Source organism: Mycena indigotica (assembly GCF_014461135.1).
Source record: "Mycena indigotica strain 171206Taipei chromosome Unknown Mind.scaff0010, whole genome shotgun sequence".
Classification (NCBI taxonomy): Eukaryota; Fungi; Basidiomycota; class Agaricomycetes; order Agaricales; family Mycenaceae; genus Mycena; species Mycena indigotica.
The window spans coordinates 2,844,631-2,900,300 of record NW_023503009.1 but is presented as its reverse complement, the minus strand read 5'-3'; the positions used below and the strand labels follow the sequence as shown (position 1 = coordinate 2,900,300).

At 49.1% G+C, this 55,670-nt stretch overlaps 7 protein-coding genes across 7 annotated transcripts; 4 read left to right on the top strand and 3 right to left on the bottom strand.

Annotated features, from left to right (window-relative positions):
* Positions 1–1,586: 1,586 nt before the first annotated feature.
* Positions 1,587–4,326, bottom strand: MIND_01140700 (uncharacterized protein; the record flags this gene model as incomplete). Its single annotated transcript, XM_037367945.1, has 15 exons — positions 1,587–2,015; positions 2,065–2,094; positions 2,149–2,205; positions 2,249–2,334; positions 2,386–2,455; positions 2,508–2,708; positions 2,758–2,763; positions 2,817–3,009; positions 3,062–3,096; positions 3,148–3,200; positions 3,249–3,269; positions 3,322–3,665; positions 3,719–3,787; positions 3,833–4,069; positions 4,118–4,326. 15 exons carry the CDS (start codon positions 4,324–4,326, stop codon positions 1,587–1,589), a joined length of 2,040 nt encoding a protein of 679 aa, XP_037215777.1.
* Positions 4,327–4,823: 497 nt separating this feature from the next.
* MIND_01140600 (Mitochondrial import receptor subunit TOM22) lies at positions 4,824–5,321 on the top strand (the record flags this gene model as incomplete). Its single annotated transcript, XM_037367944.1, has 2 exons — positions 4,824–5,198; positions 5,253–5,321. Exons 1-2 carry the CDS (start codon positions 4,836–4,838, stop codon positions 5,319–5,321), a joined length of 432 nt encoding a protein of 143 aa, XP_037215776.1. The 5' UTR covers positions 4,824–4,835.
* An 18,134-nt stretch (positions 5,322–23,455) lies between these two features.
* On the top strand, positions 23,456–25,715 carry MIND_01140400 (putative SSC1-mitochondrial HSP70 member; the record flags this gene model as incomplete). The annotated part of the gene is made up of 8 exons (XM_037367943.1): positions 23,456–23,511; positions 23,573–23,820; positions 23,873–23,949; positions 24,000–24,690; positions 24,909–25,151; positions 25,202–25,263; positions 25,322–25,613; positions 25,651–25,715. The coding sequence occupies 8 exons, from the start codon at positions 23,456–23,458 to the stop codon at positions 25,713–25,715; spliced, it is 1,734 nt and encodes a 577-aa protein (XP_037215775.1).
* A 3,004-nt stretch (positions 25,716–28,719) lies between these two features.
* On the top strand, positions 28,720–31,022 carry MIND_01140300 (uncharacterized protein; the record flags this gene model as incomplete). The annotated part of the gene is made up of 4 exons (XM_037367942.1): positions 28,720–28,737; positions 29,453–30,015; positions 30,065–30,412; positions 30,458–31,022. The coding sequence occupies 4 exons, from the start codon at positions 28,720–28,722 to the stop codon at positions 31,020–31,022; spliced, it is 1,494 nt and encodes a 497-aa protein (XP_037215774.1).
* A 96-nt stretch (positions 31,023–31,118) lies between these two features.
* Positions 31,119–31,745, bottom strand: MIND_01140200 (uncharacterized protein; the record flags this gene model as incomplete). Its single annotated transcript, XM_037367941.1, has 3 exons — positions 31,119–31,140; positions 31,197–31,268; positions 31,411–31,745. 3 exons carry the CDS (start codon positions 31,743–31,745, stop codon positions 31,119–31,121), a joined length of 429 nt encoding a protein of 142 aa, XP_037215773.1.
* An 805-nt stretch (positions 31,746–32,550) lies between these two features.
* On the bottom strand, positions 32,551–33,602 carry MIND_01140100 (uncharacterized protein; the record flags this gene model as incomplete). Its single annotated transcript, XM_037367940.1, has 6 exons — positions 32,551–32,607; positions 32,655–32,856; positions 32,906–32,999; positions 33,048–33,395; positions 33,443–33,484; positions 33,530–33,602. 6 exons carry the CDS (start codon positions 33,600–33,602, stop codon positions 32,551–32,553), a joined length of 816 nt encoding a protein of 271 aa, XP_037215772.1.
* Positions 33,603–33,650: 48 nt separating this feature from the next.
* On the top strand, positions 33,651–34,900 carry MIND_01140000 (SP-RING-type domain-containing protein; the record flags this gene model as incomplete). The annotated part of the gene is made up of 6 exons (XM_037367939.1): positions 33,651–34,043; positions 34,095–34,211; positions 34,259–34,381; positions 34,429–34,483; positions 34,533–34,638; positions 34,687–34,900. 6 exons carry the CDS (start codon positions 33,651–33,653, stop codon positions 34,898–34,900), a joined length of 1,008 nt encoding a protein of 335 aa, XP_037215771.1.
* Between the last annotated feature and the right edge of the window lie 20,770 nt (positions 34,901–55,670).

The window sequence follows — 55,670 nt, the reverse complement described above, 5'->3', positions numbered from 1 at the left end:
TGCATGTAGCCGGGGTCACGGATATGGAGAAGGTGCTTGGCATAAAACATTGGTCTGAGGATGAGCAGCGCGCATTTTTGAGGGATCATGTGACTCAGATTCCACTGGAAATCGAGACAATCATCGTTGGCATCGCAGTAAGAAATCAAATCTCTCGTGCAAGTTCATGCGGTAATCCGTTGTTGATAGGTACTCTGAAATCTGGGAATGCATTGAACAAGGTGAGTTGCATTTGGACTAGTACTGCTTTACGCAGTTCCACCTAAGCTACTAAACAGTCCAGTACATGTCAAGAACCGATTAGATAAGCTAGCGATGGAGGGAAGAAGATCAGCCTGCTGGTATGACGGTCTATGACGGTCCGTCCTGGACAAAACTAAAAAATAGTAATGATGAGACAAATTTTCAATGATAAATGATGACGCACCTAGTGCTTGGCTTTAAAATATGATGATGGACTTTGGTGATTGTGAAGTGCAAGTTAAAGGAATGATCATTAGCAACACTTGATGCAAGCTTGGTGATTGTCGATACAGTGCTGGTGCTGGTCATTGTTCCTCCACCAGGGTCAATGACCAACCACCAAACGCTTGCCTGGTGTATGATATGACTGACATTGCCCGTTTGTCATTTGTTTTATTGCTTGGGTCATGTCGCTAAGGTTTTATCAGTGGAACGGGCAACTTGAACGACTCGCAACACCAAGCCTTTCATGCGCACAGTGAGAGCAAGCAAAACGGCGACAAGACTTCTGCTGCAGTGGTCGCTGGTGGTATCATGCACAAAAACAAATGTAGGGTGCTGTGAGTAACTGTGGTTTCGGAAACGGTTTTGAAACCGGTTTCGAAACACGTGTTAGTTTTGAATGCCGTGGCCGGCCGACCCGGTTTCGAAACCGACACGTGATTCTCCGGCAAGCCCGGGCCCGGCTGTCAGGGCTTGATGCCCTCCCAATATCACCTGCACTTACTGGCGGAAGGCCGGGCAGATGGGTGTTCACGGCAGTGGGGCTCCACTGCTGCTCCAGTTGGGCTTGGCGCATAGTGTGCCTCGGGATTGTGATACCCGGCGCTGTCCCGAGCCGCCGACTGTCAGCGGACCCCCCCCGGCCGGCCGGTTTCGAAACTGTTTCGAAACGGGGGGGTGTTTCGAAACCGGTTTCGAAACCGGTGTGAGTAATGTTTTTTGCATTACTCACAGCACCCTAAACAAATGGAAGCATTCAGCCTGGCAATTGAAACAGGCTGAGCAGAAGAACGACGTCAAAGTTATCAATGGTGCTCACAGGCACGCGTAAACGAAGCTTGATTCGTCGACAGCGCAGGTACGTTGTTGTTTTACTAGCTGGATGATATACTGATTTGTTTTCAGGTACGACAACAGCTCCGGACACTGGGCAATCGCACAGAAGCGTGGTGGAAGGAGTCGGAAGCGACGGCGGTCTAGTCTGGGACTCGGTGTGGGCAGGACTGTGAGCGACGAGTACGTTTTCGATGTATTTAGTAGCAAAAAATGGATTGGATTGTACCAAATACAGGGAAACTATCGATAAGTAAGCCCGGCAGACCAGGGCAAGCCCCGACAGCTCACGGCACAGCAGGGCAGCCGTTGGCAGACGACGACAGCCAGAAAAAGTTATGAGATAGCCTGCCAGGACTTGCCCACATCTGTCGGACAGATGTGTGGGCAGGCCCTGGATAACCACAGTCCCCGCCGTCGCCGTCGTTGGACATCAACGACGGGTCGTCAATGATCATTTGTTGCCCTTGTTGAGGGTCTGATCCATCATAAGACATTCGAGGAGCAACACCGGCCATGTGCTGCAACTCTAGCTCTCCTGCGCGAACCTGGTTGTAGATTTTTCTGATATCTGACGCCTGCTCCCCTGCCTCTTCGTAAGAATAGCTGTATTGCTCAAGACCAGCAACACAGTTCGATACTTCTGGACGGCCAAGGCGAGCGAGAAGGTTTCCAGATTGGACAACACTGACGAGCATGACGGCTGGATCAAGTCGCTTTCGAGGAGAGTGAGCTACACGGTCGGAAGACTCGATGGTAACATACAAGGTAGCCATTTGATGTCAAAACACCGGCCTACAAAAAGCTTCAGCAAACAAAAAAAACAAGCTGAACGATAAGAGGTCTCACCAAACCAGCTATTCGAAGAGCGCCATGTAAGGCCTCGTCAGCCACTTTTCGCATGACCTAGAAGATGAGGACTTTAGCCTCCGAGAGACTAGCAACTTACCAACTTGTCTATTTGGGAATAGTTCGGGACCATGCTAATAGGTTGGTTCATCCGAATGACCTCGTTGACTTCCTTGACTCCGAAATCTAAACATCTAGTTAGGCACAACGAATCATGGAGTAATTGGATGAGAGTACCATCGAGAGCAGTGAACAGCACAACCCACATGACGTGATAAGTCGCATCGCTGGCACAAGAGGAGACGGCCTAGAGACGCGAGATCAACTTGATAGCTCGTAGCGGAGAAGCTCGGACTGACCGACACAAAGTCCCATTCGCCCTCGAAGTTGCTGGGTACTCCAACAAGGGTAAGAAATTCGTCGCGCCATGAACTCAGCTGGGATGTCAATCCATAGAGAATATCGAAGGGAATGCCATCTGAGTCTGTTGATGGCCGCCATAAATGTCTTGACATTGACCGGGCAACGCGGGCGAGAGCATGGGCAGCGCGATAATAACCCTATTCATTCCTGTCAGCCGATAAAAAATAGAGTTGGATTAATGCGTACTAGAAACTAAAAGGGAGAAGAGTTGAGTTGGAGTTAATATGTTGGCTTAGACCCATTACCTCTAGTTGTTCCCTAGGGTTCGGCGCAGGCGTATGTGAGTCAACTTCTGGAGGAGTTGGATCCACAGTGTAGAAATCAATATCGTAATCATCATCGTCAAGAACGGGTTTATGACGATAATAGACAGAGCCATATGCATCCGCGATGCAAGCCATCCAAAATGCAAATATCATGGTCCCTCGCGCGTCAGGCCTACCAGTAAGAAGTAAGCTAAAGCACCACATATAAGGAACCAGGCACGCACGCGGATATGGTCGTGAGCACCGATTTGTGATTTACCTGAAGTTTGGGCTTCAATGAATGAAGGAAGGTGAGAAAAGATCGCCCTACTTGCAGGTCAAGAAGATGTCGAGTAGCTGCGCTGACCCAGAAACAGTGGAATCCTGGCAATGTGCGTTAGCAGCCGATTGGCTACCAAATTATCGACCCACTGTTTGGATCATCCGGGTTTTCTTGGAAGAACGCACGTCAAAAGGAGACCGCTTTTAATAATTGATAGCGTACGACTTTGGAGTGGTTCAAGCAGAAGACCAATGACAACGTGATCTGGTGACGGAATACGATGGACCTTGAGCGCTTCTGCGAGGTCTCGCGCACGGTCAATTAGTGTCTTGGCCAATAAACTCTGTCCGCCGGGTCGTTGACGATCAGCAACGAGCAAAGGGTGCTCAGAAAATTTGGTTCCCCATGCTATTACGGTGGCAACCAACGCAGGATGCAATGTGTCTTCTGAAACACTGTTATCTCCCGGTTGGAGCCGTAGTTGACTGCGGAATTGTTCGGGGTTGAGAAGAGGGATGCGTGTGTGGACGATTTGGAAAAATACTTCAACAAGATCTAGTGCGAACCTGGAGGCAAAATGAGGAATCATGAAGCACGGAGATTCGCACGGCAAACCCACTCGGCGCGAAAGACGTCAGAGTCAAGTTTGTGAGCCAGTTCTCCCCACTGCGAAAACGATCCAGGAGGACTAAGCAAAATGAGAACAAGATACAAAGAAAGGGAAAAGGCGAACTTTGCATTCTCTGGGGCTGCAAACACATAGGCAAGGACTTCTCGCGTCGGCGTTTTGAGTGTGATTGGTGGGTAGAATCCATACTTGACTAACAGCGGAAGAGCGTGAGGTGCTACGGAGAGCTGATTGGTTGGTGAAGACACGCCGTCAGACGGAGCGATGCTGCATTTAGGGTGAGTGGATGTTTGCTCAGCATGGGGAAGGTCGTTACATCTTGGACGGACCGGGCCCTGGGGGCTAGACCATCGTCAAGACGGAACGACGACAATGAAAGATGCAATATACCTAGGTTTGTTATAAGCAGGGTTGGCTACAATGACAAGTCGAAGACATACCTGGCAGCAGAAAGATTCCTCGGCCTTCGAGTGAGGGTAGTTGACTTCTTCTTCTCGCTTGTGGCCTGTTGTACATAATGGCTGCTCGTGGATCAACGAGGAAATACTAGATCGTAATGCTGATGAACGGACGTGCAGGGATAGTTCTTCGACAGACAGTGCTAGTCAAGTAGGTCATTTGTGGCGACAAAGGAAAGAGATAAATGCCCACTTGGCACTGTGGGATGACATTGAGACGCGTTGATAAAGCTCGAGTGACCCCATACCTTGGACTCAGTTGGTAACTTGACGCATTTCACTTTGCGAGATCGGCAAGCGTCGCAGGCAGTATTCTGTTTCCTTGGTGGTGGAAGGGTCTTTGCAAGCTCATGTATTTGACTTTGCATCGAATGACTCGGAAGATTCAGACCTAGTCGTTGAATGAAGCGAATCAAGAAGAGAGAGAGATAATGGGTAGGCCTGCCTGGCTGCGATACGGACGACTCGTGGTATTGCTGCATGGCTGCTTGCTTCCTAACGGTTGAACACGCAACACTGAAAACAAGTTGTGATATGGAGAAAGTATTTGGTTGGTGGGCGGGAACAAGATTGAATTCCAGGATGCGATCTGTCACGTTCGGTACCGCTACGCACATTTTCGTTTGTCACCCACTCCTTCACTCTCAGCCATGGTCAAAGTCGAAATTGTAGAGGAGAACAGTCCGTATGGATCAGAAGCGGGCTCACGGGCATCATCAACGACCTCCCTCTCCTCTGTAGAGTCCGACATTGACAACGACGAGTCTTTCATTGACCGTATTGCTGCCCTTGTCGACATTGTCCCGCTAACAACACGTCATGCCATATCGGAGCGTGTTTCCAAGTCTGCATCCCTCATAAAACGTGGTGGAAAATTCGCGGGCAACCTTGTTTGGATATTGACCACGTCCGCCCTTCTCGTTGCTCTCCCATTGGCCTTGGTGCTGGAAGACGAAGCCAAGATTGTTGCACAGGAAAGAGAGCTTTTAGAGCAACAACAAGGTCAACAGCAGGTACGTTTGGTGTCTTTTCGGCTTTTTTTGCCTGCAAAGCTGACACTTTTTGAGATGTTGGGCCCTTCAATGTACCCGCCAAATCCTAACCAGCCCAAAGCTGTTGTACCGCCAGGGTTCTGAACTACTCGACACCACTTTTATCTGCCCCCCGCTCACGAAAAAATAAAACACGTTTTATTGCCCTTATTGCCACCACTACACTATGCTGTTGTCTATTTGTGAAAAAAAAAAAAATTAGCCGTTGGCAAGGTCGGATACAGGTTATGGACTGACAAGAGAAGGCCGAGCTGGGAATTCGACGGGTTCTGTGTATGTCTCCGCACTACGGTAGCGTCTTAGGTATTTGAGGGCAAGAGGCTCTGTTTCACTGGGCGTAATTCCCGCTCCTCCCAGTCCCCAACGGTTTCGCTGTCATTCAGATACCTTCTCGTGACTTCGTCTGGACTCTGGACTCATCAGAGGCCACCACACAGACTGTGAGAGTTTGGCAACTGCAGTGGCAACTCCTTGTGGCATTGCTGGCACGTATGAGTGGGTAGAACGCAGTGTGACCGCAGAAACAAGGTCAAGCAGGTAGTCGTATGTGAGTGTTGAGGGTCCGGGGAGAGACAAAGTCCGAGAGCTCAAACTGGACTCTGGTACCAGGTTTGCGAGCGCTTGAGCAACGTCAAGGACCTGCAAGTAGTCAAAACGGTGTTGGGTTGGCCCAAGGGAAATAATCATACATGGACTGGCCGGATTTGTGTCTTGCCGGAGTTCAATTTCCACCACCACGGAGACACTGTGAGATATGAGACAATGATTTGGGTTTGAGTTGTATGACGCACTAGCAAGGCTATTCAAAAGCTTGTCTTCATAGCCAAACATACTCCCAGGTCTAACAATCGTGGCATTCGGGAATGCAGCTTTAACGCGCTCTTCGCCAAGGGCCTTGGTTTGATAGAATTTGGATTCGGAGGTTGCGGAAGCATTGAGATGGGAGACGTGGACGAAACGCGACACCCCAGATCTTGCAGCAACGGAAGCAATCCGTTCAGCACCAGAAACATGGACAGACTCGAAATCAAAGTTTCTAGCAGTATTTTCTCAGGTTCACGTATCAGTGTAATAATATAGCCACGCACTTGGTCTCAAAGTCACGGCCAGCAAGGTTGAAAACGATATCAGAATGTCTGAGGCACTCCGCTATCTGTTCCTCATTTCTAATGTCCCATTCCTGATGCTATTGGTTGGAAGCAGACAATGTGCGAGAGTTGACGCGTACCATGCGGACTATCTGACCAAGATCACCCATAGGTTTGAATATGCGTGCCTCATCTTCGTCTCGGTACGGGATGATGACTTGTGTTCCCATTTTAGCTGACCAAGTAGTTGAGGATGGGTGGTCAACCATGAGTGAGCTGGTAACCCACCGATTTTCGAGGCCAGATATCGTCCAAGGAAGCCAGTACAGCCGAATATCGTTACGGTGTGGCCAGACACCGCGCTGTAGCCCGGGGAGGCATAAGAAACGATGGGCTTATTGGTGGAAGGAAGAGTTTGAAGGTCGTGGTATGCTCGCTACGAGGCATAAACGTATGAGCTAGTGAAAATTGAGCATTGGAGTGGGTCGGGCGGACGGAGGTGGTGGCTCGGGATAACGTATCGATAGGTCACGTGCTGCCACATCAATCCTACTACAGCATTCCGACCTTTCCCGATGGTCGCTGCTGAAGAGAAAGTGTGACAAATGTGACGGCAATCTTTACAACTTCTTCAAGCCTTCCAACTCATGGCACAAGGCAAGACGAAGGGTCTTCAAGCAAAACAGACCAATGCTCGCCACGCGCACAAGGCTGCTACCGCTACGAAGAAGGGCAAGTGATTCATTGCGCCGAAGGTTTGCTGCGTCACCCTCGTTTGCTTCCCAAACTTTAGACTCAGTACAGAAAACTGCGCTAGTCAAACAAGCGGCTGTCCAAAAGGTAATGCTCTAAGGTCTTGACTCTGACGACATTCAAACCATGCAGTCCCTCACCGCTAAAAATCAACAAATCGATTGAAAATCAAATGGTCGCGGCTGCATCTGTTGAGGATGGAGGTGGAGAGAAGAGGGCGCAGAGGAGCAGATGGGGAGAAGAAGAGTATGAATATTTGTAGCTATTACATGTCTTTATATACTATTGCTGTTTGTTCTAGATAATTCTACAAGGATGAAGAATAATGAGTAAGTAGAATCAGAGAGAAACTCGGGGAACACCGGAGCTCCGGGCTTGGTAAGCGCCGGCCGGTGAGTGTTCCCAACAGCATCTGGAGGAAAGCTCACCATCATGAGGAATGCACATGAAGGGTGAGTTCCACACTTTACTTTGAATTCTAGATGCACTTATGCTTTTTAGATCGTCCGCGAAAGGGAAATAGGCTATTAACATCTTGCTGGAGTAATATGGCACATTGTTTTTCGCGCATCCGGGAGAAATCAGACCACGAAAAGACAGGCACTTAGGTTCTTCATATGTTGACTTGCTATGTCGAAGGTCTCAACACGAAGGTCTTTTGGACCATTCCGCTCTGGCCAAGTCTCTGTTCCGACGTCAGATGTTGTGTTAAATTCAATTTGGACACAACACGTCAATATGCGAAGGGGAACAGGCTTGCCGCCTTTGCGGGAAAAACCACACAGAAGCGGACCACCGAAAAACGTGCGCGCCATGCAAAACGGAGGCGGAAAACAATGGCATGGACCTAGACGACGGTACTAATTTAGGACCAACACCACCGTGCACGCACAACCTCCAGTGCCTAAACTGCCGGGGTAAACATATCGACACAAACCACGCAGCAGACTCGCGACGCTGCCCAGAGAGGATCGAACAATACGGAACAGCCAGAACCAATGAGAGAAACCTGACAACAGCAAAAGCGAGCGGCGAGTGGGAAACGGTAAACCGAAAGAAGGCGAGCGAACAGGACAGGCGAAGTGACTGAGCCAGGCCGAACGACGGCCCCAAGAGCAAACCCCCCAGCAAACCCAGACCTGACGGCGGCAGCAGGTGCCCTTGGCCTTAGAGCGCACCCGGCGCAGATTGCGGCAGCATTAAGAGAAGCCCAAGATAAGTTTGGTACAGTATGACAGACACGACCCCAACACGTTTCTCGAGACCGATTAGATGTGGACAAATGAATACTAACAAGAAGGGAGACACGATTGTAGCGCTACTCAACAACCCAATCAACGACTTCGACATCCTCTTCCTCCAGGAGCCAAGCTGGGGCAGAATCGGAACAGAAAACGGGGAGCCGATACTAGGACCGCCAGGCCACGGTGCATGGGTTCCACTACTACCAAAGGATAACATACCAGCAGACTCACCACAACCACGAGTAATGGCCTATTATAAACGACGAGAAGACTTCACGGTTACATTACGCTCGGACATCGCATCTGACCTTGACTTACAGGTATTGGACATCACACAAGCTGGGGCGCCAACAACCACAGTAGTTGTTGAAGTTGAAGTCATATCCGCTTACCATACTTGCACATGACCGCTTGGTAATAACCAATGCGCTTGGTAAGGACTGAATACTCGCTCAGTCATCCTCTACCTTTACTTACTCATCGTACTTATAAATCGTAGTCAACATAGTGTAGTCAGCATAGCTAGCCTGAGTATATATACTGAGTAGTCTAGCTCGTCGTCTCTCCAGTCCTGTTGTTATTCACACAGTTCTGGTGAGTTACTTACATGCTTTCCTCTATCTTACATATGCTTATGACTCTATGTAGATATCATCTTGTCAGGTATATACTCAATCCAGTCCTGTTGTTATTCACACAGTTCTGATATCGTCTTGTCAGGTTATGGGCCCCGCCCCTTCTCCCTGCATAAGGCAAGTCCTTCTTGCTCGGATCGGTGCTGCCTCTATTGTACTGTCCTTTATTGGACATGGCATGGCACTTTGTGTCAAGGCTAGTGTTGCCCCTTTACCTACACAAAGCCCTCTCTTTTTACCTATCATTTCTTAACCTAGTATTGCCATTGCCGGCCCTGCTCTCACTTCAGGTTCAAGCGCATAGCCAGTCCTTCCCCAGTGGGGTAAATTCATAACAGCAATATGACGGTTCAACACCGATCATTCTGGCTAGCGACCAGGCCCTGTCAGTGCATGTCAAACTCGATCAGACCTCTGCACAGAAGGGATTGTTGGGGACATCTCCTTAGGGAGTTGCGAGGCTGTGAGATGCTGTCCTGAACAGAAAAGGGTGGACCTCTGTCCTCGTGTGGCAGATGTGTCAAAAGGGAATGATTGCCCATTGTAGTCATCATAAACACCCTTCGGCGGCATATACTATACTTAGATAATTACGTAGTCCTTGGGACAAGCCACCTAAAACAGTTCTTGGACGAACTGGACCATGTGGGCAATACAACTGCGTGCATGGGGCATCTGGGTTCCCTTGGATAGATAGATTTTACTCTTCTTCTGGGGCATTACATATTTGGGGCACACTATGCTAGGCCTTTAGTACTTGGCACTCTGTTGACTGTAGGGTCACAGAGCACTATCCACCTCTCTCTATTGTTTACAACCGATCTGACTTCCTTTGAAGTATCAGATTAAACTGGATCCATCGTCTACACCAATTCTTTACTGGTACCCCGGTGATTACGACGAAGAACACTCTTACTACAACTCTTTGAACACCAGTGGAGGATATAACTCTGCTGAGCTTTACGCTGTAGGAGACCACGAAAATCCAGATTTCGACGATTACGCCGAAAATTACTCTCCTGAACTTCATCGACTCTTTGGTACTCCTTACTATCCAATCCCACCAACCCTCCAGGAACTAGTTGCACTAGAAATGTCGCTTACTGGTACTGTTTCAACTGTCATCCCAAAGTTGGATGGCACCAATTATCAGGTCTGGGAGGAGAGTATTTGAACCTCCTTATGATCCAGAAAGTGTGGGGGCATACTGAAGGAACCATTCATCGCCCTGCAGATGACCAGGTAGAAGCCCTAGCCAAATGGGACGAAGCCAATTGGGTCGCTGTTGGTCTCATGAAGGCCCATATGACCAATACCTTGCAGAGAGAATACGGCTCCAAGGTCAGCGGCACTACCAAGGTCAAGCGAAATGCCAAGGAGCTTTGGGATGCTCTAGCAGAAGCTTTTAGCAAAACAGCTGCAGTAGAAGGCTTTTTGCATTGGAAGCTGCTCAACTCCTACAAGTTTGTTGCGGGGGAGACTCTGGAGAAGCAAATCGACCAGATGGACACCCTTCGTAACTCTGCTATCACTGCTGGCATGGAGGTCACTGATACCCAATATTCTCTCATGCTTTTGTCGGCACTCCCTGCTTCTGAAGGCTGGGTAACTTCCTACCTTGCTAACACTGCGGCCGACAAGCTCAAGCCTGGTGTGGTCAAGCAGACGATCTTGACCACAGTCAAATTCAACACTTCCCAGGGCGAAGGATCAGCCCATAATATTTCCACAGTCACTCGTCTTCCTGGCAAGAAGAAGTGTGAAACTTGTGGGGGTAATCATCCTTCGAACCAATGCTGGGTCAAGTACCCTGAGAAGCGCCCTAAGCATCATAAGGGCAAAGGCAAGGGTAAAGGCAAGGGCAAAGGAAAGGCCAATGGGGGTAGTTCAAATGTAAACAATGCTGTTGCTTCTGGTTCCGGTACCAATACACCTGTTTTCTCCGCTTATATCAGAGTGAGCGCAAATGAAGCATTAGCAAACCACGATCATATTGATGATCTTGTGGCTATATCAGAGAGAGGTTTCCTTCAGGATTCTGGATGTACGAACAATGTGTCTAGTTATTCTGAGGATTTTTACGAGATCGACTATGATCACCCAATGCGTGGACATATCACCGTAGCCGATGGTTCGAGACATGCCAGTCTTGGCGTAGGTACCATAAAAGTCCGAAACCATGGTGAAGTCCTTGAATTTAAGGATGTTATATACAATCCTCATGTCAAAGGTCGCTATTTATCCGCATCGCCCATGGACCACGCCGGCTATACTTGGGTTATTAGGAACAGTTTATGCCAGATTACGGATACAAAGTATTTCACTTCTGGTGGCCGTTCGGGCAAAGTTTTTATGGAGGGTCGTAATATCCACGGACTCTACTGGTTTATACCAGATGAGATCATCAAACCACCTTCTCTCCATGTTGCATCCAAGCCAGAGTCTACTTATCTTTGGCATAAGCGTCTTGGCCACGGCCCTGAGAGAGGGCTGTTCGTCGCCTGCCTACACAGGTTGATGGCGTCCCTCCTCTGTTTAAAGACAAAGGTCATCCCATTTGTGATGGTTGCCTGCTCGGGAAGCAGCATAAGCGCCACTACCCTGAGTCCACGTCTCGTAGTGAGGATGTATTAGACCTCATACATATGGACATCATGGGACCATTTCCCGGTTGAATCTCTCAAATATGGTAGTGGAAAAGGAGGGAAGGCTTACGCTATTACCTTCTTGGATGATTATTCTTCGGTCGCCAACCAAGACTACCTAGCCCATAAGAGTGAAGCTCTGCAGGCCTTCAAACGTTTTAAGGCGCGAGTTGAACTTGAAACTGGGAGAAAGATCAAAGCTCTCCGTTCTGACTGTGCTCAGGAGTTTATCTCCGAGGAATTTGAAGCCTTTTTGGCTGAGCATGGCATTACGCACAATCTTTCTGCTGCATACGAACCCCAACAGAATGGTCGGGCAGAACGGATCAACCGGACTTTACAAGAGAAGGCCGAGTCAATGCGTCTAGACGCAGGCCTCTCGAAGCGCTTTTGGCAGTTGGCATTAGAATGTGCAACCCACATATACAATCGTCAACCAATGGCGAGGATTGGTTGGCGTACCCCCTATGAGATTTGGGTCGGTAATAAACCATCGATCAAATATTTCCGCGTATTTGGATGTAAAGCTTCCATCGTTAATCAGAACCAATATGCTACTAAGGGTGACGCTCACAATAATTTCGTCATCTTTATTGGTTACGATAATTCCGAAGGAAGTGTATATCGTTTTTGGGATCCGTTTAAACAACGGGTTGTTACTTCTTCAAATGTTGTCTTTGATGAAGGAGTATTCCCAGCCAAAGAGCGGATACAATCTCAAGGATGGTATGTCCCTGAGCCTGTTTACATGGATTGGACAGTTCCGCAGCATGAGCAACCCCCCGGCACAGCCTGATGGGGGTGCTCCTCCCCTTGATAATGATGCTCCGCCACCTCCTCAACCTCCTCCTCCTGCTCCGCCTTTGCGTCGTAGCAATAGGGAAAGGACAGTTGTTGAAAAGGAGTGGCCCGAGTACCCGGACGCACAGACACGTCGTCGTCGTGCTGAAGGGAAAGTTGATTCAATTGACGAGCTTATGCGAAAAGTCATTCCTCCCGATTTTAATCTGTCTGATTATCTTAATAAAATGAGGGCAGATGGAATACCCGAACATCTTAAAGACGCATTGGATAGTGATGAGGCCCCTGAGTGGATCATTGCCGTCGGCGAAGAGTTCTATGCACTCGAGGACAATAACACTTGGGTAGTTGTCAATCGCAAAGATATTCCAAAGGGTCGCTCCACTGTCAAATGTCGTTGGGTATTTACGAAGAAACGGGATGGTCGCTATAAGGCTCGGTTAGTTGTCAAGGGGTACACACAAATTCACGGCGTTGATTTTAACGAAGTCTTCGCTCCTGTTGTTAGCTTTGAGGCTGTTCGCGTACTCTTAGCTATTGCTGCACTTGAAGGTTGGGAAATTCATGGCATGGACGTCAAGTCCGCTTTCCTCCATGGAGACTTAGACGAGGAGATCTACATGGAATTGCCTGAACTACCACCGTCCTTTCCTCAGTTTACCCTGATCAAGTCGCTCGTCTCAAAAAGTCGTTATATGGTCTTCATCAAGCCGCACGTGTGTGGAACAAGAAGATTCATGAGGCGTTGCTTGAACTTGGTTTCCTCAGGACATACTCTGATGGGGGGCGTCTACGTATATCGTCGACAGGAGGGAAGATATAAGCATCACTGTTGTTTTGTTGCTATATGTCGACGACATGCTTATTATGGGGAATAACTCGAAATCTATCGCTACATTGAAGTCAGAGCTCAAGAGTCGTTTTAAAATGACTGACTTAGGCCAGGAACTTGACTTCCTTGGTTTGGGTATTGTCCAAGATAAAGAGTCTGGCTCAATTCTCATCAATCAGCGTCGCTACTTAGTCAGTGTCCTAGAGCGCTTTGATATGATGGATAGTATCCCCATAGATACACCCTTTGCACCAGGAGTTGTTATTACGGAGAACAAGGAAACTTGTGATCCGGAAACACGCACTCTGTTTCAACAGATGATCGGTTCTCTTCTATATGGCATGCTTGGCTCGCGACCAGACATCGCCTATTACGTCATACGTCTAGCTAGATATAGCTCAAATCCGTCTGAACATCAATTTGAAGTTAGCCCGGGATATAATGCGGTATCTCCGAGGCACACTTGATTATAATATCAAGTATGATGGGAAATCCAAAAGTGGTTTGATTGGTTTCTCCGATGCAGACTGGGCAGAAAATAAAGACGATAGACGCTCTATAACCGGTTATGTTACACTCCTTGCCAATGGTGCAGTTACTTGGGTCTCCCGCCGCCAGGCCACTGTGGCCCTCTCCTCTACTGAAGCGGAATACATGTCTGAGAGTGACGCTTCGTCATCATCTCTGTTGGCAGCAGATGTTTTTGACAGAGCTTGGGTTCGAGCCTCCACCCATCCCGCTGTGCGTGGATAATCAGGGTGCTATATTCTTGGCTTCGAATCCTACTCATGATCGCCGTACCAAACACATCGACATGCACTATCATTTCATTCATGAAAAAGTCGAAGACGGTGTTATCGAGCTCTATCATATTCCATCAGAGGATCAAGTTGCTGACATCCTGACAAAGTCTTTGAGTTATGACAAGTTCTCAAAGTTTGTTCCTTTGCTCGGGATCGTTGAGTATACTGGTTGAAGACGTATATGTCTTCTGGGGGTGTGTTGAAGTTGAAGTCATATCCGCTTACCATACTTGCACATGACCGCTTGGTAATAACCAATGCGCTTGGTAAGGACTGAATACTCGCTCAGTCATCCTCTACCTTTACTTACTCATCGTACTTATAAATCGTAGTCAACATAGTGTAGTCAGCATAGCTAGCCTGAGTATATATACTGAGTAGTCTAGCTCGTCGTCTCTCCAGTCCTGTTGTTATTCACACAGTTCTGGTGAGTTACTTACATGCTTTCCTCTATCTTACATATGCTTATGACTCTATGTAGATATCGTCTTGTCAGGTATATACTCAATCCAGTCCTGTTGTTATTCACACAGTTCTGATATCGTCTTGTCAGTAGTCAACATATACAACGACCCGAAACAGCCACGCCCAGCCGTAGAGCGGATGAGGACCCTTCAGATCCCCCGAGATCAACCAGCAATAAAACTCGGAGACATCAACCTGCACCACGAAACATGGTCGCCGCGCGGACAAATCAAGCAACGCGCAGTCACGACGGTTCGCGGAACATATGGCAGGAGAGGATAGCGAGGAATCGGAGCCATACCAGCTGCTGAATAAGAAAGGAGAGGTCACATACACCCCCCATGCGAATACAGGCTCAAGCTCAGTGCTAGATCTCACATATATTAACACGAAGGCAGTCCAGCTCGACACAGTTCAAGAGTGGACAATTGACAGGTCGATGTCCTACGGCTCCGACCACCACGGAATTCGATGGGTCATTGATTATGGCAGGCAGGAGATCGACAACCCAACTGGGACGAAGTACAGCCTCAAGGAAACAAGCCCGGCAGACTGGCAAAATGCATTCCACGCAGAGCTAGAGGGGCAACGCAACAGGATCGACCCCATCAAGGATGACACCCGAACGGGCGTCAAACGAGGAACTGGAGGAAGCAGCGGCAGCAATGACTGAAGCTATGCAGCAGGCCACGGCACTAACAGGGAAAGTGTGCAAACAAAGCGCTCATGCGAAACCATGGTGGAGCAAGGAACTGAAGGATGCAGTGAACAGATTGAGTGAGACGCAGAGACAGCTCAAGGCGTATGAGGCGCAGCAAGGCAACCGGAATACACCACTTCGAAGACACGCAAAAAAGCTGAGTAACTTTTTCGGCCGATTGGTCAAGGCCTCCAAAGCAAAATGGGCAATTGAAAAGCTACAGGAAGCGAAAACGGAGGACATATGGGGCTTTCGGAAATGGTCCAAAGGAGTACGAAACTACCCAATGCCGGCAATATCGCGAGGAGAAGGGCAACCACCAGCAACAACACATGCAGAAAAAATATGACGCGATTCGCGGGGAGCTCTTCCAACCTCCCCCGCAACTCAACGTGGAATACCCAGACCTTACGGAAGGGAACCCAGATGACCTGGAATTCGTTGAGCTCACGAAGGAGGAAACAAGAGAGGCACTCTTTGACACAAGCACGAACACGGCCCCAGGTCATAGTCAGGTGTCATATCAGGTCATTCGATGGGCATGGGCGGTCGCGAGTGACGACATACACGCCCTGATGCGACAATGTCTGCGCAAAGGATTCCATCCAGAACAGTGGAGGAGGTCAGTAGCTGTCGCGCTAAGGAAAACCAAGAAAGCCCGACTACTCGAATCCACGTGCATACCGACTCATTCAACTCCTCGAATGCCTCAGGAAGGTCCTCGAACGAATAGTAGCATGCCGGCTATCGTATCTGGTGGGGAAACACTCTCTGATCCCAGGCACCCAGTTTGGCGGCCGGTCAAACAGCTCAACAATTGACGCACTTCTAACATTCACCAACGATGTACAAGCAGCCTGGAACCATGGGAAGGTCACGTCCGCACTCACATTTGACATCAAGGGCTACTTCGACAACGTCAACCACCCACAACTCCTCAACGAACTGCGACGGAAGAGAATCCCCATCAACTACATATGGTGGACTGCATCATTTTTGACAAACCGTCAGGCGGCAGTTTGCATTGATGGAGAACGAGGACAAATGGCACCAGTAGAGAACGGAATACCCCAAGGCTCACCGGTCTCACCCATATTGTCAACATTCTATAGCAGCCGAGTCCTGGAGGAATTTGAGCAAACAGAACATCCGGTAAACCCCCTCCCCCTACCAGATGATCCAACTGACACAGTGGTCATTATGTACGTGGACGACGGGAAAATCTATGTGTCATCAAACTCATTCGATACGAACAACCACCTACTGCGGTCTGCATACATCAAAGTCCTCGACATCCTGAAAGCACTGGGACTGGACATTGACACCTCGAAGAGGGAGCTGATGCACTACACGAGAAGACGTGGAGACGACGCACCGGCGATTAAGCTACCGAACGGCGACGGAACGGAAAGCTATGTCACAGTATTTACAACAGTGAAATGGCTGGGGGTATACCTTGACCGAAAGCTCACATTCAACCACCATGTGAAGACACTAGCAGCAAGGGCAGCAACGACGGTGAGCGGCTTAACTATGCTGTCAAACACAATCCGTGGCCTCTCGCAGAAACACCTCCGTCACCTGTATACAGCGTGCGTCATCCCAGTAATGACATATGCAAGCCCAGTGTGGTGGAATGGGAAGAAGACTCACCAAACCGACCTGGACCGTGTCCAAAACCGAGCTCTGCGACTGATATGTGCGGCGTTTAAGACGACACCAATAAATGCCATGGAGATCGAGGCATCTGTACCGCCAATTCGGCTGACACTGGGCCACGCCAGCAGCAGGGCAGCAATACGCTTCAATAAGCTTAGCACTCTAAACCCGGTGATCGAACGACTAGCCGACGACTGGCGGAATGGGAACCGACCTCACGCCCGACCACCACTCCCAAGCCGACCAGCTGGCAACAGCAAAGTCAACAAAAAGAAGACAACACAACTCCAACGATTGGCACAGCACACCAGCTCACGCGAGGAAAGGATATCACCATTCCTCACACCCCCATGGCGACGAACGGCGCTGGACTACGAAGGTCGACTAACAATCTCAGGCACTCAAGGGCAGGAGAAAGATGAGGCAGCAAAGGAGCATATCAAACGAGCTGAGTGGCTCTCCCTCTCTGACACACACCTGATGATCTACACAGATGGATCCCTACGGGAAGTGCATAGGATGAGACGGGTCGGAACGGGAGTCGTGATATACCGAAGGGGCGAGGAAATCTTCACGCACGCTGGGGGGCTGGGCGGACACGCAGAAGTGTACGATGGGGAGATAACAGCACTCTTATTCGCAGCGGGAAAGGCGACACACCTCGCGGAACGGGATGCGAGCATCAAACACGTCCACTTCTTTGCTGACAACACAGCGGCAATCAAGACGGTCTTCGACCCCAAACCACGACCAGGACAACTTCAAGCGCATATATTCCACCAGAGGATATATAAGTTTCTCGACGACAACCCCGAGCGGACGGTGGAGATCTCGTGGTCCCCTGGGCACTGCGACATTGTAGGAAATGAGCGGGCGGACGAGCTGGCGAAGCAAGGGACAGAGATGGCAACAACAGGTAGTGGAACCCGAGCGAACACCCTCAGAAGGGCAAAGGAGAAGGTCCAGAAGGAGTGGATCAGGGAATGGAAGTCAAGGCCCAAGCGAGGGCACTACGCAATAGCGAACCGGTTCCCGCCGTCAGTCAAGCCCACGAAACACCTTCATGGCATTGGATGGAAAAAGAGAAGTTTTTGGGAGATTAGTACAGTGCCGGACGGGGCACTGCTTTTCAGGCGAGTATTATGCCCTCCGCGTCCCGTCTGAGAGCGTTGACTGCCCCTGTGGCGAGCACGAACAGACCCGCGAACACATTTTGTGCGAATGCCCACGATACGAACAACATCGCAACATCCTACGGAAAGCGTCAAGAAGCCTGTCACTCCCACAGCTGCTTGGGACACACACAGGCATAGCAGCGTTGGCCGAGTTCCTGGAGAAGAGTGGCGTGTTCACGAAGACTGGCCGGCCGCGAGCCCCAACAACCCTGCCTATCTTCGACAATGAACCAGACCCGCCTGAGTCGGACGACGAGCACGAACACGAGTAGCGCCTAGCGCCTTACAAGCCAACCCAGTCCCAGCACACACACCCTATTTATTGCTCTATGTCTTATGCTCCATGCCCATATTATATGGCCCGACGACTCCATCACGACCGGACTGCGCATGCACTCCATCCGTTAACCCCTTCTCCGCCCTCCGCTATACCATAAACCGCCCCGACCCAAATCCGGCACATCCCACCACCGAGCGGCCAGACAGATTCGCCGCCCCGGCCACCGCCGTCTTAGTAGTTAGTGTACTTGTTGCGGTATAGAAATGCAGATACAAAAAAAAAAAAAAAAAAAAAAAAAAAAAAAACAAAAAAATCAAGTCACGTGTGAATCATCAATCATCGTCTCTTCTTTGACTGTGTCGACCATCTACGGACCAGCAAAACCATACCACTCTGGGGCTATCCCATGACTGTCGACTGAGGATGCTCGTGAGCCATCTCCGAGCGAACCACGGTGTGTTTTTAGTCAATCTCACTCCAGCTTCTTCGTCTCATTTCTCAATTCAACTCAGAGCTCGACTTTAGATGCAACCTACTGGCTGCTAGTGCCGAAGACTACAAAATTGCTCTCTGCTCCGACCCTGACTTTGTATGGACTGTCCAATATCACCACGAAACCTCACGGATCATATGTTTTCCTGCTCATAAAAAAAGGACGTGTCCTCGATCTAACTGGCCTTCTAGATCGCTGCCTCTGACGACCAGACAATCCACATATGGAGCAGCACATCCCGAAGCCACACTACAATACTCACCAGTCACTGTCACTTTGTTACGCCTGCTCCGAAAGACGATCTGGTCATTCCTGCCTATCGCGATTCAGAACGGGACCATGCTGCGCTTTTCCCTTGGCGACACCCTATACTTCGAAAAATAGGCTCCCAAAACCAGGGGAGCGCTGCTCGGAGCGTGTGTTGGTTTGTTTTTACTTGCGGTCGTGGATCGCTGGTTGGCGGCTGCGCTGTTGACCAGACTGTTCGCGTGTGGGACATCTCAGCCCTTCGTAATGGCTTTTCGAATACCAGCACAGGCCCCGGAAACTTTGAGTTCTTCGATACCTTCTCGACCGTCAAATATATACTCGAAGGTCATGAACGTGGTGTCAATTTCAACTATGCCATGTTCCATCCCACTCTCCCTCTCATCGTTTCTGCTGCCGAAGCTCGCACCATTAAAAGCTTAGACTGGCGGATGAGCGAGACCAAAGCATGGGAGGTCGATTCCTACCACGACCATTTCAATAACGTTGCGACGGCCCTTTTCCACCCCAACCGGCTTATCGTTTCCTTCGGTGAAGACAGTTTGAAGACTGTTTGTGTCTGGGACCTCCCAAAGCGCACCGCTATCGAAACACTCCATCGATCATACGACTTCATTACCCGTGCCTACCTCGGATTGCTTTCGTTGCCGAACTGTGGAAGGGTTGGCGTTCCTCTCCGACTGCTAAGCTCCAATCCTGCGGAGCGAGCTGTTCTCGGTGCTACTGCTGGCGCTTCATCCGAACTAGACGCGTGGGCGAAGAATGAAGAAACTCGAGACGATATTCGAGTTGACCTTGTCAGTGTTAAAGAAAGTGGATGGGAACTTGACGCAGATGCTGGAGGGGCGGAGGCTATGAAAGCGGTCGATGAGGATGCTACCCCAGATGAAGACTTGCCAGGCTTAGCGCCAGGTATCACCCAGACGGAGTATTGCGGCCGCAACTCCCCACTAATAGCGCCGTCGCGGCAAGATCGTTCGAGACGCGGCAACGCAGGTAAATCGTCTGCCTCTTTGTATAACATTTGCTAATGTTGATATAAAGCTTCTCAATCGCCAACTCAACATCGTCAACCTTGTGGATCTCAGACTATTGACATCCTTCTTGTGGACTTATCGGTCGTCTCATAGATACCTGGCAACTGTCGCATCCTCGCCGCCTCTTCAGCTCCACGTCCGACGCAATTTGCAGAAACATCACTATCCTTCCGGTTATCATGCAGTCGTTGACCTCTGCCTGCTGCAGCACTAAACTCGGGGGGGTTTTCGATTGGTTACTGGCAATAATTTAAAATTAGCAGCGGCGCAAGACACAGCGCGAGTATACTTGGGCCTGGAGACTTGTAAAAACGATAACTTAGGTTGTTCACAGGTTTTCTGTCTTGCTTTGGCCTCGGATTCGACATATTAGATATAATTAGAACATCGTGTAGGTCCAGGGTTGGTTTAATTTGATTGCATCAACGACACATTAATTTCTCTCTTTGTGCTTCCACTGTGACTACGACTGACCCCTCGAGCATGGCCTCTCGTCCCCGACTGGATCATCGATTCACTCAGCCAAGGTCGGGTGCAACAGAGGACGACTATCGAAAGGTAGGTCTCTGTTTCCCGGCCACGAGACATTTATATCAAATCGACAAATTTTCTAGACCATCGATGCTCTTCAGCAGCAGCTGGCGGCCCTTCAGGCCTCATCTACTAGATCTGGACCTACACAGACAGCTCCAGCATCGACTACCAATGGAGCATCAATTTCTACTGGACAGGATTCAGAAACAGATGGTTTAGACGATGAAAATATCCTCGACTACAAAGCGGCAGCAATGGAACTTGGCAAAAAGCACACCATCCTCTATTTCCCCTTCCTTCGACAGCCGAATTTCACTGCTCGTCCAACTAATCCCCCATCAATCCAAGGGGCCGCGAACGTCAAAGAAGTATACGGAAATCCTACTCTACTCTCACAATACCGAACGGAAGAGCTCTATAGGGCAATCCCCGAACAACTCCACAAGCTGGTCGATGCTGCACTGTTCCCTGGATTTGCGAAGGAGGTAGGTTCATACTGACGCAAGACTTTTCATTCTTAATGTTGTTCAAGTTTCTCCATCATCAAAGTGCCGAGTGATCGAACATCATCAACGGCTTGCGACAGAGTCTCCCTCGACTTGTAGAGCTTGCTGGTCTTCAGTCCATCGACTACAAAAAACTTCTATACCACGCTGGCGTCGATAGGGCTCCAACCATTTCCGTGTACAAACGTTTGTACACGGTAATAACCGTTTTTATTTTCATTTAGTTTACCATGGTATGTAAATGGTAAATAAATGAAAACAAATGGTTTAAATGGTTATTCCCTAATAACAATATCAGACAAGCTCATCACTATGTTACTACTAGGAATATGTCTGGTTACCAAATGCATAAGGGTTAGGGTTAGGTTAGTGTGCAACATACATCCTACATGGATATGGATAGTTGTTGCATTTGTAGGCTTCCTCTTGAAGGAATCTATCACATGATCCAGCATCAAATCAGTCAAAAGCAATGAATCTTGACCTACATGCCCATCTAGAATAGTATTACAAGTGAGAAAATTACATCTTTCAGTTAAATAAACCTTATAAACTCAAGTATGTACCATAAAATTGTTGATTATTCTATATTATTATATTACCATTTTTAACCGTTTTTAAATGGTAATAAACGTTTACTAAACGTTTTCTTACCATTTCCGTTTAGTTTACCTGGAGATGTAAATGAAAACTAAATAGTTGGAGCCCTAGCTGGCGAGGATATATCTCAACCACCCCAAACCGCCTTCCCACCGTTTTTACATCGAAACCTTGGAAAACAGGAGAAGGACCGTTACCTCAACCCACTGGGTCCATTCGTAAGTTGCCCGCTATGATTACGCCACAGGCTTTCAATTGATTTTTGTTTACAGGTGCTTCGATATATACTCTTCTCTCATGGGAGCTTGAAAGGCGATGGTCGTAATGTCCCTTCGGGCAAGACTTTGGGATTTAAATGGGGTGTGAAAGATCCAACCGTCGGTGCAATAGGCTTAACCGTCATCACGGTCAGCTTTATTCACCCGTTTTGCACTCCAAACTCACCCGAATATAGATGATTCATATCTTCTTCACCAAAGACACCGGAAAAAACGAAAATTTCGAAGAAATTGGGCGTCAAAGCAAGTTGAATCTTGGCGCTATATTCGACAAAGTTGTTCGAAATCTGCGGATGAATTGGGAAACTCCTCGAATACAGAATCGAATCCTGCCCTTCTGGAAGGATATCACGTTCGCAGGTGTATCGACAGCGTTGAGTCTTCTTATCGCCCCGACTCTCCATCCAGACGACTCGGACGAGGACGAAAACTTCAATGCGATGATGCAAGATATCACTCTAGATGAAGACGATATACAGCCAGCGCTACCACCTGTCACGCCGGGAGAATACTTTAGGCCTTCCATTGGGTTGTGGGTGGATGACAGTCCGGAATTTGCAGGCACGAGCCAGGATCCAGGTAAGTTTTCGTGTTCAGCAGTGATTATGCTAATCCATCATAGAGTTAGCAGAGAATATTAGCCAACGAGTACCACGTCAATCGTCCTCCAACACCGCAACCATTCCAGCCCCCGCAATCATGCCACGTGGAGCACTCTCGATCGCTTCCACCATGAGCGACTTGACTGAGCCTCCCGAGAGCGACGACGGAGGAGAAGTAGAAACTCCTGTCGTCGCACAGGCGAAAAGAGCTCGAGGAGGTGGAGCTAGAGCTCGAGGAGGCAAAAGAGGCAGCGTTCGTGGCAAGGGTCGGTGGCGCGGGTGCGGGTAGAAAAGGCAAGGAACGCGAGGTCCCGGTTGTCGAAGTCGAGGAAGAGAGCATCCCACTGGCACCCCCACCACGGTCTCGACCTGTTCCTCGACGCCGAGTGGTTGTTGAAGGCGGTTCTGATTAGTGGGTGAAGGAAGTTGGTACTTGATATTATTGTTGCTGCTAACATCATTTACATGTAAGACGGACTTACTAGTAACGCGAATTGAATCTGTGCAAGCCTTTTTCTATTTGTGTTTAGATTTTACGGGCACAGCGGCGTGCGGCGTTCGTGACGAACGCGTCTACAAGCAGGCATGTGATCGATTTCGATTCGGATCAAATCATGTCAATGTCAATGCTTCTTCACAAACCACCACCACACGACGACGCCGACGAGGATTCAGACGTTGCGAAATGAAACGGAAGTCTGGGGCTCTTTGGTTGGAAGGGAGGAAAGCACAAATGGAACTGCGGGGGAATCCAGAGTGTCAACGGCCCCTTCGCGCGCCCAAGGCGTAAGTAGTCGCCTTTCGCTGTTCAACGCTCTCTCATGGCAATGCTCTCTAGGGAGCCAAGTCCTCTCATTCCACAAACTCTGGATCATCGGTATGGATCCGTAGTCTGAATCTGCCAACAACTTTTTTCTGACTTAACCACCATTCGTTAGCATCGACTTGGGAACAACCAACTCTTGTGCTTGTGCCGAGATGTCTTGCGTCATTGAGAACTCGGAGGGTGCCCGCACAACACCTTCTGTCGTCGCCTTTGCCAAGCATGGCGAGCGACTGGTTGGTCTCCCCGCGAAACGACAAGCCGTGGTCCATGCGACGAACACCGTCTTCGCATTCAAGCGTCTTATTGGGAGGCAGTTCACTGACAAGGAGGTCGCCGACGACCGACGACCGCAAAACACTGGTGTGTTCGTCAATGTGTTTTCTTTCCTTAGTGACTTTTAAATTGTTTGGAGGCCATTTATCGTCATCAGCAAGCGTGACGGCAGGCCAGCTGTTCCCGGTTGAGTATGATGGAGGGAAGAAAACTTTTGTATGTTCTTCTTCCAAATTTAATGGCTCCAAGCTGATGATTGTCGACAGTCAGCAGAGGAACTTCCTTCCATGGTGTTAACCAAGATGAAGGAAACGGCGGAGCAATACCTGAACCAGAAAGTCAACCACGCTGTCATCACAGTCCCGGCCCATTTCAACGACGCTCAACGACAAGCGACTAAAGATGCTGGACAAATTGCTGGACTGAATGTCCTTCGTGTCATTAACGAACCCACGGCGGCGGCTCTCGCCTACGGACTGGACAAAGACAGTAAAGCCAAAATTGTCGTTGTCTGCGATCTTGGTGGTGGAACTTTCGATATCTCCATTATCGAAATGCCGACGGCGGCGTCTACGAAGTCAAGTCCACCAACACGACACCATCTTGGTGATGAGGGCTTCGACATTCTCCTCGTTGACCACATCCTCAAGGAATTCAAATCCGAGCACGGTATTGACCTCAATGGCGATCGGATGGCCATCCAGCGTATCCGTGAAGCGGCAGCGAAGGCCAAAATTGAGCTTTCGTCAACCGCCCAGACGGAAATCAACTTGCCGTTTATCACCGCCGACGCAACTGGTCCCAAGCATATCAACACGAAACTGCTCCATTCGCAATTTGAGGCCCTTACTTCTTCCCTCATCCAACGCACTGTCGCTCGCTGCAAGAAGGCCCTGTCCGATGCTGGCGTCAAGCCCAGCGATGTCCACCAGGTTATCCTTGTCGGTGGTATGACCCGTATGCCCCGTGTCACGGAGACTGTCAAGAGCGTTTTCGGGCGATCCTAGCAAGGGTGTTAACCCTGACGAGGCTCTCGCTATTGGCGCTAGTGTCCAAGGTGGTGTTTTTGGTGGGCAATGTTACGGATGTTCTGTTTTTGGATGTTACGGCGTCTTTCCCTTAGTAAGTTGTTCCAGTTCTGTCTTTTCGAGTTTAGACTGACGGGGTCATCACAGGTATCGAAACTCTTGGCAGTATCATGACCATCTCATCACTCGCAACACGACCATCCCTACTACAAAAGTCGCAGGTCTTCTCGACTGCTGCTGATCGTGAAACTGCTATCGAGGTCAAGATCTACCAGGGCGAGTGTGAACTTGTTGTGAATAACAAGCTCCTTGGTAACTTCAACCTGGTTGGCATTCCGCCTGCTCCCAAAGGTGTCTCCCAAATCGAAATTACCTTCGACATCGATGCTGGTGGGCCTATTTATCTTTTTCGTCAACTAAATTAATCAACCTGTTGCTAGATGGTATTGTCAACGTCTCTGCCAAGGACAAGGCCACCAGAAGGGACCAGTCTATCACCATTGTCCCTTCTTCATGTTTAAGCAAGGACGACATCAGCAAGATGGTTTCTGACACCGAAGTTGGACAAGGAGCGCCGCGACCTCATCAAACTGTCTAACAAGGCCAATTCCTTCTGCGTGGACACCGAGAACTCGGTCAACGAGTTCAAGGACCAACTCGATACCGCCATCAAGACCAAGATGGATGAAACCCAGGTTGCCTCGCTCGGCTTTCAAAAGCTCTACGAGAAGAAGAACGCTGAGCATGCCGCGTCATCGGAAGCTCCCGCTGAGGAGAGGAAGGACGACGAGAAGAAGGAGTCAATGCCCGACGTGGTTCTATATTGCATGACGCCTAACCTAGACACTAGAAGTACTTCACTACATTGTCCTGTATCTCACCCCTGTAGCCTTAAATACTTACCCCCCCACTCAACAACTCATGAATCCAACTGGCAGTGAAGCTCATGTGTGAGCTTTTGTGTTTCAGCCATTGGTATTCCCTGTTGCTTACCAATGAGTACCCACTCTAGAAAGCCATGTAATGCTATACTCTCCCTTCATATAAATGAATATGTAGTCTAGATTGTCTTTTACCTTTCCCGTATTGTAGTACCCTCGGTTCGAATCCTCCTGTAAACATACTATTATAAGTCCTTAATTACTCCTTCATTACTTCCTTAGATAGCTTCGGTTCAGTACAACAAATAATGACTAGTAATCACTACTGTAACAAATGACTACAAAAAGAAGCTGTTTCTTTTTGACTTTTTTTGGCCATGACTACAGGACACCTTATATAGCCTTTTAATAAAGCTCAGTCTCAAAATGCCTTATAAGAACACTCTCTCTTGCAAAGATTGGCTTATATTGTAAGTGGACGTCAAAGTATAAAATGCCATATAAAGTTGGCCTAATTTGGCAAGATTGCGGCATCTTGGCAAGATCACGTCGATTTGGCAACATGATGTGATCTTATGAAATATGAACCGCCTTTTGAGCCAGATTTGCCTTGCAGCCTTAAATTGCCTAATTTGGCATTTTCAGGCAAAAAAAAAATTTCCGACAATGATGCCACCGGCGCGATAACAGGACCTGGGAAGCTCCACCAAAGGGTGATTCAAAAATTTGGGTTTTTGAGGCCCAAAAATCGCGATTTCCTTGTCCAAAAAAATGGGTTTTTGAGACAAAAATTCTGAAAACCTTCTTCAAAATATGGGTTTTTTAGGCCCCAGGGAGGTTCACAGGAAAGTTTTAGACTGACATGTGCACCAGCATCTAACTGAGTACCAGATGCCTTTTGGGAGGGAAATCACCCCAAAGAGTGTTAGTTCAAAGGTAAAAGCGGCGCAAGACACTTTTTGACACCTGCAAGAATTACCATTTTTAGCAAGTGTCACACGGTGACATGTCACGATCCTTCTTCAAAAATGGGTTTGGGGGGCCCAAAAAATGGGTTTTTGAGGCCAAAATCCGGAAATTTTTTGAACCACCCTTTGGTGGAGCTTCCCGGGTCCTGCGATAACTGCATCCAGACCAGCGGTGGGAAAAATCACTTTTGGCCAGCTTCTCAATCACTCGAGCGGTGTGGTAGTGTCTCGTGGCCGCCACGTCGCCACCACGGTCACGCGCAATTCACGGGTCGCGCTTATCGGGCGATAACAGCCACCTCTGATTTACTCGACATCTCAATTCCTATCTCCTCCCTACTCCACAACTATCTCAAAATATCCGAACTCAAAGCTGCCGCTGGACGCACAGAGCTAGTCGGACTGGGTATAAGACTTGGCTTGGTCCCCCAATGTCTTCGCTGAGGGCAGCAGCGCGCATTCCCATTCATCAAAGACCAAAAACGGTTCTGTGTGGACATGTGGTCAGAGTAGAGCCAGGATCTCTTACACATGGCCAATTTAGTTTTATTTCATTTGTTTGTACCCCTTCCGATCACGTAGTTACGGCAAAGTTACGGTCTCAGATTCGGATAGGAGAATCTTATCTTCCTTGCTTCCCTCTTTCATCTCGGAGTTTTGAGCCTGCGTGAGCGAAAGCGCAGAATAGCGAGCGCGAGCCCAGATATATTCTTATTCACCCCAGAGCTGAGTACATTTTTCCAGAACTACATCCACCCTTCTACTCCACCCGCAGCATCAGCTCGATACGGCCTTGGCCTCTAAAGTAGTCCTCGCTTGGACTACATTCGCCTTCTTCAGCGGATTGGACTACTTCGTAGATGGACGCACATTTGCGAGCGGCATCAGTATGCCTCCCGATCATTCTTTGTGGCCTCGCTTTGACTCTAATTGTAGTGATGCATGATACCTATTCACACAGCTACAAGGATCAAGATGTGTCGGAGTTCTTCAAGATTCTCCAGGTCCTTGTCATGGCAGTCATGCAGCCATTCATCCTACATAATGTTGATGACTATTGGTAGGGTCCATTCGCCGGTGTTCCCCTTAGATTCGATCCCGGGACTAGTTGTAGGATTCTGACAAAATACCGCTGCCATTTCTGATTCTCTCTTCAGTTGCTTACGGGTTCTCGAGTGACTGTATCGGATTTATCGTGGAGAGACTGTCTGGTCAATCCCTTGAACAATATTTGTATGCTTTCCTTCCTCCTCCTCCTGGCAACTGCTTACGTATACCATACCCAGCAAGGAGTACATATTTTCGCCATTGGGAGTCACTTCAGCCTCGTTTTATCTCACTCCGGAGCTTAAGGAGAGGCTGTTACCATTGTCTCTCCGTCGCCCGGATGGAACAATCGAAAGATGGCCACGCCCTCCTGTGATCGAAACAGAACCAGCCCATAGTATGGAAAGCCGCCTCTCGTTTCATTTCGGTCTAAACTGCTGTTCAGTCAAAGTTCATCTCGGAGGAGTCGGCCTATATGCAACCCAGAAAGATTATTTGAAGATCCTGCAACATCTCCTCGAGATACTGGGCAAGAAATGAATGCACGCATAAAATGACAAAGGCAAACTAACAGTAATACAGCTGGTACTGCCTCCAATCCAATCCTCTCAGTGTCTTCTGTTGCCTCTCTATTCGCAGAGACACTTACTCCTGCTGGTGCGGAACAAGCTGCTCTAATCACCAGTCCTGTATTTTCCTCTATTGGCGTTCCTATCGGAAATGCGCAGTTTGGAAATGGTCTCGCCGTTTTAACTGCTGATGCACCAGGTCATCGGAAGAAAGGATCGGGTCTCTGGGGAGGTTGGGCATCAACAAGCTACTTCATCGACCCAGCGAGCGGAGTCGCCATGGTGTTTGGAACGCAGGTTGGCTCCCACCGGGGACGAGATAGTTCAGAGGGTGTGGGCTGAGCTTGAAGGGGTTGTCTATACCGCTGTCTCCAAATAGCATGTTGCAATTACCTTTTTTGAGCGAAAGCGTAGCTCTGTGCTTCGGCCGATGGCTTTGTGATCCGAATCGCAAAAACTTTTGGCCTAAAGCATGAGTCATTTCTGCACCACCATGGCGTCATCATCCCAGGTACTTTTGCGACTTGCAATATCGATAGGCGCTCATTGTTCAGCTGGCTCTTGGGTTGTCTGTGCCCCCATATACGGCACACGCGATCAGTGTTTCGCTTCCATTATGGAGTGATGTTATTAGCTATGAAGAGCAAGAAAAACGCGTTTTGGAAAGCATGACCACAGGATACCCTCGCTTCTTCATTCACCGCAGTACTGTAGTAATTTATTCAATTCGGCGCCCCAAAATGGTGTGACATCGGCGCCGAAATTAAATTTTCGGCGCTGCCTGTCGATGTGTGTGACAGCCGAAATTTTTCGGCCTATTTAGCGGCCCGGAGGGCCGCCAAATTTTTTTTTTGATGCTTTGATGGGCATTTGACATTCGGCATCTGGCTGTGGGCCCGTGACACGCTGAAATATTTCGGCGCCGGAGGGCCGGTGTGACGCGTGACCGCCGAATTGAATAAAATGCTACAGTATACAAAAGGTTGGCTCTGCTCTTGTCGCGCTTCACAACTCAAAAGAACACAAATAGTTAGCGAAGATATGCGAACAGAAGTTTGGCACGCGAAACGAAAAATGCTTGCTCTTTCCAACCGCCAGAGTAGCAAGCTAATGCCGCACCTTCATACAGACTCGCTCGGCAGAACCTGTTACACCGCGATTGATCCACTTCTCTATCTGCCCGGAGGATAAGCACCCCCATGAGGACCGCGCTTTGATTTCTTCAGCCCCAGCAAACCTCCACATCGTTCTTTTCCCGGCTAACATATTCCCGATTGCAAAACAATTCTGGCAACACGCTGGACTCGGCATCTCAAGTCGTCTCGCCGAACATTGTCTCTCCCTTCTCCCAGACGACCCCGCTTCCCCCACCAACGGTATCCACACACCCCCGAAAATGGTACCACAAGCATTATTCGGCACGGAAAGGCAGCCCGCCATCGGCTTCCCCTGTGGAAACAATTGCTCCTGCTCTGGATAACCTCAGCTTAGATCATTCTGTCTACCTCGAAGAGCGCTACGGACGAAATCTACCCTTCAGTTTGGCCGCATCCGCAAAACGAGCTCTGCGGAGACGTATTGCTGGTGTTCTTTTGCGTGACAATTACAGTGACGGTTCTGACGAACCAGGTGCTGGCGACGACAACGCCATTCTCGGGCCGAGCTCCCGTGGAGTCAGCAACTTCTCAGAGAACGATGTATTCCTTTACCCGACTGGGATGGCGGCGATTTGGAGCTCGCACCAGCTCATCCTGGGGGCTCTGCCTGCTCAGAAATCTGTTTGCCTCGGGTATTACAATCCAGTGTTGTTTGATTGACGCTAAACACTTTTCTGGTAGATTCCCCTACACAGACACCCTCAAGGTCCTCCAAAAGTGGGGTCCCGGTTGCCATTTCATCGGTGATGCGAATATCGACAGCCTGGAGGAGCTTCTGGAGGAAGAATCAGCTCGTGACCCGACTCGGCCACCCATCCTCGCACTGTACACCGAATTCCCCTCTAATCCATTGCTGCGTTCAACTGACCTTTCCCGGCTCCGTCTTCTGGCTGACAAATACAACTTCCTCCTCGTTGTCGACGAAACTGTCGGCAATTTTTTGAATGTGGAGGTGTTCCCGTTCGCCGACATTGTAGTCAGCAGCTTGACGAAGGTGTTTAGTGGATATTCAAATGTGATGGGCGGAGCGTAAGAATTATTCCTTCCTTTTGATATGTTTATAGCTTCCCTTAGCCTGTGTCTGAACCCACAAGGCACACGATATAACCTGCTCAAGGCACATCTTGAAACAACCTTCGAAGAGGACGCCTATTTCGGCCAAGACGTGATTTACATGGAGCGCAACTCACGCGACTTCCACCGGCGCGTCAAGGTCATCGACGACAACGCACTGGCCGTCTGCCAGTTTCTGCAACTCAAGACCACAGAATCGAATCCAGTTGTCAAGCAGGTCTTTTATCCCAAGTTCGTCACGCCAGAGAACTACGAGAAGTGTCGCATCAAGCGAGACAACGGGCAGGAGAGTGGCGGCTACGGCGGACTGTTTTCAGTGACATTCACGTCTCTCCCAGCAGCACGGGCTTTCTTCGATGCACTTCCTTTCTTTAAAGGACCCAGTTTGGGGACAAGCTTTACCTTGGCTTGCCCCTACGCAGTCCTTGTTCATTACACAGAGATGGCTTGGGCAGCACGATTCGGTGTGGAGGAAACAATGGTGAGGGTCAGCGTCGAGCAAGAAGAGACAGCAGCCCTAGTAGAGGGCTTCATGGCAGCAGTGGAGGCGGCTGAAAATGCATGATCAGGCCAACTCTCATTTCTTCAACAGGACTCACCACATCATTGCGCATTTAGAACTGACTGTATCCAACTACACGCCAACTTGTATCCATATAGCTTACTTCTTAGGTTTCTTGACACTGTAAAACACGCGACGTTAGTAGAGCAACAAAATGGAGGGCAGAAGAAGACGAACCCGTAACGACTCCGAGCACGAGCACGATTGACCACTCCTCCTAGATCTAAGGCGCCACGAACAACTTTGTACCTAAGAAAAGTGGGACTATAAGTTTTTAGAACCACAATTACAACAAAAAACATACTGGACACCAGGCAAATCTTGCGCCTTCCCTCATCTGACCAGTACGACGCTGTGCTCTTGCAAGTTATGCCCCTCGCCAGAGATATACGCCTGGCATGTTTTCCCCGTCGAAAGCTTTACTCGAGCAACTTTACGCTTGCCCGAGTTTGGCTTTTTGGGCTTGGCGGTAAACACCTGAATGCAGACGCCTTTTCGCTGAGGCGAGTTATTGAGAAGAGGCGACTTGGACTTGGCGACACGACGCGCGTTGCGCTTGCGTTTCGAGGACTGGTTGAGAGTCACAAATGCAGGCGGAGTCGCGTGGAAAGAGCGGGGAAGGGTGAGTTGTGATTGAAGTAGTATTCTGGAGGGCCCAGCTGTGGACGAGGGCCTCGGAGGTGCTCTCAGAGCCAACTGGCGTCCGAGACGAAGGGCGGCAAACATAGACGGAAGCAAGAAAAAGGCGTGCACGTGACATAGAATCTATAGGCTACCAATATGAAATAAGGCCGACGCGCGGCGGAGACAAACAGAACGTCATGTTGTAACTTACAGTAAAAGTACACTATCTTTGACTGCCAGTGCTTTCTTGTTATCCAACTCCTCGTGATGGCTGAATACCGGTCTGGGCCGCAGCCATGCCGCATGCAACTGCCGAGTACAGCGGCGTGGTTTGAGGTCAATGATCACCAACAGAGACACGATGCCGCAGAATGCCGGAAGTGATAGCCGATTGCGGTGATTGATTATCAAAGACCGGTCCAGATCTGCTGACGAGTGTGGTTTTAGATAAGCGGTCAGTCTCATTTCTGGTCACCACTAGCACAAATGAAATAAGGCCGACACGCGGCGGAGTACAAACAGAACGTCCGCGTCATGTTGTACAATAAAAGTACACTACCTTTGACTGCCAGTGCTTTCTTGTTCCAACTCCTCTTGACAGGTGAATACTGACCGTTCTGGGCCGCAGGCGTGCCGGAGTCCAGCCGCAGTACCGCGGTTGCCACACGCTCAATGATCCCGTCCTTCCCTTTACCTGCATACGAACGGGGACACGATGCCGCAGCATGCCGGGAGCGATAGCCTGTGATTGTGGTGATTGATTATCAAAGACCGATCCAGAGCTGCTGACGAGTGTGCTTTTAGATAAGCACTCAGTCCCACTTTCGGTCACCCATAAGCACAAACTCCGAACTTCGTTCTGTTTGTGAACCACGAACTTCGTTCTGTTTGTGAACATTTGCTACATTTACTCGTCGTACCGTTTCCCAGTCACTCTATCGAGTCCTCCACGGTTCCCTGGGACCTGAAATTAAGGTTAATTCAGTAGAACGAGTTAGAAAAAGGCCTCACATTTCGATTCCGACAATGATTTGCGTAATGCCCTTTCTCCCCGCACTTGAAGCACATTACCTCGTCCAAGTTTCTGCGGACGGGACCCGTGAAGCCGCCTCCAAAAGGTTCAAATCTGGCCATACCAGCAGGTGGAGGTCCCTCGAGAGTTGGTGGAGCAGGGGTCTCATACGCTTCTGGAGGTGGGATATTTGGTTTGGGACTAAGATCGCGTTAAAGATGAGCAACACACAATACGACGGCCTGCTCACTGGCCACGTGGGCAATCTGGTCCCAGCGGACAGAAGCCAGTCAGATAGTTTTGGCAAGCAACTCGCCGGACATGCTTTCGTGGACATGATGGGCCTTTAACTCGGTGGTGAGTAATCAAACACAGTGCACATCACAACTCACCCAGTCTGCAGAAGCCCCGATTATAGTCGGGACATTCAACGCGTCGCTCTTTAGGATGAGCGTAAAGACATTCCTCTCCAGTCGAACAGTAGCCGTACTTGGCATACCACCAACATTCCGGCATCCGTCTTAGATTGTATTCGTGAAGGAACTCGCAGGCATCACCCTTCTTGCAAAGACCACGCAGCCAATGCTTGCAGACGGTAGTCAGCCGGTCGCGGGTGTGGGTCGCTTGTTGCTTTGGTGGCTGGAAATTTTGTACAGAAGGAAGGGTATGGCGTAGTGGACAATGAAGAGGACCAAGAGGGCAGCCAGCTGGAGTGAGCGCAAGTCTACATATTTGATCGTCTGGTGGAGTAAGCCCAAAGCGGACTCATAGAAAGTACGAAACACACCTTTGTCAAGTTTGATGCCTAGGTCAGACTTGATATAGTTTTCTAAATGGCAGGTCAGGATGAGCAGGCATTGAAAATACCGCGTACCTGCAGGGAAATTATTCTGGTGGAATTGAGGATTGACGACGTCCCGCAGAGCTGACGGTCCACTGAGAGCCATTGGTGTGACCATCAAATGTGACGAGCGCGTCTTGACTCTACGACCAGTATGCCCGTCGCCACCACCGCTCGTCGCAAGAGACAGCACGGCCGGCAGCCCTCATCTGATATCGAGGAAGACAACGGGACCCAACGCACCAAAGGCCGCGAAGATGTTGATTCTGACGAGGAGGAACCGCTCATCGCAAAACAGGAAAAGACAAAAGGGAAAAAGAAAGCAAAACAGGAAGCCCAAGTCCAGCCTATGGAGGAAGATGACGAAGATGATGTTATCGACATTGCCAACTTCCCTGCCCAGCCCCTTACTCGCGCTGATTGCACCAAGCTCAACGGCCTTTCTGAGGACTGGAAAAACGCGTCGTCCGTGGTTCAAAGGGTTGCTGAGATGATGGGATCTACTGCAAGCGCCATGGTTGACTCTCAATCGGACGCTTTGGACGAGGTTTGTCTTTCATAATAAGTGGACGCGTCTCCTTCTCACATGTTCCCCTAGAGTCTGGCACAGCTCGACCATCTTATGAGAGATTTCATCGACGTAGAGGCTTTAGTCGGCTTCCATAGCCATGCATTAACCGACATTGCCCAAGCTATCTTCCGCGGAGAGGCCATTGTCAGTTGATACCCTATATATGCAAACACCGTCTGAACATTCTGCAGACCGATGTGAAAAATCAATACCTCGAAGCTGTAGATGCGGCCAACGCAAAATACGACACCGAGACGTCCCGGCAGAAGTATGCCAATCATGAAGAATATACTAGCTTCAGACAGTCAGTATGGGTATGTGGGATCATCTCTTGTTGGCGCGTCCTACTCACCCTGAATAGAATGCTCAAAATACTGAGGATGCGATGCCTCCAATGACTGACTTCATCCCGCGTGGTGAGTAGGCCTCTCGATTTCTCAGTTGTTTTTAGTGATGTACCCACAGAGGACGGTGATGAGAGCGACGACGACGACGAGATTATCATTGGCGGTGTCAGCCAAGACTACAAGTGTCCTCTCCTCATGACTACCCTCTCAGATCCATATACCTCGTACGTCGTTCTCACTGAATTGCTAGTTGCGTTCCAGCTATTATGCAGGACCGTCTGCAAACATTCCTACTCTGGCAGTGCCATCAAGGAGTACTTTTCTAAAAAGCAGAAAGAGAAATGCCCAGCAGCCGGTTGCAGCAAGCAGCTTACCCTAGCTCAGTGCAAGCCCAATCCACAGCTTGCGAAACTGATCAAAGACCGCGAGCGACGGAGACAGGCTAATCAACGGGACGATAGCGACGACGGTGAGGCTATTGAGTAGGAAGCGATTTATTTCATTCTATACGTACTCGACGTGCTAATGTACTATATGATTGGGATGTTCTTGTTATTTTCAGTGCAACGACTTGGATTCTCACAGTCGACGGAAGTCCAGTCGTGGAGTTAACGAACGTGGGACCCATTTGATGCATGACATCATCGCAGCTGAGTCTTTCAACGCTTTTTCAACACCTTGCTTTTCTTTCGCTCAGCCAGACAAACAAACAACCAAGCAGTTTTTTTGCGCCGAGAAGAATGTCCTTTTATGGGTTGCTCTAACGCGATCGCGGCAGTGACGATCGAATCTATACTTACTTGCCGGACACACGGAACGTCATGTGCCTTCCCCAGGCTTGCCTCTGCTCCTCTAACTCCCCACTCGTTCTTCACGACTAATAACGACTTTCGTCGCCTCCTCGTCCTTCCCTCAGTAATATGCTTGCCTTTGGTAAAAAGAAGCCAACTTTGCCCCCCGCTGAGCATGACGGACCGTATAATCCTATAATACCCACTTACACTCATGCTTAATCCTTTCACCACCAGTCCTGCTGATGTCGCCAATGATGCGGCGGCCGACGCGGCGGCGGAAGCCCTTGTAGCCAGTCAACGGGCTGCACAGGACGCAGCAGATCAAGAGAAGTTGGCTGCTGAAGCTCTTTCCAAGTGAGAACGATTTCAAAACAAATTTCTTCCGATTTAAGCACAGGACGCAGCAGAGGGTAGGGCTTAATGTAGGTAGGATACCAATGGACCGAGTTACTTCGAAGCGGATGAGGTCGTCCGATTGAGTAAGCGTATATCATATGAGTAAGCATATAGCAAGGTACGTAAGCATACAGTATTTCATAATTTCCATAACATAATTCCCGCCTTGCGTGCGGCCCGCTTGATGCCCTTCGCCAGCTTCCTTTTACTTCTACATATCCCAGCGTCGAAGAGTTCGGTGTGGGTGCAGGGGCACCCCGTGCACTTCACCCGAGGTATCCACACGTTTAGTTTGTGGTCGAAATAGTCGTGTAATACTCGTTCTATTTCGATTAGCTAGCAACAGAGTCAAAGAAAGAAAACTTACCCGCATGAATACGCAATTGTGTCCAGTAGACCAGTAGTCAGATGAATCGGACGCCGCGGCATTGGCGACGATGCTGAGCCAGCCTGCGCGTCGCGTCCACCGAATGGCCGATCTTGACCATCATCGGCATCCCCCGACCCATACGCACGCGGTGCACATACATGTGCCCGGGCCTGTCGCGTTTATGCGGTTTACGCTTAGCCCGGATGCGGTCGGCCCGGCCCATCTGCAGATATTAGCCGAAGAGGGAGCCCAGTCCTCCATCTTTACCTTGGTAGTAGGAGCACTAGTCAGTGGAAGGTAGGACAACGGACGTAGACGTCTAGTTGTTTGGAGAGAGGTAGGCACAAGTCAGAACAGCGGACGTAGAGCTGTTTGGAGAGAGGTAGGTACGAGAGAGTTTGACGCTCCAGTTGGCACGGTACAGGTGCTGGGATGACTTTGGAGGGCAGGGACGGAGGTGAGGGCGGCGCGGGCTGGCGCTGGATGGATCCCGGGCCTGCGATGACGGCCGTGCTGACTCGCTGGCAACCAACCAGTTTCGCGCGTTACCCAGTGCGGTTATGCGGTCCGCGACATGAATGGCTGGTTGCTGACGAACCACTCCCACCCGCTCGCTCGCTGTCTTTGGCGCAAGGGCGCTGCTGTCGGCGCATCTGCAACAGGTAAGTGCGCTGGCGTCTAACCTCACGCGGTTAGCAGTGCTGTAAACTTTCATTATGGCTGGCTTGGTTACCGCCCGTCGTCGTGCCAGTTGGTAGCGGGCCGCGGCTGTGGGATGCCGGTCGATGTTCACAGGTGAGTGGGCTGTTTTTCCACTGCCACATTCGCAGACTGACATTGTGTCAGTGCTTGCTCACGCCGCGCGTGCCGACTCGAACAAGGCTGGCGGTTTCCGACAAGCTCACAACCCATTATCGTCGGGCAGCCACTTTGTGGTGGAGGCTTTCCTTTCAGCGTCGTCTATGCCGCGGCCAGCCAAGCTTGCCCCGCCCGAGTTTACTCTGCTATTTCCACTTTGCGGCGGTCAGTTGAGGAGCGACGAAGCGCGAAGCAGGCTTGATTTTGTCGACGGTGAATGGCTGGACTTCGAGCGAGGTCGTAGTGTTGTCAAAGTCATGTTCCTCATCTTCCGAGTCGAGAACCCTTCTCCTTACCTTTCTTGACTTGGCAGCGCTGTTCACCTTCTCAAAGATCGCCTCCTGCCATCGCTTTCTAGGAGAGGTTTCGAGGTTTCTGGGCCTAGCCCATCCTCTCGTCAGCATATAAATGCGTATCCTGGTGGAAAACAAATCCTTTCTTAAATCTGAGGAGACAAGAGTCAAAACTGCTTCATTAAAAGCTTCATACTAGATAGATATTTTTACGCGCCAAAAAGGCAGATACTTACACCGTGTTACACGCCCAAAAGCGTACCGTTTTCTCTTCGCGAGTGGCTGGCTCTTTCTTCCACCCAGAGACATGGTTTGGCATTTTGGCGAGAACCGTCTTAGAAGAATCCAGCACCCGACGTAGACGTCTGAGTACATTGCAAGAGTGGTGGGTTGCGGCAAAGAGGGTCACACCCGTGACCTGTCACTACACTGTGACCTTGCTCGCCGAATTGACATTTCGTTCATTGGATTTCGTCTTCCACCACTTCGAACAAATTCGGTATGTCATCGTCGCTCGGCATATAACCCACTACGCTTACGCACCGCGGTCTTTTGTTAGCAAGTAAACATCATTTTGTGATCCTAAACATGAACTCGGACGAGTCGGAATCTGACCGCGACGTCGACGGCAACGAGGCTAAAATCGAGGGAGCCAACAAACACAAGCCAAAAAGGGGATCCCCGTCCAACCAGCGGCTGCCGACTCCAAAACCAGCTGCGCACTTCGTACCCGAGCATTGCCAACGTTCTTGCTTTTAAAGCCGGAAAATCCAACAAAGTCCGGTCCAAACGGTGAGCCGACAGGGTTCGCCCCAGCAAGCAAATCACCTCTGAGATTACCGTAAGCACACCATGGCTCGATCGCCTGCTCCGTGCCATCGCCCGAATCGTCTACAACAGTGATAAAGGAAAATACAGCTACGCAAAACTTGCAAAGATCCTGGGAGTTAACTACCAGCAAATTATGAAAGCCGTGCAGAATAGCTACACAACTCCCGACAAGGACGATGATTATGCATGCCTAGGCACTGACGGTGAAGCGTGGAAGAAAGCTTTCCCTCCATCAGTGCGTATCAACATTGATCCAGTGCCAACACCACTTACATTCCGTTTTATGCAGACAAACAAACGGAATGTAGTCGAGCCGGAAGCACCGGCAGCAAGCGGAAGCGGCGCGAACAGTCTCACAGCGGCCAAAACCGGGCTCACCGTACCGGCCAATGCACCTGCACGCTCTGGACCAGGCGTACCATACTCAAGGCGGTCGAGACGGTCGGTGAGGCGAGTAATTTCGCTCCGCAGGAGCAGGCAGTACGAATACAGGTCAACAGGAACGCCGGGAGTCGTCATTGGAGAAGAGCAGGCAAGCACAGTAGGGTGAGGACGAATATAGGAGATAGAGAGGATCAACTGGGGCTAGAAGAGTGCCAGAGTCGATGTAGAGGCTTTGGTATGCTGTCAGGGGATGAGGGTCCAGGTACCTAGTTGATACCAAAGCCGGGGGAACAGCCCCACGGCCAACTACTTAAGTACAGGGCTATCTGCGCACGGACCAGTCACGTGATCAGTCATAGCTGTCACATCACATGCTCCCCTTACACTGGGACTTCCATGGATAAGCATGATTCAAGTTGCAGCCTGGTCTAATATATGTCGCTATTGATGTGACTGCTCCCCATAATTTTTACTATCAGGTCTACCTGTATATATAGCATATATCCTATACCACAAATCTCTCAATAACTCACTCAGAAGTAAGGGGTCCCTAGTGGAATCAGGGTAGGAAGTATACAGAGGGGTCCCCCTATGAGCTTAGATTTCTCATACCACCACATATGCATGGAAGATCTTGTTATTCTCTATTATAATGATGAATAGGAGTGCACATTATATTGGCAATAGCTATAATTTAGTCGTTGATTATGGATCAAATATGTGTCAAACTTGGCAAAGGAGGTGTATACACCTACCAGCATACTTGGATTGATCTCAGTATAATCTTGGAGGATGAATTAGGGTGAACATTCTAAGACATGCACATAGTACTGGTTTACATGCATAATGAGGTCTATAGACTAAGTGTTGGACCTTGAGATGGGTGTATAAGAATATTTGGATGTCTAATAGGACCCTGTACCATAATCAGTTGTAGTTCTGGCATGTGTCACTAAAGGTAGCTCAAGAGAGGGTAAGGTACCCATAGAGCAAAAGAGAGTGCCTTCGCTATTACAACTGGTCAGAAAATAATTTCAAGTATGATTCAAGACTTGGATGTAGGATGGTATAGACCTTCAAATGAGCCTGTCTAGCACTTGAATCAAGCTCATAGCTATCCTGGATCTCTCACAGTACCATTATCAGTGTTATCTATCCCAATAATGATGACTTCACCATAGCATGACCTGTGCAAGTCTGGGAAATCTGAATAGATACCATAGTAGGAGCATGGTCTACGTCTTAGAAACTGGTGCCCTTACCCCTCTAGCATATCTCTATCCTGGGTTATATAGCACCTAAGATCTTTGGGAACTGACTAGCTCTAACACTTGCCCTATGGTAGAAAATGGGTGGAGGTGTGCTAGACTATCCCATGATATCATATTAACTTAGATCCTGAGATTCCATGCATGTAGTCCCAGGATATCAGCAAAATACTGCTCAATTTAGTATTCAGGCATGCTTGGCAGTGAATAGATCAAGGCAATGGTGACAGAAAATATCACTGATGGGTCTCAGGGATAGTAGGATGGTATATCTTTCAAATGAACTCCCTTTCAGCTTTATCTACTAAGGATAGGTGGAGATCTGTGCTCATCTTTGAAAGGTGATGGAGATCAAAGGCCACTGATGAGTGAATGCATTGCATTCTTAGTGCCCTATTCACTGGGAGCTAGGAGGATACACACCAGAGCCTCATGTTAGAGCAGCCAAACTCACAACTTAGCCACCTTATATTTCTAAGTACTAGATATTCTCTTTTTAATGACTGAATGGTCAATATGATAATCATATCAGCTGATAATAATCAAAATATGTTATCAATCAATCAGACTTTTGAGACCCTTCCTCCTAGTGTAGCATTCATGCTGCTAGCTTAAGCAGCTATGGACATAGAGGCTCATCAGTTACATATAAGCTAGTGATGGGCCAGTGCTAACACATTTATTGAGCTGTCACTATAGGTCACTTAATGAAAGTTGTTTGTATGGTCAAAATACACAACTTTGATTTTGTGACACTATGTGACATTCTCTGATGATTGTACATTCAAACGGGCGGAAATTTCCTTTTTGGAACATATGGAAGCTCTTCTCTTCATGTTAGAAGGCTCGACCAGATGGGTCGAGCCTTCTAATATGTGAGGATATCTGGGATTAACAGGTGAGCAGCTCTAGCGCCATCCCGCTCCCTACCGCTTCTCCCTCGTATACGGTGTGCTGTTGGGCCGTCCCCAGTCTTGCTCTCATGCTGTCGACCTTCCTATCATTCTTGTATAGGACCGCTGCTGCCCCGATCTCCCCGTCTATCCCTGACCCGTCTGTGTATACCTTCCACTTCGCCCGATCCGCTATCTCCTCCGCCAGCGCTGCTTTCTTGTCCTTCGCAATGCTGGTGTTGATCGTTGTGTCCTTGTTGGCCGTCTTCCTCACTGACTGAATTTGCTCAAAATGCTTGGCTGGCCGCGGCAGGTACTCCAGCAGCTCCGTTACCGTGCTCCTGTCCTTCTTCCTTGCAGCTGGTCTGTTCCTTCTCACTTCCTTGCTCAGCGGGTGCAAGTCGGGTAGTGTCGCCAGTCGGAGTGCCGCTGTTTCCCGTACCTTGTGTATCAGCTCATCTATGGGCATCAGATTCGTGTAAACATCGAGTACTTCTGTTGGCCCACATGATCTTGAGTGCTGCTTTCCTCTGGATCGTCCTGAACCTCTTCACTATCCCTCTCTCCCTCTCCTTTCCTGTCGCTGTCTTGTCGATTTGATTGAGGAATATGTCGACTGCGTATAACATCTGTGGCATGCAGATACTGAGATACAGCCTGCGCATGCTCACCGGGGGGAGTCCTCCTGTCACTTTCGCTAGCCTCTTGAACGTCCGCCAACCATGCCTGTCCTTTCCCTATCGCCGCCTCCTGTTGCTTCTACCTTAACTCACTCTCGATGTGTACGCCCACAAGCTTCACGGCCGTCGTTGATTTGATGGTGTTCCTCCCTAGCTCCAGGTCTTGTCTCAGTGTTGGCCTTGTGCCAGCTTGCCCCGTTGGGTTCTTTACCCTTTTTCTTGCCACGTCCGTTAGCTGGTACTTCTCCAGTCCGAATATCGCGTTGTGTTCCGCTCCCCTATGAACTATGCCTCCATTTCTATATGTGATGTCGTCGATCTTCTTGTGCGTTGTCGTAAAGTCCTTCCCTGTGGTTATTACCGTGTCATCGTCAATGAAAAGCACCTTGTTTTCCCCTCTGTTCCTCTTGGGTATCTCCGCCAACGTCGCGTTGTATATGAGGTATAGGATGCCGGATATCGGGTCGCCCTGGTCCAACCCATTACCCACGTCATACCATTCCGATTTGAAATCCCCAAAGATCATCTTGCTCCTTCTCGAGCATAGCGTCTCTCTACTCACTTGGTGTATCCCTCCGGCACTCCCCTCATCCTCATGTCGTGTTGTAGCCGCTTCAGGTCCACGCTCGGGAAGGCTCCCTTGACGTCCATGCAGAGGATGCTCGCCACTTCCTCCTTTTCCCACGCCCTCTTGATGATCGCCACGGCGTTATGTACTGCGTCTGTTGTCGATCTTCCTGGCCTAGCTCCATATTGATTTGCTGGTATAGTATGCCCGCCAACTCCACCTCTCTCGTTAGCTGCTTCGCCTTGCAGGCGTGATATAGTCGAGCTGTGCCCTTTGATAATACCACCAGTCGATACGCTCTAGGCTTGGCGTAGTCCGGTTTGCCCGGCTTCCGTAACACGATTGTCGTTGTGTCCGCCCATCCTTCTGGGTACGACTCCAATTCGTCCATCACTCTGAACAGGGGTCCTAGGAACGGCACCAGTATTCACATTCTTTGAATACACAGTTCGCCGGTGAACCTGGGTATGTGGCCTTGTATGGCTGCATCGCGCCGATTGCCTCTCGTATTATCTTGTCGTTCACGTTCTCGAATCGGAACTTGGGTTTGGGGTATTGTTCTTGTCCCCCCGTTGTGGGGGCCAGCATCTCTGGTGGGTAAAATTCAGCCCTGAAGAAACTTACCTTTTCCTCCTCCTTGCATGCTTCTCTCCCGTTTACTTTGAGTGTCGGTACCCTGGTTGCCCCTCCGTCGTCCCTCTTTCCCTTTGCAAATCGAGCCACATTCCACAGCTTCTCTCTTGTCGCCGTCACCAGAAACTTCTTCCACATCTCCTTCTTCGCCTTCCTCACTGCCTCCGTGAATGCGTTCTTTGCCTCCTTCGCTTCCGCATGTATTGGGTGTGTTCGTTCGAAGCGCCATCGGTAGGCTTGTCTCTGCTTCTTTGCACTCTCTCTCCTCATTGCGTCTAGCTCCTTGCTGTACCACCTTTTCCAGTGCTTCGACGGTTTGGTCATCGGTATCATCTCCTTGGTTGTCTCCTTGATTGCCTCTTCAACCGCTTTCAGGTTCGCCTCGGCTTCCAGCCTGTCATGGTATCTCGCCGGTCTCGGTACCGTTTGCAGTCTCGATGCCAGCCTCGCCCTGTATTCCGGCCAGTGCGTGCTTGCGTACTTGAGCCTTGGATGATCAGTACATATAGCTGTATCTATGCAAAAGATATGGGTACCATTCCAAGGGGGTAATGCAAAAGATGTTGAGACAGATGTATTTCATGAATTTCTCACTGAAATCAAGAGATATGACTGATATAAAAATACATATAGGAAGAGAAATCACCTTTTCTTCAGGCCGATGAGTCGCAATATAATATTTGGGACTTATAAGCCTAGAGACCAAAAAATTAATAATCGATTAAGTAAGGTTGATGTAGCAAGATGCAGTCATCAAAACCTCTGATGGCAATCAAAAATCGTTCCACATTGATCAATATACCTATATGCCATTGATCCCATCACTGATACCTTGATATAGCTGGCAAAAACAAGAAAACATTATTATTTAATTTAATTCTCAAGTGGTTGCCCTCATCTTTTGCATTACCCCCCTAGGATGCTGCCCACATCTTTTGCATAGATACAGCCATATGAGCTGGGATGATGCTGGATCGCTGGGACTCGCAGCTCTATGTTCAGTATGACCGGGAAGTGGTCGGTCTTCACTGGCTGTTGCTCCGGATCGGTTTTGCACTATATAAGGTGAGGCAGTAACGAGTCCGAGATATAAGCGTTGTCCACTCGCGTATAATTCCCTGTCCCAAAAGCCTTTGACGTCGGTATTCCTTTTGGTAGCAAAGGGAAAACTTGATTCAAAGCTACCAGGACTGGACAGTGACATTGACAGTGACGATGTGGAGTACATGACTGGCGAACGAAGGAGCGAATGTGCATAGTACGTGGAAGATATCGAATTTGGATCACGCCGAGCACTCAAGTATATCCAAAAGAAATACCAAATGCTATGCAATTATTAGTCAAACAATTCAGCTAAATACTGATGCTGTGGGAAAATACTGCAGTAATACTGACGGCATGACGCTGTCATCACCGAATATCCGTTTTGGGCAAGACTTTGATCCTCCGTGATTCTCGGAGGCCTGCATTCAACTGCACCGCTGGCCACTTTTTTTTTTTCTTTTTTGACATGGTAGAAAAATTTGAGAGGATGGCTTACACTAGCCATAAGCTTTCCTATGATAACTACACTTTGCTCCCCCCTTCCAGTTTTATCACAGAGCCACTCTGACAATGTACATTCTTAAGCTTGATTTTGTTTGTTAGATTGAATGCAGATGGTAAAAAATAATTGTGTCATGCATAGCTAGTAAAGTGTCTAAGCTACAGCCTAACTGCTGTATATACTGACCACCAGAGGCTCCAAAAGTGAGCTGGATGGCCACTGAATCAAGAAGGTGTGACATTCTGTGACGGTGATCGGCCTTGGACCGGGCAAAGCCCGGTCGAAAAAAATCCCGATTTGGGTTCAGTATTTGCCATCACCTAGTACCGTGAGTGACAGGATATTCCAAAGCGGAAACTCTTGCCAGTATAGTGTCATACACACATGTAATATGTCACACATCAAACGGCGCGCCCGTAGGCGCCACTTGAGAATAGCATATTTTGCATGTAGGAAGAGCATGAATCTATTTACTTGAGGTGTGGCTATCTCTCTCTTTCTCTTTTCTCCCTCCTTCCTTTTTGGCATTATTTTTTTTCTTCTTTCGGATGCCCACAATACCAGTATTTTGCCAACAATTCCAACGACCAGAGTCAAGCTTGTGTTGAGCGACGGTTCACTGAGGAAAATCTTCTAGAAACAATCAGTGAGTCACGACTGCGGACCCATCTTGAGAGATCTTGAGTTTAAGTTTGTGACCTTGTGACACCTTGCAGTTGCTTTCTGCCAGCAGGTCGAAAACAGCCCTCAATACAGGTGAATTTCGACCTTATGAGTGTCAAAGAAGAAGAAAACGACCGTGAAATTTCCCTAGCACCTGAAGACTCCTACTCTGTTGCAGGCATTCCTCGACCTGCCGAATCCTCTGATGAAAACAACAAGCCGTTGACCCCTGGTGAGAACGACGAGCAGGAAGATACGCCCATGAAACTTTGCTCTCACAGGTAGGATATCTTTTATTGAACTTTTACAGCATTCCAGCAAACCAATGTACTCTAGGGGAGAAGGTAACGGAAAATCAGAAATGACTGGATCTATCGCTGAAGACCAAGTCGAGGAAGAACATGGAAACGAAGGGTAGGATTCAAGCAACACTGTTTACTGAACTACTAAAATACCGTTGTTAGCCTCGCCGAGGACAAATTCACCACAGCGGGTTTTCGCTGACTGGGTCAGGCGGAAGTCAGTGTAAACCCGCTGGTTTATCTGTGTGACACTCACTCATGGTGTCACTCATTGTGTGACCATCAGTAGTCATTCTTGTCCTGTACCTCGTCGTCCTTGGAATCCACAGCCCGGTCCTGTTGACTTGCTGCGTGTCTCCCTCAGTGTTTCCTGTTGGCAGCAGGCTTTCACTTTTTTTTCAACTTCCACTGATGCTTTTTTGCTTCTCAAACACATCTCCTCGTCGTTCCTTGGCTTCTATCTCCATATCTACTGCATCTATTGCCTCGAAACTCAGTACACTGGCTCGCTTAGGTCACCCGATCATCTCGCCGCTCCCACGCTCTCTTCGTCCCCACGCCGTCGTCTGCAACATCAGTCACTATCTTGCTTGGCAGGAACGAGTCATTCCTCGGGCTCCTGTAAACGAAATCGCCCCATATTTCGGCAGTCGGCCTCTCCCTACATGACCAACCTCTCCTTCAAGAGGCGTGGGAATCGCCCTGGCCGTTGTCGAGAACGAGCTCTTGTTATCTGTGTCTATCTATCACTCCCTTACTTGTCTCCTATGGGCACTCCTGTCTCCTGTCAACCTCTCCCTGTCTTGAACTTGGCTCTGACCTGTTTGAATGCTGCAACCGCTGATAGGGTTGTCTCTTCCTCTGTGTTGTAGACTCATACCTGGTCTTTTCTCTTGGTTCTGACTTTCTAGCTTGCTACTCCTCTTTCTGGTTCAGACCTGCATGAGCCGTTGTTGAGAAGTCCAACGCAGAAGATTACTCTGGTGACCCAAACTGTCTTTCCCCCTCTATGTTATGACAGACCTGTAATCACCTTCTTCTTTCTGGCCACCCCAGGTCTGTTGTTCTGGCTCGAGTTGCGTGATGCTGTTCCATGCACTGGTGTCTGATTCGGCAACCACTATCTGGTTCTTCATAACTGTCTGGCTAACACCCCTGTCTTTCCTTTGGCTGCCTTCCTGCATCCTGCTCTTGGTACGATCCACATGATGTGTTTCCATGTGCATTGTGGCAATATGCAAGTTGCGAATCTGGTTTGGTTCTCTGGTGTTGGGTTTATTTTGGTTGTCTTACAGGAGTTCCTGAATATAATGAAAATGATGTTTTTTTTTTTTTTTCGCGGCTGCCTAAAATAGAAATATTGTCCGATCGCTCTCTTTCCCTTCGATCCACTTCTCTTCCTTGCATCGTCTCATTCTCCATGCACAATGGGTAACAGGAAGATAAGCACCGACCTTAAGGAGTGCACATTGAAGCTATGGGAAATGGGTGTACCATTGGATGACATCTGCCGTCTCTTTTGTGTCTCTGCAGGTAGCATGTATCGTTGGCAGGAGCTGAAAGCGGAGACGGGCACAGCTGCAAATCCAGTATCAATCTTCAAGGGCCGTGAGCGCCTAGTTTCCCTCGCTACTCTTACTGCTATCAGAACTATCTATAACAATGACGCGACTGTCATGCTCCGAGAGCTCCAACTGCACTTAGCCACTCATCACGACCTTCCCATCTCTATCTCGGCGCTCCAGGCCACTCTTGATGCTGCTGGGCTCACGCGCAAGGTACTCCGCAAATTGGCCCGAGAACGAGACAAAGAACAGCGCAACGACTTTTTGGCTTGCATCAAAGATCCAACGAATTTCTCTGGGACAGCGGTTGAGTTTGTTACGGTTGATGAGTCAAGCAAGGACGAGAGGACATTGGCCCGTCGCTACGGCCGTTCACAGGCTGGTCAACCTGCACAATCCTCTGAGGCATTTGTACGTGGGGATCGGTATACGCTCACTGCTGCTATGAGTATCGAAGGGTATATTGCGACACACATTGTGGAAGGTTCGATGAATGTGGCACAGTTCTTCAATTTCATTGTTGAGGAAGTGGTGCATCACATTCTCTCCTTATTTTATTGCCTATATCACCTATACTATCCAGTTACCACTTATGAACCCGTATCCTGATGCTCGGAGTGTACTGGTGCTAGACAATTGTCGTATTCATCACTCAGATATACTGAAGGAGGTCTTGAATGACAATGGTACAATGAATTTCTCACTCTTGTGGTTGCTGCTGAGTTGATCGTAGGGATCCTTATGCTCTTCTTACCGCCGTACTCTCCGGATTTCAATCCAATCAAAGAATCATTTTCAACGTGTGAGTTTATCCGCCAAGATGAATAACGACTGACACACAGAATAGGGAAAGCACACCTCCGAGAACATGGTCGAGAAATCTCAGCTTCACCAGATCCATTTCTTTCGCTGCTCGAGTCAACTGCTTGTATTACGGCGGAGAAAGCAAAGGCTTGGTTTCATCATGCAGGCTATATTTGGGCAGAGTAAAGAGCGATAGAGACTACGAGTACATGGGCAACAGGAGGTGTCATAAAGGGAAATACGAGTCTGTGTTACAATACTTCACTGAACCGTCCAGACTTCAGGTCATGCTTGAACTCGTTGTTTGCATCATACACACGATGCCATGAGAGGGCCTTGAACCCTGCAGCCTTCACATCATCATCGAGAGTCTCCGAAATCTTGTCGCCTGGACGGAAATGCATATTCTTCAAACGGGTGACATCTTCTTCATCCAAATCATACTGTTCAACGAATTGCTGGATCGAAACTTTATGGCGCTTGACCGGAGAAGTTGGAGCAGGAGGTTGTGCAACAGCCGTGAATGGAAGCATTGAGGGAATATTGGGAATCGAAAGCATGCGGTTTGAAGCCATAGACATAAGAAACAAGTCCGTGATTGAAGGAATGGGAGCAGCAGCAGGAATGGGAGCAGCAACAGGAGCAAGGATGGGAGTATTGGTGGGAAGGGAGGCAGTCAGTTTCATTTTCTTGTCGTCATTGAAAAACTGGCTATTCCATGGTGGTGTACGATTATTGGTCTCTCCTTCTCGCTACGGAAGACATTAGCTCGCACAAGGCAAGGAACATGATAAGCAACACACTATTGCTACAGCCCATACCCCAATCCGCGAAGCATCAAGATCAAAGTAGCGGTTATTTGGTTCATCGAAGTAGATTCGCTTCTCCGTACTGATTTTCGGAAAGTTGCCGATGGGATACATAGTAAGAAGCTCTTCTTTTTCGGTCAAGATGGATTCATTGAATGAAATCTGAGGCAGTTAGCATGAGAGGGGCCGTAGCACCTTATTCTTCACCTTCTGGTCAGCAAAAGAGCTAGTCGCAAGCAGTTGGTCTAATTGCGAATAGTCAAATGCAGGAGGAAGGTCTTCCTGATCTACACCAGTGTCCCAAGGCTGCAACGAAATGAGGGAGAGGTTCCTGTGACAACAAGCGACGTACAATCAAGGCTTCAACAGGTTTCTGTGGTTGTGCCATATATACGTGGACTGTCCGCTCCTCCACCTTCTTCTTATACATCTTGACCACCATTTCATCATATCCTGCGCTATTCATCAGCGGAAGGGCTGCAGCATTAGCAGGCTTGATTGGTTTCCACTTGGCGGTATCCATCGCGAGATTAGTGACTGGGCATGGTAGAGCTTGAGCCATTTTCGAGCGGAAATCATCGTAGGAGTCATGGGAGGTAAAGTAAAAGGGACCACGGCAAAGATAGTCTTCAGAATCTGGCGTAAGTTTGCAGGCCTTTTGCTTCGTTGATTTGGTGCGAGGAGGGATGTGCTTTTCAATCATTGCATATGCTGAGATACGGGCAGGTGGATATGAAAGAGGAGTGTCATCGACTGAGGCTTGAGCCTTGGACTTTTTGTGGGGTGGAGTAATTGTGTTGTCAGAGTTGTCCTCGTCATCAGTGTCCTCGATTTCTATGCTCTGGGCCTGGTGGGAAGAAGTTGCTGGTTTGTGGGGTTTGGATCGAGACACTGTTCGTTGGCGCTTTAGGGGAGCAGGGCCGGTTTGTGGATGCATGAACATGAAGTGTCGAGCGCCTGAAGAAGTGGTGTTAATATGCCGGACTGTGCTATATAACCACGCACCATCCGACAGCTCCATAAGAGTATTGGCGACCATCTCATGATCATTCTCGCCCACTGGATGCAGAAGCCCAGCTTCTACTTCGTCCTGTTGCATGATAACAGAACAGCCAGACAATAATGAGTGTCAAAAGAGAGCGATCGGACAATATTTCTATTTTAGGCAGCCGCGAAAAAAAAAACATCATTTTCATTATATTCAGGAACTCCTGTAAGGGTTTATGTGCTGGATTGCTTTGGAGGGTGCTCTGTGTTCTGAAGAGGGGGAGGGTGTAAACCCACTGGTTTATCTGTGTGACACTCACTCATGGTGTCACTCATTGTGTGACCATCAGTAGTCATTCTTATCCTGTACCTCGTCGTCCTTGGAATCCACAGCCTGGTCCTGTTGACTTGCTGCGTGTCTCCCTCAGTGTTTCCTGTTGGCAGCAGGCTTTCAGTCAGACTACTGCTTGCTGCAGGAGCAACACTCAGCGCTATTGCAAGTGTGTGCAAATCAAATACCGCAACGGTGTCGCACATTAGAGACAACAATGCGAGAATCAAGGACAACTGCAGTCGAGATGCCGGGATGGTTTCTGAAGAGAAGCTGATGCAGCTTTTGGAAAGTGCACATGCTTACACAAAAAAGAACAAAAAACGGACAGTCAGTGTTCATAGCAACACAATCCTGGCTTTTTACTGATGAATGCTTATGTCAGAATGCGAGCAAGGCAGTTTCTGGACTTCAAACCCATCGTCCGCTCGACAGCCAAATTTCCCAACACAAATGCTTCCAACCACTACACAACACGAGCCCCAGGCTTACAGCGCAGAGGCCCTGCTGAGCGTTTAATGTCCGTAATCAAGCTGGGCAACAAAGACTCATCCGCCGAAGCCAAATAACAATCTATCCTGTCGTCCGCCACCCAGACCAAGCCACCCGTAGCTGTAATATTTTTAGGCTAATGCCCTGCGTACACCTAGGAAATCACTTGCCTAGGAGGGTAGCTGCACCTAGGGCTGTGTGCACCTAGCTCTCCAAGCCCTTTTCTATCTAATAGGCAGATAACTAAATAGCATCAATGATGTGATAAATGGGTATAGGATACATATAATTTGATAATAATATATATATGATACTTTTAACTCCTTTTCTTCAGGCCGATGACCCGGATTATAGTTAGGAAGGCCTGAATTAAGAACAATCCTAATTAGGACAAAATTGATGTACTATGATATAGCCATCAAAAGTACTGATGGCCATCAAAAATGGTTCCACATTAAAAACATTACTCAGATAGGGGCATTGTCACAATCCATAAGATACTAGATAAAGAATAATAAATTAATTTTTTAACAAGAATGTCACGTATGTCACATACGTCACGCATATGTCACACATTACAAATCATCACATTGGCTCTAATAGAGGCATGTAAAAGGCTACCTAGGTACACCTACCCTCCTAGGCAAGCGTTTTCCTAGCTACACCTACTGGTTTTAGGCTATATATTACCACTACGGCTCCCTTCTTCTCCTGAGCCTTCTCTTGCTCTTTTCCCTTCCGCTTGTTCTCCCTCTGACGCTTGTTCTTCTTGGCGTTGGACTTGCGCCTTTTCTCGCGCTTTCGCTCCGCCTGTTCCAGCTCCGAAACCCTGGTCGAATTGGCGATGTCGAGAGGGTCGGGTATGCAGATGACCAGTGGCACCCAGTTGGGCACCACGATCGTCGCTGGCGTGCGACGGCCTCGGACCTTCTCCGGTGAGCTTCTCGCTCGCTGCTTCCCCTTGCCTTTTTTGTCCACTTCGGACTCCGACGACGACGACGACTCCTTCGAGCCCCCATCCACGGACTCCTCCGCCTCGTCGTCGATAAACGATGGCAAATCGTCATCGAATAACGACACAGGATTTGCGCGCGGGCCAAAGCCTTTGTGGAAGACCCTCCGGCGTTGGCGTACCGGTTGCTCGTCGTCCTCGTCGCTTGACTCGACGACCAGAGTCGCGGTCCGTTGGCGCTTTCGCGCCCTCTCCCTCGCCATGTCCTCCTCCATCTCGTTGATCAGACGACGGAGCTCCTCCTTATAGGCACGCTCGTTTGCGGCCTGAGGACTCTCTGCCTCCGGCGACTCCTCTCTCATCCCACTCCCCTCGCCCTCCTGTCCCTCTGGCTCCAGCGACTCCAACCTCTCCCCGTTCGCTCTTGCCTGCAACTCGACGATCTGCCTCCTGAGCATCATTAGATGCTGCCCTTGCTCGTTGGCGAGCTGGGTAAGCATCGCCTCCTTCTCCTGGCTCTTTTTTGAGCTTGGAGCGGCTCCGCTCAAGCTCTTCGCGCTGAGCATTGGTCAGGCCAGCTTCGCTAAGTTAAAGGTTAGTTCGCGGAGCCACTCTGTTGGCTGATCACGTACCCTTTTGGTCTTACGACCCTTTTGGCCTTCGGAGGCTTTCCGGGCCAGTCGCAGGAGGCCTTGGCGTCCGCGCATTCTACGCACGACGACGCGTTGGTCTTTTTGACCGGCTGGTCCACGCACTCCAGCTCCTTCTTGACGCAGCGATAACAGGCTAGAAAATGGTCAGTTATTCATCCGTCCGCTCCGCAACGGAGTACTTACACAGCGCGCAACGACATGGTGGTGGTGGTGGTAGAGAGGAGAGAGTTGGGTCCGCCATCACGAAAACCCACGGCCTTATATACCACGATCCGGCACTCCCCGACAAACTTTGATCATCACCTCCGTCTCCGCCAATTCATTTGCTGCGCCACACTGCGGCCCTGCCACCATTCAAATTAAACTTCCGCAGGGTTTCCATCGAATCTTCTGGGCTCTCGCAGGCCTTGAGCCTAAGAGGGGGATACTGTCATATCCATGCATCCGTCATGTGCCGCGGCCGGCAGACCGGCCACGGTCTGCCGGCCTCCAATCCGGTCACTCCGGCGACCTTGTACTCTGTATGTCTTTCGCCTTGTTACCTATACCTCCGTATGTCCTTATGTTTGTTACCTTCCATATGCACTCCGTACCTTGTACTTACTTATGGTCTTCCCTTTCTACTTACTCGTAGTATTTAAACAGCTAAAGTAGCTATGGTACTTTAGCTTGATTATAAACGTTACTTGCACTCCTCCTCTGTGCGGAACGACTCCGATCTTCTTCTCTCTCTTCTCTTGTCCTTCAACCGGACTCACTCCGCTTGCGGACCTTGGTCCGCTCCGGTCCGGTTGGTCTTGTGTTCCTTCGTGTCAGGCAGCTACTGGCTTGTTAGTCATAGTAGAAACCCCCTTCTGTTCTGCACGGCACTTGACACCTATGCCAACTGCCATACTGTTCCATCCACCCCTCACTGGCCTGAGGCCTGTGATTTGGACTCCTCTGCAGCCCGGGCCCACAAAAACACCAGAGCGTCCGGGAGCGGCCGGCCGCGCTGCAGCCTGCACGCTTGCCAGTGATGCCCCCAACAGTCTTGCGAGCTCCTCTATCGTGCCAGAATAGGCTATGCCACTGCCGCCCCTAAATCTTGATGCCATCCGAGGGGGTCGAGCGTTTGAGCGTTTGGCGCCGAATGTGTAACAGTCTTGGGCAATGGGAGGAGCCTCAGGCACACTGGGCAGTGGCAGCACTGCCGCAGCAGCGGGTTGGTATTGCATAGATGATGATGGGGGAGAGGGTAAGGAGGTGACAGTAGTCACAGACCTGCACCTGCTCTCACATTGTCAGCAGGGCGGTTGGTGGGTGCATGTGATCTCTTACCCATTTTGGGAAACCCATGACGTTGCTAAATTTTCAAAAACTGTCTATGATGCGACATGCCAGGAAGTGGACTGATGATCCGTGTGATTGATTAAGTCCGAATTAAGGATCTAAACAACCAAGAAAGCTTCCAGAAAATGCTGTATTATCGTTCTGTTCATTCGTTTGTCCGTTCTTTGTTCCGTTAACTCGTCATCCTGCCAATCTCTGATGAGGATTCCCTGATCCACCTCGATTCCATCAGTCCCTTATTCGTTCATTCCATCATCTTGACAATATTCGTGATTGGTCGCCCACACACTCGTTCTGATGTCTCCACAACGGATTTGTAACTCCCAAAAACAAACATAAGTCGTCCCACTTTCTGTTATCCAGCATTCCCTAGTCGTTCGACATGGCTGATAACGGCATCCCCAAGTATGTCAACGAGCCTATGGTTCCAATTCTCTACACTGGTCTCTTCTCGAAAGAACCCTATCGTGCTATCTTCACAATGTGTGTAAGCCTCGACGTGCGTCTTGTCATTTTACTCCGTTTTTCGAGCGTTTCCCCTGATGCAAAACACAGATTCTTGACCCTTGCAACTCTTGCAAAGTTCTTAACCGTGATTGCGTTCACATCATGGCGGGAATTCCATGTCTCCCTTGCGGCTTGTCGCGCGATGATACCTGCGACTACTCCACCCTTGAAGGCTTCTCCGTTCTCTACGCCTTCAACCGCGAATCGCATTTGGCGTTCCTTGGTTCGTTCTAACTCCTGTTTCTCTTGTTTCGGCTGACCGTTTTTTAGATCACGACGATACCAAAAACGACGAGGAGAAGATTGCCAAAACCGTCGCTCTATGCCGTAACTGGGAGGAGCTTCGTTCCAGTGATCATCTCAAAATCTTCCTGGACTCCATGCACGTCAAGGTCCAGAAAACGCTTGAATGCGGCATCCAAAGCATTTTTGGCACTCTCGATAACGATTCTCTCCAAGGACTTGAGTCCTGTTTCGAAGGGAGCCCCAGCACCCAGCGACTCTCCAAACTCGCCCACTATTCTCGCATTCTCCTCGAAGACAAGGCTGAGATCTGTCGCGAACAGATCCGCAAGAAGGTCCAAGCCCTAAAAACAGAGTATAACGCTACCTGCGAATTACTCGCTCGGCTCGATTCTGCTCATTCTTGGGTTATTCCTCTCGATAATCCGTTCTCTTCGGTCCTCATCCCGTTTTCCAGGCTTCCCTTTTCGGCTTCATACAAGATAACGACTTCCTTACTGAATACGGACACACAACGATCATGAATGTCGCCGATATCGGGTCTTCCAGCAGTTCGTCGCTCACCAGTCTTCCTGACCTCAAGGCGGTTTCCCCTGTCATTCACCAGACCGTTATTCGTAAGCTTCCTATCCGATGCTCCCTTCGTTTCTTGCGCTCCAGGTAGCTCACACTCCTTCGGTTCCTGCCCCACCGAACGTCTCCCTTGATCATCCTCCACAAAGATCCCCCTAGTCCAACTCGTAGTCTGTCGTTACCGTCGAAAACAAGTATTCCTGTCATTACAGTAGCATTTTGAAATGCCAAGGACCCGTTGTGCCTTGATTTCCTCTGTTTTGGCCCAAACAAATCTCGTTGATAAGGTACTTTTTGAAGATCTTTGGTTCCAGATAGCAAGATCGAACTCCTTTTGGCGATAGAGCATAAGGTTCTGCCCCGGATATATCGTTCTCCATGTTATTTTATAAGGTAGATGGTCCTTTCACCAGTAGTAAGACATTTTCTAGGGTGGAAACATAATGCTAGTCGTTTTGTGTGCATCGCTGTGGTGTGATTAATTCAATTGCGACGTGCTACCATGCTTTCCTCGTCAGAGGGCCACGCTGTGCTCCATCCGGACCACGTTGTGCCCATCTCCCCCATTTTTTAACATCTTGCTGTCCCAGCAACCCAGCCCACCTATTTAGGATGCCGTGGTTGGACAACCCATTCCAGTTCCTTTCTGCCCTTTACCCCAGAACATTCGCTCCATATCTCTCCCCAAAAGTGCGTTTCCAAGCGTAGTTGAACTGTGAACGATGTGTTAACGAGCTATGCAGTTGTCCTCCAGCGAAGAATCCATGGCCGACTCCGAACACGCGCCGGTATATAGTGGGGAAGGCCTGTGTCTAGGATTATCCTAATTGGGACCAAAATGATGTAGCTTGACACAGTGATCAAAACTACTGATGGCCATCAAAAATCGTTCCACATCAATAACATATATTAAGAACCAGAATCTCCATCAAAATTAACGCAATATAAGGCCAGAAAATAAATAAATAAAGAATAATGTCATAATAATTGCCCTGTTACAATACAGGGACTAGGAACACCTAGATTTCTAGGCTACTGCTATTCTAGCTATTCCTAGGGCTTTTTAGGCTAAATATTACCACTACGGCTCCCTCGCGAACCTTCTGAGGGTGTCTCAGAAGAACTTGAGACTGACGTTCATGAGTTCATAACAACCATCCAAGACCTTCGTATTCGAACGAACGATGAGAATGTTCGTAAAATTCATCAGCTGTACCGTTACTTGGTAAACCACAACGTTCTTCGCCCGTTCCTTCTCCATTTAAGATCGCTCCCAGTTGCCTCAGCTCAAGGACGAAGCGGTCCGCGAACGACTTGCAACCAGTGTGCTCATCTACAAGGACATTCCCCACTGTCTCCAGAAACTTCACGCGATTCAGAACAACATTCGCAACGAGGCAACATGGGCTGCTAAGCAAGACCAGCACCTTCGCGATACAAACACCTGTATTGCTCACTTCAATCACATCGACGCTTCCGCTCGGGCATATGCAGCACAATGCAAGGCCGCCGAGGAAGCAAAGAAAAAG